The following is a 72089-nucleotide window of genomic DNA, read 5'->3' as shown; positions in this document are numbered from 1 at the left end:
GAGGCTGCTGGAGATTCCCTCTCCCTCTGCCCCATCCCCCACTCATGTTCACTCTCTCTCTCAAATAAATAAATAAACCTTTTAAAATATATATATATACCCAAGTAACACAAACACATTCTGGACACTGTCACTCGAGCAAAGGTCATCCTACAATTATATGACCTCTAACTGTGCAGGGGAGGCAAAAAAATATCCTGGCTTGTTCTTACTTACACTCACACTTCCACTAGGCTTCTTCTCTCCCTATAGTAGTTTGAATTATTTCTCTCCCACTCCCTTGAAAGATGATCTAATTTTGTACCAACAATTATATTTTCTGCAGTTTAATTTTTTTTCCTTACTGGCAAATCTTGCACACATACAAGCATAAATATCCATTTCTCCAACCACATTCAATTCTTTTTATCACATCCGATTTTCTTCCCAAAGAAAAATATGCTTAACTAAAGACAGGAGCCATGTCTTTATTACTCTTGGACCTATTTTCATAGGAGATTGTACAGATGTTTCTCAAAGTATTCTGCCTCCCTAAGAGGAGAACTCACACAGCAGATGAACAAGCTGGAGGAAGGAAGGGTCTGGAAGGAGATGATGAGCCCTCAGTTTAAGAGGGGGTACAGGATAACAGAGGAGGGTCCCCTAGAGCTGTGGTTCAAGGTGGAGCTTCAGCTGTTCTTTTTCATTGCTAAAACAGATTGTTAACTGCTAAAATAGGTATATTTTCTTCTAACATGTTTTTCTGGGGGGAAAGCAATCTCATCCCACCTCCTATATGCCCTGAGAAGGGAACAACATCATCTCTTGCGGTGTTCTTCCCAAAATTAATAGACTGAATTTAATCATGAGGAGACACCAGACAAAACCAAACTGGTGGACAGTCTACACTCTTTTTTCTTTTACACTCTTCAAAAGCCTCAGTCTTGAAAGACAGGCAGACTGAGGAACTGTTCTGTGTTAAAGGAGACTAAGGAAATACAACTAAATGTGCTATGGGATCCTGGACTGGATCCTAGACCAGAGAAAGGACATCCATGGGACAGTTAGAGAAATCTGAATGATTTAATTTGAAATTAAATTTGAATATAATTCTGCAGAATTAATCTGTAGCAATAATAGTATCAAATCAAGGTTAATGTCCTGGTTTGATTATTTGGCCATAGTTTTTAAGAGGCTTAATATCTGAAGATGCTAAGTGAAGGCATAGGGAATCATTTAAAAAATGAATGATGTAGGGGCACCTGGGTGGCTCAGTGGGCTACGCCTCTGCTTTCGGCTCAGGTCATGATCTCAGGGTCCTGGAATTGAGCCCCACATCGGTTCTGCTCAGCAGGAAGCCTCCTTCCCCCCTCTCTGTCTGCCTCTCTGCCTACTTGTGATCTCTCTCTCCCCCTGTCAAATAATTAAATAAAATTTTTTTTTAAATGAATGATGTAAATATTTATTAAGTGAGGGATGACTGTGTTCCTGTTCCATTCCCTTTTCCTTCCTCAAGGTACCATGTCTCGCTAGCTGTTCCCTGGCTTCTCAGGGCCACACGTTCTGGTCTCCTAAACAGGATTCCCAGGTATGGAATCTCCTCATCCTGTTGATCATCAAAAGGACTCTATGGCCAGTGCCGTTCCTCAGAGACCTGTGCGGTTGCTGGGGGTGAATTTGATAAACCGGTCTGGAATGGAGTGTTAGCCGGGAGTCAAGGCTCTCTGCGCCCACCGTTTGAAGGAACTCTGCCTTTCAGGCAAAGGTGAAAACCTCATGGGAAGTTCATACATTTTCTAGAAACAACAAAGTGATATTTGAACAAGGAGCAGGTGGCACCCTGCTCAAACTATAGGAAAGGCAATAACAACCACAATTGTCGAGTATTGCCTGACATAGGAGTCCTCACACCTGGCTATGAATCAGTCACCTGGGGAGTGTTTAAAGCTTCTGATTCCTACGGGCACACTAGCCTGTGGAGTGAGAAGCACCTTGAATGGGCTCGGGAAATCTCTGCTTCTACAATTCTCCTGAAGACTCTATAATCAATAGCCCGAAGAGAGACGTCTCTAATGCACAGGAAGGGGATATCCTAGGGATTCCTCAGGACAGAACATGCTCTGAGAAAGGAGGCAAGAGAAATGATGAAAGAAAGGTCACAGGAAACAGATGCCACACCGTGTTTTGAGTGTGTGGGAGGCAGGCCTGAGACAGACACATCCTCTGCAGGTCTCAGCGAAGCCTCACAAAATCTTGGTGGGAGGAGGAGGCGGCAAGTCCTGTGCCCCTTTATAGATGGCAAAAATGAGGATACGGCAGACGTCAGCAACTTGTTTAAAGTCTCTAAGTTAAATGTTTTTTGATTTGTAGCTTTTGTTTCTACCTGCCCAAGGATCTCTTTTAAGAATGAACAAAGAAGAAAAGCCGCAAGGATACTTTTATTACCCTCCAAGCGCTGTGGGAAAACAGGTGGGAGAAGCTCCCTCCTCTTCCCAGGGACACTGTGCCACAATCCCACAATCTCACTGACACCAGCGACTCCAGTGGGTCTTCTGTCTTCACAACTGTCTAGGCCCATGTGGGAACCTGCTGAACATTTGCTCAACTTCAGGAGACCCAGGTTGCCCTTTCCAAGAACTCCTTCAACATTCTGAATTTTGCTGAAGGCCAGGGTGAATCTGTAGGTTCTGCAGCTCAGCAAACCTCCAGCAGCTCGTTTCCCTGCCCATGGGTCCCCAGTCTTCGCGCACTGAAGAAGTCACAGCCTCCCCTCCCCATGGCAAGATTCCAGCCCCTGACCACACGCATGGCCTGAGTGCTAGGAAGACCACTGTCCCAGTCCTCCTCCTGGCCTGGCTGGTGAGAGGGCAGAGCCTGGGAAGGAGCTGGTGGGAGGGCGGTAGGTACTGGCAGGCCCCATCCTGCAGCTTCTTGTTAAGCCTGGCATGGAGTATCTGGCCCCAGATCTTCAGAACCTGTTGTAGACTTGGGCCCTAAATGAAAGAATGAATGAATGAACTTTGGCATCTGACAAAAGTAGGTTGAAATCCTCGCTTCTCAACCAATGACACAAGTTGTTTAACCTTCTAACTAGAAATTGTTATTCCTTCTGTCTTGGCTTTCAGGAAATCCTGAGGTAAATTTATGGCCACTTCTCAGCACTTTACGAGTGTGGTGTGTGTTCCTGGGTGGCTTATTACTCCTCCCATGCATTGCCTTCATTCCACCCCTCTGCCTCCAGTCTTTCTGGTTTTCCTTTTGGCTTGCAAGTGCTTTTGTTAACCACCTCAAATCCATCGAAGAACAGCAGGGAGCAAAATAAATAAACTTAACTTCTCTGAGACTGAGTCTCCTCTTCTAGAAAAGATGATGTTAACTCCTCCTTCACAAGATGGCAGGGAGGACAGATGAAGTCAGCCTGAGTCATGGCCCGGCGGAAGGCCTGCCGCAGGGCAGGAAGGGGCTCCCCAGGTCAGGGATCCCTCCCCACCTTCCTTGCTCCCCGCGCACCCAGCCAAAGGACCTCAGGAAGTCAGAGCACATTTCACAAAGCAACATTTCTAACTGACTACTTTTGCCCAGAAGAGACCACTGGGGTAGGAGCTTGCTGGACAACACTGGGCCAGTGATCCCTGAAAGACAGGCACTGGGGAAACAGGCAAGGGGAAGGAGAGGACGGTGCTGGGACTACGGAGTTAGGGTGAGCCCCACGTGAGTATACAGTTTCCCAGGAGAGAGCTCCCCATTTAATTACATCGCAAAAGTTGTCACAAATCTTACTTCCTCTTGTTTATGGATAGGGTCTCCTGCTCCACTGCCCTAATCATTAACCTTTTTTACCATCAGCCTATGGGCACAAAGCCCAAAATTTCTTCCGCTACAGGTCACAAGGCCCTGTAAAGCATGTTGCCCCGGAATTCTTGGAGCTGGCCCTCGAGGTCTTTCTGGAAAGTGCCCTGGTAACGATGTAGAGGGAAGTGGTGGGAAAGCATTTCTTCTGGGTTTTGCCTATAAGAAAACTGGGGCTGTACTAAGCGGGAGGGGTGGGCAGGAGGGAGTGGAGGAAACAGAGCACCACCTTCGGTCCCCATGCCTGCAGTGTGCTTTGGGAGTCAGAAGACTCCCCTGAGTTCCTTTTCTCATAAAGCTAAGCAAAGCTTTGAGATGAAAACACTCCTTCCTCTCCACAGCCCTGAGCTATGGGATATTGTCTTAAAACACAGTGGCCCAGATGTCACCCATTAGGCCCCTCCATCACACCCAGCCCTATCAGCCGTTAGCCCAGCTTCAGGAAAAGCCTGAATAAACAGGTGGATCAAGGCTCCCGGTGACAGGAAAGCTTTATAGGTTTTTCATCAGGCTTGTTTAGGTCGGGAGTGGTAAGGTAAACTTTCATCTGCAATGGAGCTAAAATCTTTCCCTTCGTGATGTCATCTTCTCACTCTTGCAATGTTACAGATACAAGGGGTGGGGGGGGGGGTGTGTGTGTCAGCGACGTGGACAACAAGAGGCCCCCAGGATGTGATGCAGCTGCCAATGGTTTTCCCAGATGTCATCAAGGCCCATCTGGGCTTCCTGGTAGAAAAACATTCCTCCCCTCTAAAGAATTATCGCTTAATCTTGTCAGTGTATCGAGGCTTTGTAAATGTGTAGGGTCAGTCCTGGGCAATTCTAAACTGTCTTGACGTGGAAAGTAAGCCGAAACATGTGTTAGCCCTAAGCACTGGCCATCCGGGGAACAGCCTTATAGAAGCACGCTCCAGGTAACTGACAGAGGAGACATGGGCTGTTACACCAACAGGGACCCTGGTGACATTATAAAACTTAAGACTGGGCTCAAATGGCTTGTTGAGTCAGCAGAAGGGCCATGGCGAATTATGGCCCATCACTCAAAGCCCAGCAGGGTGGCGGTTTGTTACTGCCCTTAGTCACAGGGGGCTGATGGTTGAGGTTTTTAAAAATCACGTTCCCCTGGGCCTTCCATTTTGCACATAATCTTTCTAGCACTTGGCATTTTTTAAAACCATGAGGCGATTTAACATTCCCATGGGCCCTGCTTTCAAGTCTGGGAGACTTCAATGCTAAAAAGAGCTAGCCGTTTTGCTGGGCTTATATCCTGATCTCCAAATCCTAGTCCTGGGCCTGGAGTATGAGAAGCTCTGAGTCCTTGGAGAAATCTAAGAGCAATGAACAGAAGCCAAGGGCAAGCTTACAGGACAGGAAGGGCCGCCTGCAAGAGAGATACTGCATCGCTACAGAAGGAAGAGAGACAAATTCATCCAGCGATGTGCACAGGCTACTAATGTGAAGAAGAACACATGGCCTGGGCTCTTGGTCTCAGGCACGTGGCTGATGGGGACAGAAAGTCCTTTAAGAAAGACCGGGACCCACTTTCTGGAGCCACTGAAGCTAGAATTCCAGAGTCCAGAAACTGTGTATATCACTTTTTCAAAACTCTTGTGAGACTATGGTTGCTGATGTTAGCCTATGGTTCTCTGCCTTCAAGGGGAAGATGAATGGATAAACAACATGTAGCATATCCATATAGCAAAATATCTGGCCATTTAAAAAAAAAAAGATGAAGTGATATGCACTACAATATGAATGAATCTTGAAAAAAAAAAAATACACTAAGTATACGAAGCCAAACACAAAAAAGGCTATGTATTGTATGATTCCTTTCATATGAGATGTCCGGAATAGGTCAGTCCATAGACACAGAAACCAGATTAGTGCTTGCCAGGGACTGGGAGGTGGGGGCCAGAAGAGAGAATGAGGAGTGACTCCTGGATACAAGGCAAGAAGTTTTCTGTTTGGGTGATGAAAATGTTTTGAAGCTCGACAGAAGTAATGGTTGTATAATATGATGAATGTATAAATGCCACGGAATTGTTCACCTTCAAGTGGATTTCACCTTAATTTATAACAAAGTCATAGCGTCACTCAAATGGATGCTGTTCAGGCTCATGCGGCAGGCAGAGAGACAGACGGTGGAAGCAGGAGCAATTACAGCAACTGCTGACCTTTAAATGCATCAGAGGGCAGACTGTTGGGAAGAGGGGAGCTCGGGACAAATCCCCAGGCTCTGCAGTCCAGCAGAGGGCCTGGGTATAGCCCATGAAGAAATGTTAGCAGGTCTGCCTTCACTGGGGAAGAGCTTGTGAAAACATATTCTTGCCAAAGTCCAGACCCTTCTTGGTGGCCCAGCCAAAGAAGAGTTGTCATTCACCTAGGACAGTTCTGCTCAATAGAAACCTCATTTGCGTAACATCACTGAAGACAGAGAAAGACCAGGCACTGAGTGGAGCAGAGCCCCACGGTTCAGATGAAGCTCAGATTCATGATGTGGGGGGCAGAGCACTGCATGAATTGGGCCGCTCCCGTTAGACAATAGCACACAACTCAGTAGAGCCAGCTTCCTCCAACCCAACACGCATCTTCCCTCATGGGAAGAGACATGAGCAACGTGTCAGGCACCTCCTTTCCCTGTCAGCCCCCAAGCCAAGAGCACCTATCAGAAAGCACCACAGAACAGCAGTGTTTTGACCAAAAAAATGATTACAATAACTTCAAAATAATTCTGTCATAAAGGTGCTTTATGATCTTTATATGATACCTTTTAGTGACTTTTTTTAAAAAAGACGTTAGGCAGAAAATGTCATGCTCATCTTCTTAGAAATGTACTTTCCATTTAAATAAAAAGTTGGAATAGATACTGAGTTACTTTAAGAGAAGAACATTACATAACGTTGATAGCTCTAAAAGGTATTTTAAATATTTATACATTTTGACATGTACATAGTCCCAAAATGTCTAAAATGAGTAAACTGACTTTTCTATGTATTCTCTATGGCCAAGTCTGGGGAAAAAATGCTTAAATAATGAATATAAATGTTTGAAAAATCAATTTTATGACTCCACTAGACTAAATTTCATAAATGATTAGAGTTACTTAACGATCCTCATGAGTATGGAGTTTAGTAACTACAAAGTGTTATTGCTTCTTAGATTCCTATCTGAGGGCTTTCCCAGTATTTGCCAGTTGAGTGGCTGTGGTTTTCTACTGCTATTTATAGGGAGGAAGTAGGCAGATGCAAAACTGGATGGACTGATTATGAGGATAACGACAGTGATGATGTTTTATTTTTTTATGTTCTTGGAAGTTTCTAGTTTGTGGCCTTTTTTCTCACTTGCTTTTCTTAAATTATTATTATTATTATTCTCTAACATTGAGAGAATAAAAGCTCTCTTTAGACTGAATTAAATGCTAAATGCAAACAAGAAAAGAGTAGCTGAGGCCACCGTGTTCAGGTCAACACTGACACTTTACCTCTTATGCAGATGCTACCGACTGTTGTTATGGGTTGAATTGCATCCCTCATCTCCCCCAACCACCAAAATTCATATGCTGAAGTCCCAGACCTTAGCATGTCAGAAAGTGACCTTATTTGGGAATAGGGTCATCATAGATGTGATTAGCTAAGATGAGGCCATATTGAAGTCAGGAGGGCCCCTAATCCATTATGACTAGTGTCCTTATAAAAAGGGGAGATTTGGACAAAGACATGCACACAGGGAAAACAGCATGTGAAGATGAAAGCAGAGATCAGGATGATGCTCTTCCAAGCTGAGGAATGCCTAAGATTGCCAACAAACTACCAGAAGCTCACAGACCTCAGAAGGGACCAACCCTACCAAGACCTTGATCTCAGACTTCTAGCCTCCAGAATTACAAGGCAATGACTTTCTATTATTTAAGTTACCCAGTTTGTGATACTTTGTTAGAACAGCCTTAGAAACGTATGACAACTGCCTACCAGACAGTCATTCCTCTTTCTCTCTTGGCACGTTGAGTCTTGATAGCATACACGCAGCTACAGGCTCAGAAAAGGGAGCCCTTCTCTAGACCCAGGAAAGAAGCCATGATAAGTCTAAACCAAAATGGTGACCCTTGGGGCACTGGTAGTGATTGGTCTAAGGTGAGCACATGACTTGGTTCTCATCAAAGAGAGGTAAAGCAAACCTTTTGGAAGCTTCTGAGAGGGATTTTTATCCTAGTTGAAAGAGGGAGAGAGGGGAAAAAGGGAAGAGAGGACAGCATGATGGGGAAAGAGGAGGAGAAAGAGAAGAGAGAGAGAGACATTAGAAAAGGAGATAGAGAGACAAGGGGAGGGGGAGAGAGAGAGAGAAAATACCCTTTCCTTCCCTCTTGGAACCCTGTTGTGTGGAACAAAACCTGAGAGCTGTGATGACCATCATGTGATCTCAACAAAAAGGTCAAAAGAATTGAAGGATCACCATCCCAGAGGACAGATATGCTGAACAAACTCTGGAACTGCAGACCTCCAACTCCTCATTAAGACAAACTTCTTTGCCTCAGCCCCTGTCGGCCTGGCTGACCGGCGATGTGCAGACTAAAGCAGACTAGACAAGATGCCCTGACGTCACCTGTTCCACAGGCTCGAAAAGGCCATTCCCTGACTTCTCTCGAGGCTGTGCACACTGAGTGCCCTAAGGAGCAAGACACTCAGAGCTGGGAAAACTCGAGAAGCTCTCTGTCTCTCTGTCTGCTGTGGCCCACATCTGAGATTTTCAAACATATTCTTTGGTGGCTACACTTTTTTTTTTTGAAAAGGAGAAGTATTTTTATTTTTTTGTTGTTGTTTTTTTAATTTTTAAATTTTTTTAAATTTATTTTTTATTTATTTTCAGCGTAACAATATTCATTATTTTTGTACCACACCCAGTGCTCCATGCAATCTGTGCCCTCCATAATACCCACCACCTGGTACCCCAACCTCCCACCCCACCCTGCCACTTCAAACCCCTCAGATTGTTTTTCAGAGTCCATAGTCTCTCAGCGGCTACATTTTTATTGTGTTGCTACTCCCACTCCTATTCACCGTTGCACACAGTTACGCTATTCTAGAAAGTATAACTCTCATTTAACGAGACCCAACCAAGTCTGCCTGCGGCAGGACCTCCTCTGTTCCTACCATAGCCGGCGGCAGTGAGGAGCTTCCCTCGCTTTTGAGCATGAAGCAGACATTGTCCTGCGGAGTCTACTTAGGAGGCTTTGTGCACAGTTACATCCTCCATCACTTTAGCAACACCCCTCTCAGTAGACAGCATCGGCTGTTGCTAAAAACTGGCCACTTGAGACATCCCTGGGGTGTCGCTATTTATTTGTTTTATGATTATGTCAGGCTAATGTCTAACTTTCAGGTGAATCTCAGCTCTGGCTTCATCCCTTGGGAAATCTAGTTTGATTCAAGTTTGTGTCCCTGGAATGCCCCTCAGGAGTTTATAATTCATGGAGGGAAAAACATCGACAATATACGGGGCATACGTTATACGCCCTGAGCTGTGCCAAGAAATTTAGTTTCGTCATCTCATTTATACACCAAAGCCCACATGCCTAACTTCATTCAGTGGCTTGTGCAAACACACACCACTGGTGCCTAGGAAGGTGACCTAGACCAGACTGATAAGCACAAGGCTCCCTGGCCACCAGGACATCTGCACAATCCGAGAGTAAGACAAAAATGGGTGCCATCCAATTACACCATTCTCAGGTGGCTCCAGGGGAACAGGAAGAATCCGATCTGCCGCAGAGTGGATTGGCGATGGTCAGGGAATGGAAGACAAGGGAGCAGCCCCTGGACAGATGGCCTGAGCCACAGCACAAGAGAAAGGGAGTCATCACAGAGCATCCTCAGAGGAGGCCAGGGGCATGGATGGTAGCGGGAAGGAGCCTAAACTGAGCTAAAGAAACGCTTCCTCTAAAGCTCTGAAACACCGCCCTATTCCCCACAGCAATCTCTTTCCCTGCATCCGCATCCATGAGGACATGGGTTAAAGACCAGGACTTCTGCAGCCTTCCTCTGACCTCCAAATCATAACTTGAGGCTGGTGCCTGGAATGATTCTGTTAATAAGCTGTCCTGGTGAATCTCACGCAGGCTAAGTTGACAGTCACTGGCCCTAGACACGGTGCCAAGCACCAAGCCGAACAATTAGCCAATCAACAAACATTCACTGTATATTTCCACATGTTCGGCTCAGTGCTGGGAGCTGAGGAAACTACCCTCATTACCATGAGCAATAAGAAAAAGAATCCTGAATACATCTATTTCTAGAATATCCTATGTTTCCAAGGTCAACAAAGCATCCATGCAAAACAATTCTACTAATTATGGTTGAATTGACAGATGAACTGGGAATCTCCTGGGCTCAGATCAGAACACTGAAGGGGTCTGAATAAGCTCTGGAGGGCTATTCTAAACTTCATTAAAAAGATGCCCCTGGGGGTGCCTGGGTGGCTCAGTCCCTAAGCATCTGACTTTGGCTCGAGTCATGATCCCAGGATCTTGGGATGGAGCCCAACATCGGGCTCCGGGCTCAGCGGGAAGTCTGCTTCTTCCCTCTCCCACTCCCCCTGCTTGTGTTCCCTCTCTTGCTGCATTTTTCTCTGTCAAATAAATAAATAAAAATCTTAAAAAAAAAAAAAAAAGATGCCCTTACTGCAAAGACTTTGGTCTCTTTTTCTCTTTCTTATAAAAGTGTGAAAACAAAGAAATATCAAGGAAATGCAATTGGGAAAATTAGACTGCTTAAAAAAGTCATTTGCAGAAATGAACAAAAACAAAAGTTATTCTGTGACCAAGTCTGCCCCCATATTCTAAAATCCCTACCCCCCTTCCTTCTGATTCCTTCATCAAAAGTAATTTTGCAAGATAAGGACAGAGTCAGCCTCACAAAAAATGGTTCTGGTGTCAGCCCTGGATAACACACTCCAGCAAACAAGAAGCATGCAGGCAGGCACGAATGAATCCCATGAGGCAGCCTTCACAGTTGGGAAAAAGTCTGACTAATCTAGTAAAAAGAAATATCTAACCTAAAACATATGCATTTAGATATAACTCTATAAAGCCAATGCTAATTAATCCTCCTGCTCATATAAAATGGCAAAGGAATTAACAATATTGCCAAGTCTCCAAAAGTCTTTTAATTGCACTGCAATTCTTTCCAAACAGCAGGCATCTGCACCATATGTGGCCGCAGCCCTACACCAGCACGGATTTGCCCTTCACACAAAGAACTTGGCACTCGGCCTCACAACGGTGTTTTGTTGAAGCCTGGTACACATCCCCACCCCACCCCACCCCCAACAAACTTCTCAGAAACCAGCAAGGTAAGAGCCTGTTTACCTTTGTAAAAAATCAACTACTGAACACTCAAAGTACCCCCAAGTCTTTCCTGGGAAGTTATTTTTGTGTTTGTTTTTCATGCTAGGAAAGGAATTGATTTAAATTAAAATTGTGGGCTGTGGGCACCTTGCTTCCACTTGGGAAAGGTCACTAAGTACATTCTCGATTTCAAATAAAATAGGTTTTTCTTTTGATTCAAAGCCTGAAAATGAAAAACAAAGGAAAGTAGGCTTCCTTTTAGTACACATTCGGGGACAGAATCCTAAGCCTGCCAGCTGAACGTGCTGGTGCAGTACTCACCCCACAGCCCCTGAGGGTGAAGAGGGCTCCCAAGAAGCCCGCAGTCCCTATCTGCCACCCCTACTCAGGCAAAGGGCTTGGGGATGTCACTGGGCCGTGGGTTCTTGGGGCATCCTGGTTCCAGCCTCTCCTGACCCTGATGCTGGATTTTCCATCTTCCCCAGCTGAAAGCCTCCAGATGGTTCCCAGCTCCCAGAGACAGGATTATTCTGCTGGAGCACTAGAAGCCAAACCTCTGTGGGAGGCCCCAGATGAAAAAGCCCCGACTCGTGATCGCATAAGCTCTGCCAATCTCCAGGTTAACTGACAGAATGAACAGTTACTGAACACCAACTACTTGTAAGGCAGTGCTGTTCGGGGGGCTCTGGGAAGAATGAATGAATCAAAGACTCTGTTCTCAGGCAGCTTAAATTTGGGGAATAAGAGAGGAGGGAAAAAGGCATGCAAAATAAATATTTATATAATATCACTAGGTTGGCGGTGGGAGGGTAGTGCTGATGATACCTGAGCTTTCCAAGTGATTCATTATATTTGGAAGTTTTGTCAACAGTATTAGGTTCTCAACATTTTTCCTAGAAAAAAGAACTAGTTAGGGGAGTCCCGTAAGGCTTTTGGACTCCATGCTCTGCAGTGATGATTCTGTTTGAAAACATACAGGGCTAAAGTTCACAAAACTGGATGTTCAGACCACCACCATGGAGTTTACCTGGGGGGCACTGAGTAGATTAAACTGAATTTATTTTCTTCTTCAATCCGCCTCCCCTACCATTATTTCCCTGGGCCAACCCAGATCATCTTCTATGATAAACTAAAGGGGAAAACCAGGGGCACCTGGGTGGCTCAGTGGGTTAAGCATCTGCCTTCAGCTCATGTCATGATCCCAAAGTCCTGGGATCAAGCCCCACGTTAGGCTCTCTGCTCAGCGGGAAGCCGGCTCCTCTCTCATCCTTTGTCTGCCTCTCTGCCCACTTGTGCTATCTGTCAAATAAATAAATAAAATCTTTAAAAAATAATAAGTAAAAATAAAGGGGAAAACCACATTAAATCTTTATTCCGATCAAAGCCACCAAGTACAGCTGTGTTCAATTCAGTCCATGTGAGAGGTGACCCTGGAGCTGTATGAGACACAACCGGCATCAGAACAAACATCCCCCAGACAGCCAACTGGCTCTTAGGCCATTCTTGGCAATGGTCTCCATAAACTGGGCTATGAAGAGTTGGTTAGCTCCCAGCAGCTGAGGGATCTTTAACCTGCAGCGAGTCCAACAAGTCCAGCTATAGGATCATCTCAAATGTCCAGACCTTAACTATCCTTAGGGGCAGTAGCTGAACTAGGTCTGCTGGAATTTTCTCAAACTACCTTGAGTTAAATTCTTTGAATTATGCCTGAATTTGAATTATTCTGAGACTTCTTCCTTGCTCTTCTTAGCTAAAGTAGCTCCCTCTGTTTTTCACTGTTTATAGCATCCTTCTTGTGTTTCCTTTTGCCATTTGCAACCATGTGGATGGAACTAGAGGGTATTATGCTAAGCAAAATAAGTCAATCAGAGAAAGACAATTATCATATGATCTCCCTGATATGAGGAATTTGAGAGGTAGGGTGGGGGTCATGGGGGGAAGGGAAGGAAAAAATAAAACAAGATGGGACCAAGGAAGGAGACAAACCGTAAGAGACTCTTAATCTCAGGAAACAAACTGAGGGTTGCTGGAGGGGAGGGCGGTATGAGGGATGTGGGGCCTGGGTGGTGGCCATTGGGGAGGATACGTGCTATGGTGAGTGCTGTGAACTGTGTAACCCTGATGATCACAGACCTGTACCCCTGAAGCAAATAATACATATGTTAATTTTAAAACTTTTTAAAATAATAATAATATACATACAAATTTCTAAATAATGCACTTGACTATTTTTTTCTGTCCCTTCCTTTTATATGCCCATCTTGTTTGCTACATGTTCAACTGAGAACAGTACCAAATGTGTGATAGGAACTCAGTGAAAATTTTTCTAATTAATGAAGGACTGACAGGAAATGATGAAGGATGTACACCATAAGGGTCTAATTTCCCATGGACCCAGCAGAAATAGCAAATTAAGAGGACAAATAGGTATTATTTGTTAATAAGCATTATATATATATATTCTCTATATATTCAAATGTATATGTAGTTTTATATCTAGAATTCTACTTAAGCATTTTCCTCCCCATCATCTAACTAAAGGATTGGACTGAATAGCTTCTGAGTTCCTTTTCAGCTCTAACATAGCATGACCTATGGTGCACATTTGATGAAATCAGTCCTTTTCCCACTCTGATCTCTTATACAGTGTTACTGTCAATTATATCTCAATTTAAAAAAAAATACAAAATTCTACCCCACCACACTCCATCCAAAAAAAAAAAAAAACCCTAAAACAAAAACAAAAACAAAACAAAAAAAGCAAAAAACAATAACAAAAACAAAAACCTTACAAGGTCAGAAAGGTCAGATCAGGCAAAGCCAAAAAGGCAATGAACTAGCATGTAAAGGGAAAGCAGTGAACCTTTCCTGGCCACGGTCCACAATACACCTATGCTAGGCACCCAGACCTACATTCTCATTGCCTACACTTCTGTCAGTATTTATCCAGTGCGCTGGAAATGCAAAACCTTTCTTCCATTCCTACACTTTCTAAGGATTTTGGACTCATTATTAGTTCCTGTCTTTCTGCCATCCCACACAAGTAATCTATCAATAAATCCCGTTACTTTTATTTTAAATATACATTCCAAATATAATCATTTCTCACTAACTCACTTCTAACATCTTATTCCAAGCTGCTACCTTGCCTGAACTAATACATTCTTAAATAGTGTCCCCGATTCCACTCTAAGTACCCTTTATTCTCCACACAGTACTCAGAGTAATTATTTTAAAACTTAGGTCAGACTCTGTTACTTCTCTGCTCAGAGTCCCCCCAAGTAGTCAACATGGAAGTAAAATGTGAAGGACTCACCATGGCTCTTCATAACACTATTTGTCCCAACCTCATTCTCCCTTCCACTCTTCCTGTTCCGACTAGGTTGGTCTTGTTGCCTGAAGCCTAGAATGCTCTTCTCCCAAACTCTGACATGGCTTGCTCCCTCATGTCATACAGATCTGCTCAAACACCACCCCTCTGAGAGGAGACCCCCAATCAGCTTATCAGAAAAGGTAATTTCTCTCCTTTCTATCCTCTTAGCTGCTTCATTTTCCTTCAAAGCGCTCATCATTTGTTGGGTTGTTGTCTACCTCCTACCACTCGAATGTAACTCCTCTTTGGTCAGGAATCAATGCCAAACTCTGCCTTTTCCCAATAGTAGGTGAAGTATCAAAGGGATCCCTTTTTAGAACCAAAACATTTTTTAAAGTATTGTTTTCCCTCCAATAAAGTAGTTTCTTGAGGAGCGTTAGCTGACTAGAATAAGATAATTGTATTTTTCATGTAGCACCCAGGAAAATTCTTCACCGGAGGAAGAATTTTCTTGAAATAGACAGCACCTCTGAAGAGTTACTTTTTTCATGTCTTCAGGAGAAAAACAGAACCTACTTCTTTACTGTGTATCTGCGGTGGGGCAGATTGGAGAGCTGCTGCCCAAGAAACAAGCTGTAATGTCAGAAAATCGCATCAGAACAAGTCGTCTCTATTGGAAAAAAAAAAAGAAGAAGATTACTCCAAGACTTGTATTGCATTTCACATCTTATTTTCTGTGAAGAATTTACAGGGGGCTGATCTTCCTGTTCTTGTTTTTGGTTTAACCGCCTCATTTCTTTCTTTCACAGGACGGCATCCAGTCTCCAGCCTGGGGATTATGGTCTGCACCCCCACACCAGCACGCTGCCACTTGTATTTTGTTGCTTTTCGAATCGCTGGGGTCCTTTTAAAACTCATTAAGGTGCAGTTCTTTTTAAAGCTGGGAAAGATGCGGCCATCCAACCTCATGACTCTGCTTTCCAGGTGTCCTGCGTGTGAAGACGTTTGGGGAGAAGAAAGGGTGGAGGCCGTCACCAGCACAGGATCCAAGAGCAGACTCCTGCCCACCCCCGAGCCAGCGGAGCTCCTGGCCCTTTGCAGCTCCTCCCCACAGCTCAGCTTCTCCCCACAGCTTTCCTAAACTCCCTTCACAAGCTCCCTGAGGGGAAGCGGACACTGGGGGAATCTAGCAGAAACTACTCCTTGGTGCATGTTGGTTTTTACATTTACTAATAGTCTAATTTTACTGTAAGTGCTCCTCGGGCCGCAGGTTGCCAAAGAGAGAAAACCAAACTCGCGTATGGGAATCTTGACTGGAAATCTGTTAAACTATGTGGATGCTATTAAATGAGTTGTGGGCTGGTACCCTAATAGGTACCCCTTGCCATATCATTCTAAGATAAACTTCTAGGGTATGGCCTCTGCAGCCCCTTCAAGGTTAAAACTCTAATGACTAACACAGAAAATACCCATGACCCCACTCGCTCCCCTGTCAACCGAACACCAACATCCGGAAACACTTAGAGCTGAGATGCCCCGACATAGTCAATGAGCCCCCAAAAGTTGAGTGACTTGCTCAAAAGCATCCTGTAGGGTAGGGGCTGAGTCTAGAGTAAAAGCAGTACAGCCCTCTGGCGAAGTGTTCCTTGTTTCCTATGAACCACAGGTCCACTGACTTCTTCAAAAACCGCTACAGGACACAGAGAAATTCATCCACTCGACGGTATTTAAGTACCTAATGTGTGCTAGACTCCGTGTGAGAGCCTGGGATCCAGTGGTGAACTCAGTGGAGCCACGCTACAAATAACCTCTTCGGCAAGAATATCAGATGGCAGTAAGCGCGGTGAAGGAAACACAACAGGAAGACGTGATACGGAGGGCAGAAACGGGGGCCACACTATGCAGTGATCAGAGGTCTCCCTGGGAGGAGATGTGAGTGACAGGAGAGTGTCGGGCATGCAAACATCTGGGGGGCAAAGCATTCCAGGCAGAGGATAGCAAAGGCAAAATCCTAAGGCTGGAAACAACGTGCCTCACGGGAGTGCAGCCCATCAAGGGAGAGGGACAGGGAATGATCAGACAGACAGAAGTCAATAACGCTGAGTCTTATAACTGAAAAACCTATGTGTGTTACTCTGTCTCTCTTTCTACAGGCTCCCATACCTGAATAGCTTGTACACATGGTTCAGTCAGAATTTATTCCTCAGTGCTCACTAATTAAAAGATAATTGCAACGTACTAGAACGCTGTCACCAAGTGATCCCTTTCAGCAATGACAGAAATGCATTTATTTCTCCAAACTGAAGCCCCTGATCCTCCTTACAATCTCCAAGGGCACTGGCTGCACTTGCACTGGGCCCTGAGATTAACGCAGATTTAATCAGTTTATCTGTTGGATCTCGGAGCAGAGCTGTGGCAGCACCCCTTCACCCCAGCACACGGACTGGTGCACGGCACAACTACTGTGGGGCTGAGCCCATCAAGGACTAGACCAGTTCATCCCTGGGGCACTGAACTGTGCTGAATAAGCTGCCTTCTGACTGGCTCAAGTCACAGTGACTGTTTATTCATTCTGCCAATGAATAAAGCTCATCCACGTTCGCCCGATCCAACTGGTTGGCCCCGATCCCACAGCACAGAACTAATACCACAGCGCATCAGGGTATTTCTGAACTGACATGTGGCAAGCAGAGAGAATCTAAATGAATTCAGCACCACCTGGGTTCTGACCGAAAAAAAAAAAAAAAAAAGTCAAATTAATACAAAACAATGGACTGACCAAACTACCAGCTGTTGTCTCCCTGCACCAGCACATTCATCTCTGGCAATTGGTTATGACAAGGAGGTTCCTGAAATACCCCACTGTGTCTAAGAACAAGAAATTTTAACTCCAGCCCCTTGGCCACCTTCCATTTGGGTAATTATATTCTGTATATTGAGAACTTCCTCTGCCTTCGGCCTTCAGAAACATGACTGGATGGGGTCTCAGTGCCCCTGTCTCAATACCTCATCCCAAAAGAACTTTTACTTGTGGTAGTGTTAGAGAAGTTTCCACACACAGACCCATATATGTTTTTCCCATACACAGGAGAATTTTATACCTACCATTAGAAAGGTACGAGCATATTAAATAAAACAATACTCAATTGAGAGAAATGTGTAATTTGGTTCACTCTTGGGTGTTCCTGGCAGAGGTTTATTGGTTTCTGCATCACAAGGGAGCTCATTATGATAGAAGCTTTGCCTGGAGTGCCGTACAAATTGGGAGTTGGCCCCATTTTCTAGGCTTTTCAGGGGAAGGGTTGAGAAAGGGGAGCTGTAATGCTGTAGGAATCAATGCACCTGGAGCCAAAAGCAAATTGAAGAGATAGAGGTGGTCTTGTCAGCTGCTATCTTAAAGACCTGAGGGGCTCATTTAAAACAAAATTCTATTTACATAATACACACACACACACACACACATACGCATGCCCACACATGCATATATATACACGTTATGCACGTATATGCATATGTATTCAGCACCAGAGGGCCACTCCCCAAGATACCACATACTCCCTCGCCCAGCAGATTGACCTTCTGCAGCCTCTTCTGGGTCTTCTTCCCTTTCATAGTAGAGTTTTGACTACTTCTATCAGGCACATGACTTTGGAGATACTGATTCCACCACCCACACAGTATGAAGGCTTTGCCATGGGTCCCGATTTGGAGTTCAGATGATATGGCATCTATATAACTCTAAAAACTCATGTTAGTCCATTTTATCAGCAGAGAAAGATCATCAGGGCAGGAAGTAAACGTGTTGTGTGATCCACATTCTTCTTCATGTCCCAATCTATACCGCAAGAGATGGCCTAGGTTACTAAAGGTTATTGTTTCACCTTCAGGATCCAGGTATCCAGCAAGGTATCGTTTAAAACACCTAAGCAGGGGCACCTGGGTGGCCCAATCATTAAGTGCCTGCCTTTGGCTTAAGTCATGATCCCAGGGTCCTGGGATCGAGCCCCTCATCAGGCATCCTGCTCAGTGGGAAGCCTCCTTCTCCCTCTCCCACTCCCCCTGCTTGTGTTCCCTCACTCACTGTGTCCCTCTCTGTCAAATAATAAAGAAATTCTTTAAAAAAAAAAAATACCTAAGCACAATTGAGGCACCTGGGTGACTCAGTTGGTTAAGCATCTGACTCTTGACTTTGGCTCAGGTCATGATCTTGGGTAGTGAGATCAAGCCCCGTGTCAGGCTCTGTGCTGGGCATGGAGCCTGCTTAAGATTCTCTCTCCCTCTCCCTCTACCCCTCTGCCTCTCTCTCTCTTAAAAAAAAAAAAAAAAGGGAGGGGGCGCCTGTGTGGCTCAGTGGGTTAAGCCTCTGCCTTCCGCTCAGGTCACGATCTCAGGGTCCTGGGATCGAGCCCTGCGTCGGGCTCTCTGCTCAGCAGGGAGCCTGCTTCCCTTCCTCTCTCTCTGCCTGTCTCTCTGCCTACTTGTTATCTCTGTCAAATAAGTAAATAAAATCTTTAAAAAAAAAAAAAGGCAGAAAAAAAAATAACACCTAAGTATTCTTTAGTATCATAATGATTCCACATCCTATCTGTATAGCTATAGGGTAATAAAGCATAGTGCTTTTTAAAAAAATATATATTTCATTTACTTATTTGACAGAGAAAAAGAGAGCACAAGCAGGAGGAGCAGCAGGCAGAGGGAGAGGGAGAAGCGGGCTCCCCGCTGAGCAGTGAGCCTGATGCAGGGCTCTATCCCAGGAACCCCGGACCATAACCTGAGCTGAAAGCAGACTGAGCCCCCCAGGCGCCCTAGAGTACAGTGCTTTAATCAAAGCCTTCGAAGGATGTTAGTGGCTTGGGGGTTGGAGTTTTCTTTTTTCTTCCCTTTTTCTCTCACATGCTCTCTTTCTAACATCCATTTCATCCAGCTCCCCTGAAGTTTTGAGTGTTCCCCCAAAGATAAAATGCAGTAAGGGAACCTGGAAGAGGAGGCTCTCTCCTGTGCAAGAGAGGCCTTCCTGGGCAAACTAGAGCCAAGAAAGAAATATGACCCCCCTGGGTCATGACATAAGCCTTGGGAGTCTTAAGAAATAATGTTAGGTATAAAGAGAAATGTATAGGGAAAACTTCTATAAACAGAAAAAAAGACATATATTCTGGCAAGTGAATGCAATAAATCTGAAATAAAAACAAACTGGCACTAGAAGTTCCGTAGGTGAGCAGAGATCCAGGGGAAAAGAGCAGACACAGACAGAAGAGAGCCCACGTTATTTTGGAAGCTGTCTGCAAGGGGTATGCAAAGACAGGGATGCAGAACGCCCTGGGGCATGTGGCAGATACACATGATGTCCGGGTCAACACAATATGTTTGTGTGAATTACAAACTCTCCCAGGTTTCAAGAAGCCAAATTGCTTTATTTTACTCGGTTAGGTAAAGTAACAGTAGAGCGGGTCATGCCCTCTGTGAATCCCACCGAGCACTCAGGGATAGAAAATGCTAACTCCAGCAGGTAATTATCTGTTAGGGAACATGGTTAATGATTATGTTCAGAGGATGTTAACAATCACACTTAGGGAAAAGATTACAAGGGCTTCAAAGGGGTCCCTCTGGGTCACGTGACTGTAATGTGGTCTGAGGAGCCTGCACTAATGCAAATGCTTGTTGTCATGGTGACAGGAGGGCACCCCCCCACCCCCACCCCCGCTCACCAGCACCACACAAAAGCCCCCTATTTCTGCACAATAAGCTTTTAGTTCAAAATAGACTTCCTAAGTAACCAAATATGGAAAGTAATATCCCATACAATTTTACCTAGGCATTGCTCTGTGAGGACCTAAAGTTGCAAAAGTGAATCTAATCCTAGGAAAGGTTTGGAAAAGAATGGGGAAAACTGAGAAGCCCCCTAAGAATCCTCACTTTCCCACACACACACACACACACACACACACACACACACACTCGCGCATACAACAAACACAGAGGATCTACCATTTTTCGGAAATGTAGTCGTTATTGCCTGTGGAATTGTCCCTGAACGAAGCTACATCATCACTGGGATTTTTGTTCATTCCTTCTAGTTCATTCATGCTACAGGAGATGATAGCATTTTAAACACTTTGGTGATGCCTTCGAGATAAGTGCTCACCCAGAGTGAATAATGATTTATGGGGGTCAAGTAATAAAGAACAGGAATTTCATTTATTTTATTGCCTGTTTACCTCCTAGGGGAAGACACAGCTGGTAAATCATTTGGGTGAGTTAGTAGATTGGGGGTCCTTTGTTTGCTGGGTGCAAAGAGAAATCACAGGATAAAAAAAGATCCAAACAGTGCCTCCTTCACCGGCCCCTCTCTGAGTAGGACTGTTTAAGGAGCACTGTCAGGCAGAAAGCTTTTAAGTCTTCCTTTTAGAAACTCTAGATTAGCAAACAAACAAACTTTGAACTTCTCTCTGTTGTTCCAGTGCCTTTAAGCCTTCTTACTCTCTAAGTACTACCTTGTGTCTAACCTAAATACCTCTTGATTTCCCATCTTTACCAGTTAACATAATTATTTCTCTTTTACTCGTGTAGATTAACCTGTTAGTACTATCTCAGTCCAAGAATGGGATTTCTTTGAGATTTCAGTTTGTAAAGGAACCTCAGTGAATGTCTACTTCCTCCTCTTGAAAACAGGAAAACACCCTGACCCTCAGACAGCCCTTGAGAAGACTTGGCCATTTGTTTACCCTTTAATGTAAAGCTCATCAAAACTTTGTTCCATCATTTCCTGAAAGGTCAGTACTCACAGAAGTGACATTACTATATTTGTGACTAAATAAGTAAGGATAAAAGTTTACATTATTTTGGGGCATTTGGGTGGCTCAGTTGGTTAAGCACCCAACTCTTTCTTTTATCATTATTAACATATAAGTATTGCTTCAGGGGTACAGGTCTGTGATTCATCAGTCTTATACAATTTACAGCACTCTCCATAGCACAGACCCTCCCCAGTGTCCATCACCCAGCCACTCATCCCCTCCAGCAACCCTCAGTTTCTTTCCCGAGATTAAGAGTCTCTTACATTTGTTTCCCTCCCTGGTTTCCTCTTGTTTATTTTTCCCGCCCTTCCCCCATGAACTGAACCTCCTGCCCTGGCTCTTGAATTCCTCATAGCAGAGAGATCATATGATAATTGTCTTTCTCTGATTGACTTATTTCGCTTAGCATAATACCCTTTAGTTCTATCCACTTCGCTCCTAATGGCAAGATTTCATTTCTTTTGATGGCTGCATAATATTCCATTGTATATATATATATATATATATATATATATATATATATATATATACCACATCTTCTTTATCCATTCATCTGCTGATGAACATCTAGGTTCTTAACCTAGTTTGGCTGTTGTGGACATTGCTGCTATAAACACTGGGGTGCAGGTGCCCCTTTGGATCACTACGTTTGTACCTTTAAGGTAAATACCCGTAGTGCAACTGCTGGGTCATAGGGTAGCTCTATTTTCAACTTTTTGAGGAACCTCCATGCTGTGTTTCCAGAATGGTCGCACCAGCTTGCATTCCCACCAACAGTGTAGGAGGGTTCCCCTTTCTGATATCTTCACCAACACCTGTCATTTCCTGACTTGTTAATTTTAGCCATTCTGACTGGTGTGAGGTGGTATCTCACTGTGGTTTTGATTTGTATTTCCCTGGACATCCCACTCTTGATTTTGGCTCAGGTCATGATCTCAGGTCATAAGACTGAGCCCCGTGTGAGGCTCTGAGCTCAGTGTGGAGTCTGCTTGAGATTCTCTCTGCCCATCTTCTCTCTCTCTCTCTCAAATAATATTTTTTTTAGTCTGTTATTTTTTCAGAACTATTTTACCCTATAACATTCCACAGATATCCAATATCTCCCTCCTTTGTTCTATTTCTACTGTGATATGGTCCTCATGTTAAACCAGTAACGAGCCATGTTGCTAGGACAAGTCTACAGGCTCCCACCTATATCTTTTGCAGATCCTCTGCCAGAGGCACTTTGCCCAAGTGTGTGTGTGTGTGTGTATGTGTGTGTGTGTGTGTTTCAATGGGCCAACAAAGTGCCTTTAAATGTTTTACATTAGTTACCAACATTTTGTAAATGGGAATATTCAGTTAAAAGTCTAGATTTCAATATTTTCTTTAAAACTGTGAAAATGTAGCAACAATTACCAATTTGGCCACAAGTGAGAACACAGAGCAGCTGCCCCATATAATGGGGCCTCCACCTGCCCTTTTTCCCTAGTCCTCACCAGTCCCTATTACTGCCCTTTAACTCATGTTACTTGCCCAGCCCCATTTCTAAAGGTATTACTTTATTCCAACTTGAAATAAGACTACATAGTCAATTGAAATCAACTTTCCAAATATAACCCTCTTTTTCTTTGGTTGTGAAATTTGGGAGTTGCTAGTTCTCCAAAGGACATGTCCGAATGGGAACTGAATAATCAGTATTCTCAAATGATTACCACCTTAGCATGTATCAGAATCACCTGGGAGACTCATTAGAACACAGCATGTGATCATCCCTACCTCCCGGTAGTCACATTCTGCTTAAAACCCTCCTCTCAGTGTAAGCTGAACTGACTGATTCATTTCTAAAGCACAGAATATGGCAGAATGGTGGAATGCCAGTTCCAAGTTCAAGTTTTCCATCTTGTGCGATTTCTCATTCTCTGTTAGACTGCCTGCCCTGGGGAAAGCCTGCTGTCATGTTCTGAAAAGTCCTAAGAAGAGGCTTCTGTGGACGAAGTCTGAGGCCCAACAATAAGCACAAGTAAGTTATAGAAGGGGATTTCCCCCCAAATTGAGACTATAGGCGCTAGGGACAGCTTTGCTGCAACCTCATGAGAGATCCTGAGGATCTCTGGAGCCTGGGGCTCCCAGTTAAGCCACACCAGACTCCTGATCCACAGAAACTGGGATAATACACACTTGCTGTTTCACACCCCTAAGTCTGCGGGTGGTCTGTTAAGCAACCAGATATAACCAACACATAGGTGATGCTGAGGGTCCAGAGACCACACTTTTGAAATCTGGACTCTAATGCAACAGCTTCCTCTTCGGTCTTCTGACTGGATTGGGCAGAGAAATGTTGGTCTGGAACATTTCCAAAATCTAGAACGTTATAGGAGCATCCTTCCAGACTCTTTTCATCATACTGATGGCAGAAACACGTCTGACACATTGACCCCAGTCACCACAGAGCCCCGTCTGTGGGTAGAATGACGAAGCTAAAGTGCTGTGGTGAGCTGGTTCTCCCTCCTGCTGCAGCCAGAGACGGTCAGGACATAGTCTCTAGACAGAGTTAGGACAGTGTCAGGACAGAGTTCTCAGTTAAAAGGAAAGACACTGGCAAGTGCTTAATGCTGAGAGCACAGCACAAGTCAGGGCCCCGCAAAACTGGGGAGGTGAATAAAGTATTCCTTTGGAAGCCCTCACTGACTCCCCCTTACACCATTCTGGTAAGCAGCCTTGGGGCCTGTCCTAGGGCTCACTGTTTCTCCAGACTGAGTTATCATATCAGTGAATCCACAGCAAGCTGCCAAATGTACATGCACACTCATCTGAACATTCCATGTGTACATGTACATTCTACATTCATGGGGACATTCCACGTGTGTGTATACACTCTACGTTCATGTGAATATCCTACACTCGTGTGTACATTCCACATTCATACGTGTAACCACGCTCACGAGAGCATTCCACACTCATATGGACTTTCCGTGTTCCAATGAAAATTCCACAAGGGCAGAGACATTTGCCTGTTTTATTCACAGGTGTATGCAAGCACCTAGACTTGTGACCAGCATAGAGAGGGCACTCAGGGAATAACTGTTGAATCTAAGTCTTAACACCTCAGGGCAAGACCCAAGCGCAGGGTACTGACCACCCACAAGCCAGAGCACGGACTGTCCTTCCCTTGCCTTCCTCCTGGCATCAGTCTGCTCACATCTGGGAGTCTGGACAGATTTGGAGGACACCCACAGTCAGCTCAGCCAGGGCCCTCACGCTGTGGAGATGGGGGGCTGGCACAAGGGCCCCACCCTCAGACCCACACTTCCCCAGTCCTCAAGGAAGAGGAGCGCTCCTTGTCCCCTGCAAGGAGAGACCCTGCAGGACACTCTGTAAAACTCCAAGCCTCAGGACTCAGACCTGAACTGAATCGTGCAAGGGAAGCCAAGGGCTGGAAACACCAGTGGGGCTCTTCAGTGATGGGGGCCAGAGTGTTTGGTGCCAGGAACCAGAAAACACAAAATAGCAATTTGGGGTGCATACAGCAACTGGCCTAGGGCCTCAATCTACCTACTTCAGAAGGAAATAAATCATGTTTTTTTAAGAGACACAGCGGAAGAATGTCTTGGCCCAACTTCTGACACCCAGTAAGCACTTACATAAATATTTACTGAATGAATAAGAAAGACCTTAAACCCAGCAATATTCTTCTTGGCTGCAAATGGGAAAGGTAAAAATCGGGAGTTGTGAAGCTGTATGTCTCTTCTCCATCCCACAACACACACAGGAAAGAGCAGAAAGGAAAGCGAAAGAAAGAAAGAAAGAAAGAAAGAAAGAAAGAAAGAAAGAAAGAAAGAAAGAAAGAAAGAAAGAAAGGGTATCATTAGAGCAGGAGAAAGAAGCTATCTCTGTGGTATGACTTGGGTTAAAACATTTAGCCTCTCTGGACCATAACCGCTTCATCTGTAAGGTGGAAAGTCTGGGCTTGACAATCCAGCGCTGAGATCCTGTGGCTCGGAGCTTCTGCCAGGCAAAGTCCCTCAAACCTAATTACCCAGCCAGCCTGCAAAAGGAGTGTGGCCTGCCTTTATGAGGGCAGAAACAATAAGGAAGAGCCATTGCCATTCAAATCATGAAATGACCTTTTTCTCCACTTCCAGCTTTGGGTGAGGAGCCTACACACTCATTTCATGAGTGGAGCAGACATCCTTCAGAGCCGGTTTTTAGAAGCATCAGGATTAGTTTGAAGAGAAGGTTCTAGAGAAAGCATGCCTGCCTTTTCAGGTTTAATTTTTCATGCTCACTAGTGGGAACCCCTCCCTGCCAAGGCCAGTGGGGGACAAAAGGGCAGCAAGTTTTCTCCATGCAGAACTCTCCCTTGATCTGCTGCCCTGGTAGAAGCAGGAGTAGCCTCACTGGTGAGAGGAGAGGGGGGAGCAGCGCCGAGGGAGAAGTCTCCTCTGCTTTCCCCTCCATGTCTTCCCAGTTTTGCAGACAGTGAAAAATGTCTTTCTGAAAAGAGCAAAAGGAAGAGATGGAGAAGTTGATGATTGCAGAATTTTATTCAATTATTTTTTGGGAAAATAAAGCACTTCTTCTCAGTATCTGTAGTATTGGCTGGTCCCCAATACCAAAAACCTTGCAGACAAGAGGTCAAACAAATCAAAACCTGAGCCAGGAAATTTCAGGAATATTAATAAATGTGACATGACAAAAAGATTCCATGTCAACTTAATTTGGGGAATGATTTACTGTAGGACTTCTCAGAAGCTTTAATGTACGAATGGGCATTGTGACTTGAAGGAGAGGCTTTTTCCTCTGGAGAGTAGAGTTTTCAGGAGACACTTTGGGAAATACTGACCTAGGAGCGATGATGTGCTTCTCTCGTTGAGAGCAAATCATGCAAATGAAAAAGAATTCCCCTCTCTAGTTTGAGAAGGCAAAACAAGATCAACACATGTTTAAAAATCACTCCTTTGGGAGAAGGAATTTATAATTTAGTTTCAATATAGAACCCTTGCATGGAAGGTAGAGCACAGAAGATCTGAGGCACTTGCTGACAGTAGCAGCTGCTCCCAGACGAAGAAGTCCATCTTGGAGACGGAATAACCTGTTTCTGGAATAGCAGTAAGAGCTGCCCCAACACGTTTGTTATTTGCCCCAACACGTTTGTTATTTGCTGACTCGGTGCTAAATAACATTATCTAGTAAATACAGATATAGATATCTTTGTGTGTATATGTTATGTGTGTATGTATTGTTATTTACGTCTGTGTTTTCCATTCAATCTTTCCAACTCTACGTAAGGAGACATTACCATAAGGCTCCAGAACATGACCTGATTTGTCCAAGGCCACATATGGAATAAAAGGCTCAGCCACGACTCAAAAGCAGACAGGCTGACTGCAGGGCCACACTCCACTACACCACCAAAACTGGCCCCTGAAAGCCAGGGTATGAACATGACTATCAGTTACGACGGAAACACTACAGGGGAGTTCTGGGGTAGAAAGGGCATGTTCTACATGACTCATAGGGTCCTTCCACATAGTTATGATACCAGTTTTCCATCAATCTACATAGACTACTAATAATAGTATTTAGAAAAACACTGAATTTAATTTTCAAACATTTTAGTGGCAGCTATGTGCCTAGCATTGCTAAGAATGCAACTGGTGAGAGAGGGTGGTAAAAAAAAAAAAATGTCAAAGATAGTATTTCCCCTCGAAAAGCCTATGGTGACGTCAACGATGAAATGACACGCAGGAAGGCATGAGACAGCACAGCCTGCACTGGCTGCATTTCTAACAAGTGGGCCTGACCTCAGTGGCTGGTGGCGTCCAGAGGACCCAGTGTATGTGGGTCCCCCACCCCCCGCAACACACGCACGGTGTGGCTGCCTATCCGACATGATTTCACAAGGACCCCATGACAGATCCTGATGGTGTGGGTTGCCTGGCTTCTGAACTTCCTTCCTAGGTTCGTGGAAATGTTGGTGAGAGGCAGCAAGTGCCAGGCGCTTGTACCCGGTCAAGATTCCAATGCCAGATCACTGACTTCGGGCTTTCTCTGACCCCTGCCATGCTCGTGCAGGATGCAGGACAAGCAGGGAATGCCAGGGAAGGTGCAGTGCACTTCCCGCCCTGCAGCAGCCCTCAGTGTCCAGCAAGAACTGATGGGGAAACACCCTAGCTCCTTTGTCCATCAGTGGGATAACTTCGAGAGCATGGTCTACACTGTATCCCAGAACTCCCCAGCGGGGTTAAGTTCGAATTGCCCACAGAGATAACTTGCTTGGTAACACAAACTTCAGTGATGCGTTCCCTTCCCTGCCTGACTTTCCCACTCACCTACCATTGTTTTCTTGGGCCACTGGCCCAAACAAACCACCAGCATCTTAAAACCTTGTTTTGGGGTTGCTTCTTAGGGAACCTCACCTGAGCATGGATCACAGCCCCGGGAGACCAAGATACACAATTTAAGTCCATATGACCTAACTGCCACCATCTGCAGTTTTCCCCCGGGAGTGAAGAATCTCAGTATAGTCTAGGATTCATTCTGAGACCACCAGCGAGGACCTCCTGTGTCCAATAAGGTGGTGGCACTGGGGCTGGCTGCAGGACCAGTGGCCAGCCTTAAGTGTGGCACCAGTGACTTCCTCATCAGGCTACTCCAAGCCCATGACTTGGATCCACTTGGAATGTTACAACAAACTTCTTTGCGGCTTATGTTATCCAGAGTTGGATTTTTTCCACCTGTGTTCAAGAAGCTAGCATAATATGACCTCCATTCTTACACTACCATACCTGGGCTGGAGACCAAGAATTTTAGATTTGGAATTGTATTCCTACAGTTTTATAGCTGGGGAGGACAACTGAGGCCATCCAGTACTGTCTTTCTTCACAGATGAGAAACTTGAAACTCAGTAGGATTAAGACACTGACGTAAGGTCCCAAAGGAAGGTAGAAGGAAGAGACAGTTTTTTTCCCATAATGGGTGAGAGCCAGCTCTTTGAAAGTAGGTGTCTAGATATGAGGTCCCAGTTGCTGCTTGTGTCATTTGCAGAAAGCTATTTAACTCACTAAGCCACCATTTTTTCATCAATATAAAGTTCTGAGAATCATTTGAGATGCGGTACATAAAGCATTTAGCACAGCATTCATTAGGATGCTTTCAGCTTTAAATAACTAAGACCCAAATAATAGTATCATAATAAAATAAGGAATAAGTTCAGAATTGGGGCTGTTCCAAGGTTGAGCAGTTTTGTTTTGCTTTGTGTTAAGATTTTATTTATTTATTTGACACACAGAGAGAGAGAGAGAGAGAGAGAGAGCACAAGCAGAGGAAGGTGAGAGGGAGAAGCAGGCTCCCCACCATGCAGGAAGCCTGACGCAGGGCTCCATCCCAGGACCCTGGGATCATGACCTGAGCCAGAGGCAGCCACTTAGCCAACTGAGCGACCCAGGCGTCGCTAGTTGAGCAGTTTTTTATGTCATCAAGCCTTATGCTCTCCACCATTCTGCTGTGCCACCAGCAGTGTGTCTCCCTAGTGGACGCTACATGGTAGAAAGCACTCCAAACAACACTGCCTTGAGCAACCATGACCCGTGGAAGAGTGGAGAGGCAGATTCTCCTCTGAAAAAATCTTTACATCAGGGAAGAAACCTTTCCTAAAAGCTCCTTTATATCTCACTGACCAGGTGTGCACTGTATTCCCATAGCTAAATGAATTTCCAGCAACAAGATTCCAGGGAGCACGATCAGCTTAGACCTAAGGAAAACGCATCTCCCCATACCGAGGTACAGTGACCTTCCTGGAGCACACGGCAGGGAGAGGGTAACCGGACGTGGAGCCTCTGCTAGCAAGAAGGAGAATATGGTGTGGAATCCTGATGAATTAGGAAGCAATAACTTCGAAGCACAGTTGCCAGGTACAGGGAAGGGGCTGAATACTATTTTTATGGTGATGCAGTTTTTTTCTGAAAAACAATGGCAACTCTTTTTTTGGTTTAAAAGGTATATATCTTCAAAAGGCAAAATTATCTAGGCATGTAAGGAACACTCGGTCTTAATAGTCATTTTGTTTGGTTTTCCTTGGCTGGGTTATCTTTAAAGCAGTTTTTTGGTTATTTTTAAAGCAGGTTAAAGTTTACGGCAAAATTGAGAGGAAGGTCTAGAGATTTCCCTGATATCCTCTTCGCCCACATATACACAGCCTCCCCCAGTAACCTAAGTTTCTCATAGACCAGAACATTTGTTACAACCGATGAACCCATATGGATACATCATTACCATCCAAAGTACACTGTTGACTGGAGGTTCACTCTTGGTGTTATACCTTTTATGGGTTTGAGCAAATGTATAAGGACACATATCCATCATTACAGTATCACACAGACTATTTTCACTGCCCTAAAAACCCTCTGTGCTCTGCCTGTTCTTCTCTCCCCTTTGCCCCCCAACTCCTGGTAACCATCGATCTTTTTCTATCTCCATAGTTTTGCCTTTTCCAGAAAGTCACAGAGTTGATCAGATAACATGGAGCCCTCTCAGACTGACTTCTTTCACTTGATAATGTGTTAACAGTCACTCTATACTTTCCTACTTTGGGAAAATTTGTAGTAAGTAGCTGTGGAGCTAGGGGAATAAATGGAAGAACAGAGAAAGAAAGGCCTTCGTGGAACTAGAAGGCAACTTCACAGACATTACAACCTTGCCTAAGGCCTGCTCCAAGCTGGGCTTTCAAGAGTGGATTTTACACCTGCACTGTTCTTTGTGAAATCCAAATTCCCACTTGTACTAGGAGACTTTCAAGCAAAGAGCAAATCAGAAAACCAATACTGCTGGAGACTTCTCTAATAGCTCTGCCTCTTCCCATAAAGTGCAGGGGCAGGGGCCTCCCTTGTTTCGTCTAACCCCAAGCCGCCAGCACACTGGATGATCAGACTTCCCAGGTTCTACCAAATGCAAATCTTAACTCTCACTGAGCATCTTTCATCTTTAAATTTCTTCACCTGGAAAACAGACTGTTCACCTTTATGTCTATCTCAGCCCCTGGGCTGACAGGATCTTTTAGCTGAATCTTCTATGTTCCCTATGACTCCTAATTCAAATTTTCCCCAGAGAGGGAATCTGACAGGCCTCGATCACTGGACAATCTACCCCTCAGGGTCTCCTTCCAGGTGAGGGATAGCTCCCAAACTGTCAGCACGATTTAGGCCATACTTGCCTGCATGACAGGGCCTGTGAATAGGGGCAGATTCTCTGTCTCTGTGAAGGAGATATTGGGGGCCAGACCAAAGTCTTTGGGCTCAAGGTGGAGGAGGAGGAGGAGGGCTTTTGCTCAGGAGTATTTAGCTAGAAGAACCAGAGAAAGTTTTCTCAGGCTGTCTTCAGAAGAGAGATACTCTGAGGAGGTCTAAGGGACAGTGTCTTTAAGGGTTCCAGAAATAGTCTGCCTCTTTCCTCTCTGTTCACACCCCACTTTCAGGGTTTTCTGCTAGTCAATACAGAGAAAGCAGACTAAAAAAGGTGGGAAGTTGCAGAGGTCACAGAAGCTCACTAAAGTCAAACCATGGGAGCCCCAGTCTGAAGTTTCTGCTTCCGTTCTCATCTGGCAAACTGAAAATCTCCCTGGACTTTTTCCTCCAGTCCTACTCCTTAGATTGGAACTCAAACTTCTCTGAGCCTTGAACCACAGGATTACAGAGATAGAAAAGCACAGAGTTGCAAAGAGCATGTCTCCTCGTTTTCAGATATAGAAACTGAGTCCCAAAGCGGCAGTGTGACAAGCCTACCTGTTGGAACTTTAGAACCAAGTGTATGGTCTGGTACCCACGCACCCAGGGCACCAGGTGACCTCCCAGTTGCTGCCTAGAGGGGTCTCAGAGTCACAGAGACTGTATGGGCAGACAGGGACAGCCTGCAGGGGGAAAGGAGGGTCCCTGAGCTTCTGTCCACCCCCCGCCAGCTGAAGTACACAGGAGAAGTTCATCCTGGCCAGATAAGGAACCTGGAGGCATCCAGACAAAACCAAGGAACACTTGTAGCCCACTTTCCTTAGCTGGCCTGCATACTGAGAAGTTCAAGCAAGTCACCCTACCCATTGTGTCACATCATATTGCTGTTACTTATGATAGAGTACTAGACAAAATCACTACTCATAAAAAGGAATCAAGGTAGACTTAAAAATTTACAAAGGTGAAAATTTAGTTCAACTACAGGCTACCTAAAGGAAGGGAAAACCAACTGTTCAAAAATGTATCCCAACGCTGAATGAAAAAAATAAAAGAATGGCTTAACCACTGCCATGCCCCTTGGTTTTCTCAGGAACAAGCAACCCCAGCTCTGGAAGGAAAAGGCCTGGGTACAGACCCTGCCTCCTTTACCTAGGACTGTGTGGCCTTGGCCAGGCAATTTCCCTTGTGTGAGGCTCTGCTCGCTATCTCCATGACCCAGGACTGCTGCGAGGGCAGAAGGATAACATCTGTGAAGGGCCCAGCTCGGGCACACAGCAGGTATTAATGAAACAGTCATGAATACAGTTGTCACCATCACTGTTTGGCCACAGTGTGCCCAGATCTAACAACGACCACCACCAAGCAGAGCATGATGTTTCAACAGGCGAGAGCTGGACTTTGGGTGCAGAGAGACAGCTGGAACTCACATCCCCGGGCCAGGGCAGGGCTGTCCTGTGCCTTATAGGATCGTTCGCAGCATCGTGGCCTCTACTCTCTGGATGTCGGGAGCACCCTCCCCTAGTTGTGACAATGAAAAATTGTATCCAGGCAATTCCAATGTTGCCTGAGGGACAAAATCACCCCTGGTTGAGAACCACTGGCCTAGTGAAATGTCCATAAAAGATTTCTTAGGTTCAAAAAGTCTACCCAGAGCTTCTGGTTACAAATCACCTGCCCAGAGTTGGCTTTTTCTGGCAAACCGCTGAAAAACACCCATCTCATATTTTTATAAGCAGTGCATTCCAAGGGAAGACAATTAATGGGAGAAATAATTTGGTGAGGGTATAACTTTTGTACTTATTTACAAGGCTACTTCAACGCCCAGCTAATACATCCGTGCCTACTAATTTCTACCTGATGAAATGGGGTTTTCTAAAGCCCAGACACAGATAGGTTCACAGGGGACCCCAGCTCTTGATTAAACATTGTGGCTGTCAGTAGCCTCCAGGAGGGCCAGCGGACATCACAAGAACATTCCTGCCAAGGGTATGTATCACCTTCGAGTTCAACATAACCAAGGCATTGTTCCAATTCTGGGGGCCTTTAAAAAGGCAAGGACTTAAACGGGTAAATGAATGAAAGAATGAATGGCCCCTCTCCTTTTCACATCAGCTTCTGCTGACTTGGACTTATGAGCACACAGGCTTTGTCGCAGCCCCCACCTCCCCATTCAAACACAAACAAAAATAGGGGGTGATCAAGACAGACTCCTGGCCAGACATGCATTTCCCTGGTCCTGCCTGGCAGTTCACTGCTGGCCCCTCTGATCATCTTCTCTGGGGATATAGCGGGAGAGCCCTCAGAGCCCTGCCATGGCCTCGTGCCTCAAAACTGTGCAGAAACTGCTGCTTTCCAGGTGCAAGGAGCTTACATGGAGCCCCTGTGAGTGAGCCAACCTCACCTCGTCAGCCACACAGAGATCCCACACTGGCCTGAGACTGGCTAGGACCCCATGAGGAAGAGATGGAGAAGGAGGAAGTAGATCAGGAAAAACAGGGCAGAAAGGAAAGGGCATTCACTGAGCACTTATTACGCCCCTCACAATAAGACCTTCCTTCAAATACTACCTCCTTAACTTGCCACCACACAAGAAAGCTGTAATTATCCCCAGTTTGCTCAACAATTAACCCAGAGAAGTTTGGCCCACTGAGACCGAAGCCCAGCGTGGCCCAAAGCCCACATTCCTTGCCACACCAAAGGCTCCCAGCCCCGACTTCACAGCTGATACAGATGCCTGGTCAGGATCCTGGCCATGGTGCCTGGAATGGTATTTTTGGAGAAGCCTCCCAAATGCTTCTCGTGTACATTCAGAGTCTAGAACCACAACCGTACACAAAGGAACAGAGAAGGAAGTATGGAGAGAAGGATGACTTCACCGGCAGACATCACCAACGTTGTCATCCACCCCTAGAACCTCGCTGTGCTCCGGGGGCTCTCCACCCCTCCACCCTCTGCTGCAGTGAGCACTAGGAAAGGTCCACTTTGATGTGCGCTAAATAAAATGTTTTGGGAAGATAAATCCACAAACCTGCATGCTGTATGAGAGATTCCAGCAGAAACCGATTTTTGCAGAGTGGGCTTTCCCACACCGTCTGCAGGGCTGTCTCCTTGTTCCCATGGGACAAAGGCTCTCAGGCAGGGGCAGACTGGCCGCCCAGGCAGCACCAGACAACGTCAGGAAGCGGCTTGCTTTTCATCACTTGGGTCAGATGGGGAGATGCTCCTGGCACCTAGGAGGCCAGTGATGCTGCTGAACATTCTACAAGGCACAGGGCGGCCCCACTACAAAGAATTATCCTGCCCCAAAGACAGCGGTGAAATCGAAATGCCCTGCAGCAAAGAAGACATAGTCACCACCAGGAGACACAAAGCCCGAAGATCACCCTCCTTCAGACTGGAAGCCTGTCCCTGGTCCAAGCACCTTTCAAAGAATCACAGAATCTGAGCAAGAAGAGACTTCACAGGGGCACCTGGGTGGTTCAGTGGGTTAAGCCCCTGCTTTCGGCTCAGGTCATGATCTCAGTGTCCTAGGATCGAGCCCCACATCGGGCTCAGTCGGAAGCCTGCTTCTCTCTCTCCCACTCCCCCTGCTTGTGCTCCCTCTCTTGCTGTGTCTCTATCAAATAAATAAATAAAATCTTTAAAAAGAAAAAAAAAGAAGAGACTTCAGAAATGATGACTGCAACTGAGACCCAGCTGGGTTTTCCTGACAATGAGAATAAAGCTACACAGTGTTTACCAAACCACATCATAATACTTTGCTGGCTTGACTTCCCACCCAGATAGTACATGTGTGGCAAATTAACTAAAATGGTATTCCTTCCTGCAAATTCTTACTTGTTGGTTTAAGAAATATTAGTCGGGTGCTCAGTGCGTTCAGGGCACTGGGCTTAATTTCCCTGTTGAAACTGTTACCCACCCTGGGATAGCCCTCTTTTGTGATCCAGCCCAATGTTAGATCCTGGCAAGACATACAGGCTCAGAACCCCAAGAAAATCACCCCCAGCTGGGTTAATGGTGGTTTTATTGTTTTCTGGCTCACTGGGTAACTTGGCAACCCAGGATCAGGTGTGCAGAAAACTGAAGGAGACTCAGCCAAGAATCACCTCCCCAGGGGCTGCACAGGCGTGAGTCTCCACACAACCTGAAGCCCAAGGCCAAGTGCCCAGCATTCCTCCCAAGCTGCCCAGAGCTGCCCTTTGCCCCCAGCTCTGCTCTCCGCTCTCTCCGCTGGGCAAGTGACCGGGCTCACCCTCCTCCCTCTCCTCTGTGGAAGCTACACTGTTATCAACAAGAATAAGCACTCTTTTGTTGCTTGCCACAGAAATGGAAACTGCTCAGGGGAAGAAATTGGGAACATTTTGTACTCCAGGGTCACAAAAGATTTAAAAGTCATTCTCCCTACTGGAGGTCTCATTTATACTGGGCAGCAACAACAACAAAATAAAAACCTGTCGAATGGATCGCTCAAGAAAGGGAAATGCTGCGGAGGCAAAACTAGCCGTAGGGGCGCAGAGGAACAGGAGAGGAAGCCACGAAGCCATCACCACGTGGAAGAAACTGAGGTCCTAGAGCTGCCCACTGCTGGAGGGAGGCAAAGGTGCCTCCGTCCTGCCCAGCTCCCTGAAATGCCTCCAGTGGCCCACTCCTCTCCACGCCCACAAGCACAGCTCCCCACACGTCTGCCCACCACACAAAACACATGGGCTCAGCTATGCCATGAAATTGGCCCAGAGTACACTGTTCCTGTCGCAAGGGGAGGACCAGCCAAAACCACCCAGCCCTGCAGGGCCTGTGCTCACAGCAGAAGCTCCCAATATTTCTCTGCTCTCCTCCTTCCTTGAAACTCTGTCGGGCTGTTTTGGCCTCAGGAAAGGCTCCTTAATCCCCCAGATTCAATCTTTCACTCAACAAATATTTGCTGAATGGATAATATTCATTACATGGCGTCCAAGGGTTAGGTGTATTCTTTCATAGCAAACCCCTTCTCCTACTTAATAGTAATGATGGTAACTAATTAACTACTTAGGCAATTACTTCTTGGGGAGTCCATTCCCACCCCCAGCCCACCAGACTTTCCAGAATACTGAGCTACATGAGAACAGATGCCAAACCTGTCTTGTTGACTGCTAGATTCCATCGTTTGTGCCTCATGGGTGCCAAGACACAGGAACGTACGAGTGAACAATTAGCAAATGTCAAGGCCAGTGCTGTCCAATAGGAATGCTAGTCACAAAGGCAAGCCATATGTGCTACACTCTCTGGAAGCCATACTTTAAAAAGTTAAAACAAATGGTGAAATGCATTTTAACAAGAGATTTTATTTAGCCCAATATTCCTAAATTATTTCAACATTTAATCAATAAGAAATAATTACAAAAGAGATGTTTAGCATTCGTGTGTGTGTGCGTGTGTGTGTGTGTAGAGAGGGAGGAGGGACAGAGGGAACAGACAAGAGAGAGACTCCCAAGCAGGCTCCACGCCCAGCATCCTGAGATCATGACCTGAGGGGGAATCAAGAGTCCGATGTTTAAGGACAAAGACCCAGGTGCCCCTCATTCTTTTTCTTGTAAGACATCCTCAAAATCCAATATACCCTTTATTCTTATAGCACATCACAGGTTGCACCGGCCTCATTTCAAGCACTCATGAGTCACGGGTGGTGAGCACACGGGACGGTGCAAGTCTAGTCTCTACTAGGGCCTTCCTAGTGTGCTTGTTCTATGCTAGAGCAGGAGGAAAATGGTCCTATGCCATACCAAGAGACAAGATAGCTGTTGTGATTACAGTCTCTTGGGTTAGAATAGCTGATTTGAATCCTGACCGCCACTTCCTACTTGTAGGACTCTGGGCAAGTATGTAACCTCTCTGCACCTCAGTTTCCTCTTCTATAAAGTGGGGGTACTAACAGTATCTACATTATGGGAGATAAGTCAGAAACGATGAGTTGAGACCCAGAGCCCTCAGAACAATGCCTGTCACATAGTAAGTACTTGATAATATTAGCCACTTAATCTTTTATACATTTGTATCACATACAGATATTTATGTCTACTTCCTGCCACAAGAGCTGGGAGGGAGCGCTAGCCATAACCCATTCTGCAGGTAGGACAGAAAAAACACTAACAACCACTTTAGAATTGCATTGTGAACATATTCTTTCATGGACACTACAAGATACAGCTCAACCAAAAAAGTGATTATGGACACACAAATTGTACAGGCTAGAAAAAGCTCTATAATGCACATAGAGAAGAGAATTTAGACTCCGACATGACACACATTATTAGTGAGAATGGAAAGTACTGGTTTAAATAAAAACCTTTCACAACTTTGTACTAATTGTTTTAATGTTTCTCTCATGTTAAATTCAAGTTCCACTGTACAGAACACACAAGTTTTCTCTTTTCCAATCCAGCGCAGAAAGTAGGTGACATTTACATTTGATTTCCTGTCTGGGGTACACAGCCTGCTGGGAAAGCTGAGTACTCAGCCTATCCCAGCAACAGGGCAAAGGGCTTCCTCTTCTTGTCATCAGGCCTGGCTGCAGGGAGACAGCACGTTTAGAATGAGGTCATAAGACCTACCTTGCAGGAATGTTGTGAAATTTAAATGAAATAATATAAGTGACAGTGCTTGACCTAAAAGAGGTACTCAATAAATGTTTCCTTGGGGAAACAGAGTCTGATGTCTGTCTTATTAATGATGTCACAATCTCATTAAAAATGTATTCTTTTTTTTAAATTATTTTATTTATTTATTTGACAGACAGAGATCACAAGTAGGCAGAGAGGCAGGCAGAGAGTGAGAGGAGGAAGCAGGCTTCCTGCGGAGCAGAGAGCCCGATGTGGGGCTCGATCCCAGGACCCTGGGATCATGACCTGAGCCGAAGGCAGAGCCTTTAAACCACTGAGCCACCCAGGCGCCCTAAAAATGTGTTCTTTAGTTTGAGCTAAAAATGCGTTCTAACTTTTGTCCTTTTCGACTATACAAAATGAGTAATTCCTCTTCCCAAAGCTGTCACATATCTACCTTCCCCCACCGAACTTTCTCTTTTCCAGCCAAACACCGCCAGTTTCCTCCAACAAGACAAGAATTTGTTGTCTTTAAAGTAACTGGAAGCATCTGGGCTCTAGTGGGTCCCATGACACATCCCAGCACCAATAACTGCTCATAGCACCGGAGCCCCTTGGCCTTGTGGGATATGGATGAAATTAACCTCACAGTTAGCCTAAGGCTTCCTTCAAGACATAAGGTTCAAGAAATTTCTCCCCACCCCCAACACTGACTGCAGATGCTTCTTTCTTTGAAGGAGACTGATTTAGGACTACTACACTCTTCACAGATGAAATCCAGGTCTGATCCTTTGAAGTGGCATCAACAGTGGTCTCGGGCAAGGTTCAGTGGAGGTGAGAAGTGACAATCGAGGGCGATAAATCAAATGCAGCTCAATTTTCATGGAAGGGTCAACCATCACCTGGTCAGCCTGACTCAGTCACCAGCTCTGGCAGCATGTGATTTCTTAAGTCAATGGGAAACAAAACACTGAATGGTGACAATTTCTTCAACTGCTAGGATGAGCCGTCGGTTCTGCTCTCTGCTGAAACTTGACATCTTAAGATCTTAAGCTGCTGGTTAGAGGAGAGTCATGTTCACAGAAACATTTCAGGGCTAATCATAATCATAAAGACTTTCTTAGAAATGTTGCTACTGCACAGCATGTTCACAACACACCTTGTCTGCTTTGCCTCCTCAAGCCCCGAATAGAAGACTGTAGTAATCTAGCACAGATTGTTCAGTATGGTAGCCACTAGCCACAGGTAGGCCCTGGGCATTTGAAATCTGGCTAATTTGAACTGAGATGTGCGGTAAGTAAAATAATAAAGTAGGACTTCAAAGATTTAGTACAAAAAATTGTGAAGTATCTTATTAATAACCTTTTATGTTTATTTTATGTTGGGTTGATAATATTAGGATATATTAAACTAATTACTAAAATTTTTACCTTTATTTTTGCTTTTTGTTTCAACATAGCTTCTAAAAAACGATTAATTATATATGTGATTTGCATCTGTCACCCAATACATGTTACTGAATAACACTAATCTGTAAGGCGACAGGGATGCTGAAAATTCCAAATTTCTCTGGCTCTTCCTCTGGGTTCAGACTAAGGAATAAAAAAGCCTACATCAGAAGCCATCACTGACAGTGCTGCTTCTTTATTGGTTAGACTAGAGCAGTGGTCCTCAAAATTCAGTGAACATAGGAGCTATGGACTGAACTGCATCCCTCCAAAATTCGTATGTTGAAGCCCTAACCCCCATGTGACTCTATTGGCGCTAAGGCATTTAAAGAGGTAATTAAGATTAAATGAGATTCAATAGAATGGGTGCCCTTATAAAAAGAGGAGGAGTAGGGGGTGCCTGGGTGGCTCAGCGGGTTAAGCCTCTGCCTTTAGCTCAGGTCATAATCTCAGGGTCCTGGGATTGAGCCCCACATCGGACTCTCTGCTCAGTGGGGAGCCTGCTTCCCCCTCTCTCTGTCTGCCTCCCTCTATGCCTACTTGTGATCTGTCAAATAAATAAATTTTTTAAAAAAAGAAAGAAAGAAAGAGAGAGAAGGGACCACCAGCGCTTTTTCTCCACTGTGTGAGGACACACGGACAAGGTGTCCATCTGCAAACCAGGACGATAACCCGCACCAGAGACTGAACCAAATGGAACTTTAACCATGGTATTTCTAGACTCTGAAGCTGTGAGAAAATAAATTTATGCTGTTTAAACTATCCAGTCTGCGGCATTTTGTTATGGCAGCTTGAGTCGACAATAAGCATCAGCTAGGAGCTGTTACAACTATAAAAGTTCATGGGTCCTGTCACTGAAAGATGCTGAATCTACTGACCTGAGAATTTGCTTTTTTTAGCAAGCACCCTAGGCATTCTGTCTCCATCGCCATACTTTGAGGTACGCTGGACTGAAGGAAACATGATTACCTAGACTCCTGTTGGTCCTGTTGCCGCCTGAGCAGGGGGCCAGGAGCTGAATCCCTAGCTCTACCCCTCCCACAGCGGTAGCCAAATTAATTTGATCTCGAGCGCCCCCTTTTGGCAAAGTGTTTTTGAGCTTGCAACCAGCCAAACACACTTCGTGATAAATTACCTATGCCCAGCTGTTAAGTCACACACTTCATATTAGTGAAGTTTACTTTTACATAAAAATAAAGGGAAGAAGCTATGCTATTTTCTTCCTGGATTCCAATGGGTCAGCTTTAGCTGCAGCAACCTCTTCCTGAACAAGTTCTAGCACCTCCTATGTCCTTGCCTTTGCACATACATGCTGTTCCCATTCTGCCTTCTCTACACTTAGAAAAACGCCGATTTATTCCTCAGGAGTCCGCTCCTCAGTCTCCTCCGTGCAGCTCTCCCTTCCCCTTCCACCTCCCACAGGCAAAGCTGATCACTCAGCCAGCCCCTCTTTGCAGCACCTCTATTGACTTCTCACGCTGAATTGCAAATAGTTGTTTAACCTGCCAGCTCCTTGAGGACACGGGCTGAGTGTTACCTGTTTCTCTGGTGCCATGCACACAGCACCTGGACAGTATGCATTTTTAAAAAAATGTTTGTAAAATGAGCAACCCAATGAATGAAAGCGCAATTAATCAACACTTTAGGCAAGTCCTTGCCCTTCCCTGCAGAAGTAGAATCACTGCAGTGTACCATGAGAAATGACCCACATAAAGGAGTGCAGTGCAAAAAGCTATCTAAAGACATACGGGGTTTTAAGTTGGGGTTTATGAAAGCACATATAATTCACACCAAGCTAAGGATGAAAGCAAAGTGAACTGCCTAAACCACTCACAGTATAAAGATGAGAGCAAGTTTCAGGAGGGTTTTGGGGGAGGTGCTTTCTAGAGCTCTTTTTAACTGTTTTACTCTCTTAAGGTCAAGATCCTCCTGGCAAAGTCATAACGGATGGTTTGTGAGAGGTCTCAGAGCATCTCTTTTAGGGCAGGACAAAGTTGAACGGAGAACAAGAGTGCTTTTAAAAGGATTACAATTTGTGATCTACACCCAGGTTTGGCCTGAACAAAATGAAAGAATCACCTAGCCCAAACTCCAGAAATCTTATGGCTAAATGGTTCACCTTTTGGAAACATAAACCTGGCTTGGGGTGTGTTGTAATAGCAAGTGTTCTGTCTGGAAAACCTCATTATTTAGAAGTTTGTCTTCCCAGTTTCTTCCCATGCATCTTTCCATCACCATCCCTGAGCTTCTCCTGTTGGCTGAATTCTTAACCTCCGGCAGCAGTGCCCTGACTAGAAGAATTCTCTGGGTGCTCCCTCCCATGTGCTGGGGCGCAGGCTGATGAGATAAATATTTTTGCCACTTCCCTGTTTACACAAAAGCTTTCCCTCTCAGCAGGAACTTGAAAGAAATGAAGTTGTATATAATTTTCTTAGACCCACTTAAAAGGGATTGACCCTGTGGTAACTGGAAAGTAAAACACACCTCTGTATATGGATCACTTTTCAAAGTGATTAACAAGCAACATTTAGCAAGTAGAAAGGTTTCCATATTGTTCCCCTAAGAGTCGGTCTGCCACATTTAGCAAATAAAAATATAGGATACCCATTTAAATTTGAATTTCAGATAGACGATGAATAACTTTTGGCATAAACGTGTCCCAAATACGGCATGCGTCCTGCATTTCATCTGGAACTACCTGAAAGGGAGAAGTCTCTGCGTAACGCTGGGGAGGAGAATTTCTCTCTGTGTCTTTTTGGAAAAGTCTCCCTTTCACTGAAAGGTATATATGAGTAAAAGCATAAATCTGAAAGTTGAGGTTTCTGATATGAATGATAGTTCATATCACTGATTCACTAATGTTTCATCCCAAATATTTTTTTCACATCTATTCTGCGCCAGGTACTGGGTTAATTGCTGGGGAAATAAAAGTGCTGGAGAATAACATGGTCCCTGACTCCTTAGAACTTATAAGGTAGCTATGTGAGCCTTAACCTTTCTGCACCTCATTTTGCCGTCCACGGAATAAAGTGGATGCTTACCTGGAACTATGTTTCCCAAAGTGGGTCCTTTGCTAAAAGATATTACATCAAAGGTTTCCACGGCCAAAATTCTTAAAAATATTGTGTTAAACAGACTTAATGATATTATATTGCAAACCTTCTCAATATTTTGATGGGCTCATAATTTTCATGATCTCTAAATGATGCCTTATCCTGGAACTATCCCTTCAAGGAATCACTATGGGGACTGGTCATCGTGGAACACAACTTAGAGAAACAATTGCCCTAGGCTAATGCCTAAAGTCGTTCATAAATCTTGCTTCTATGATTCTGTTCTTGCCTTCTTTCCCTTCTCTGCTCAAAATCTCCTTCATCCTTCACCGTTCCAGCCCAGATGTCCCATCCTCTGTGAAGCTTTTCCCCCTGACTCTCCCACCAATCCCTACTACCCCCTACACACACACACACACACACACACACACACACACACACACACACACACACACAGCAGGGACAGCACCCTGTCTGGCTCACTTCTGCATCCCAGAACCTAGCACTGGGCCTAATCCATATAATGAAATCTATTTTTTAATGAATGAATAAATGAAGTAACACATACTGCCAACAGAGTTACCATGTCCCCTCCTTTCTCACAGCACTTTTTTTTGTTGTGATATAATTTTTCCTTTAGTTGTCTACTCCCTACTTCTACGAGGAATGTTCTGAGGACCACAAAGAAACATTATTAGTTCTTCTATCCCTAGTAAAGGAAGGCAATCTCTGCACACGATTTGCTCTTAATAAACAACAATAAATAACCATACTGATTGCATTACACTCCGTACCAGGCATCTGCATAAATTATTTTTATTTAATCTTCACAACAATCCCATGAAGGGTGTTAAGCTATGGACAGGTTTGCTCAACCTCTAGGCTGCAAAGACAAAAAATGTATCTCAGATTCCTGTGGAGCTCTCTCCGTTTCGCATGTAAATTAGGTTTCACTGATTGTAAGTATTTGCATGAGTTTGGGAAGGCAGAAATGAGGCAGAAGCTGCTTGCCGCCCCCTATAGAAGTTTCATTCCAGGAAGCCAGGGTGGAAACAGGAGATCTTTCTGCAGCAGCATCATAGCCCTTCTTCCAGCTCCCTGGGCACCTGAAGCAGGAGCAGTGGCGCCATGACCCCTCAGCTGTATGTGTCTAACACTTCCTACGGTGGCTTCAGAGGGACCAGCTCCCCTGGCGAGTCTGTTCTGGGATGGAACATCATTCTAGGATGTCCAGATGAGTGACTGCTCCCCCAGCTTTGCCCACAATTGCATAAGCTGATAACTCCCTGTATTACATTGCTTCCTGCTTACCAAAGTTGGAAAGGTTTTCCAGTCCTTGTGCTGAGTACTGAGGTTACCATCATTACCTACACTCTCCAGGAGAGAAAACAAAGGTGCAGAGAGGTTAATTCCGAAGGTCTCCATTTACTAAGTGGCAGATGTGAATTCAAAGGCCAGGTCTCTTTGCTATACTCTTCTTAACAAGGCAGGGGAGGAAGGCAGAGTTGACTTAGAACTCAAGAAGAAAAAAACTGGTTTCACTGATCTGTCAACTACCTTGAAACTACTAGTAAAATGTGTGCAAAGATGAACCTATGAGTTTTTTTCTCAGGCCATTATTTAAAGTAGAAGATATTCAGAAACAATGTCAGTGTCCAAGAACAGGAACTAGTTACATGAATCACAGGACACCCAGGTTATGGAATATTATGCACACTTTAAAAAATAAAGTTGCATTGGGCGCCTGGGTGGCTCAGTGGGTTAAGCCGCTGCCTTCGGCTCAGGTCATGATCTCAGGGTCCTGGGATCGAGTCCCGCATCGGGTTCTCTGCTCCGCGGGGAGCCTTCTTCCTCCTCTCTCTCTCTCTGCCTGCCTCTCTGCCTACTTGTGATCTCTCTGTGTCAAATGAATAAATAAAATCTTTAAAAAAAAAAAAAAAAAAAAAATAAAGTTGCATGAAACAATAATAGAAGAGTCATGTACAGCTCTGTGTTAACAAATATGAAAACTGGTATGAAATGAAACATTAACAAAACTCACCAAAGAAGTGATATAAGAAAAAAAGGTAAGTTTGCTAAAAATTCTAAAAATTGCAAATAATTGCCCTTGAGAGAAACAGCTGGCCTTGATGGCTCCAGGGGTTAATTCTCTTAAATTTTCAAGGAACTAATAATCCCAAGATTACCCAAACCTGTTCCATGGCCTAGACAAAGAAGTAGAGATTTTCAGTTCTTTTCAAAAAGTCCAAATACTAGTGAATTGAATACCTAACAAACCTTAACAACAGAAGCCAGGAATACACTGAAAGAGCAGTATCTCAGGGAATTTCTATTCCAAAAATAATTCAATATTAATAAATCTATTCATAGGATAAAGAAGATGTGGTATATAACAGAATACTATGCAGCCATCAAAAAAACCCCAAAATCTTGCCATTTGCAATGATGTAGATAGTACTAGAGGGTATCATGCTGAGCAAAATAAGTCAATCAGAGAAAAACAATTATCATATGATCTGTCTAATATGAGGAATTTGAGAGGTAGGGTGGGAGGTCATGGGGGGATAGGGAGAGAAAAAAAGAAACAAGATGGAACCAGGGAGGGAGACAAACCATAAAAGATTCTTACTCTCACAAAACAAACTGAGAGCTGCTGGGGGGTGGGAGGGAGGGATAGGGTGGCTGGGTTATGGACATTGGGGAGGGTATGTGCTAGGGTGAGTGCTGTGAAGTGTACAAGACTGATGATTCACACAGACCTGTACCCCTGGGGCAAATAATACATCATATGTTTTAAAAAAAAACTATTCATATAAATACCTACCTTAATAGATCAAAGGAGAAAAACCAAGTGATAATATAAATACGCACATAACAAAGGAATTTAAGAAAATTTGATATTTGTTCCTCATAAAAACTCTTAATAAGGTAGGACAATATGGATATAGGAATGTGGTTGTATCTGTAACATAAATAACATGTACATTTAGGGAAGGATAAATAATTATGTGGCTCTCAAAAGAAGTGGCTTAATACTTAATGGTGAATAACTATAGAAATACTTGTCAAAATCCAGAAGGACGAAAGTTATCCATGTCTCTACTATTGTCTAGCAATATCCTGGTGGTTAAATGCAGCTAGACAAGAGGAAAAAGATGAGTTTTATAAGTGTCAACCATTGCTGTACCAGACCCCTCTGTGGAACCAGCAGAATGACAACTAGACTCTTACATGACCAAGGCTTCCTTCAGTCTCTCCCCCTCTGTCCAAACCTGCCATAGCCTCTTAACCAGTACAACAGTGAAATGGTGAACAGTGATACTCATTCCCTTTCCATGCTGTTAGCCCAACCTTTCCCCAGTCTATAAGCCCCAACACTTCGTGTTTCTCGGGATGCCTGAGAGCCCCACATGATCTGCCAGTCCTTTACAGGAATTCCAAGCTCCTACCCCATCTCGTCAGGACTCTGCTCTCAGTCTTACCAAGCAGATAAAGACAGCTTTGTCACGGCCTCAGTAAGGACCAACAGGCTGAGGTATGACTCTTCCCAACAGCATGGTTTCACTGTAACTTAGCAGCTTTCAAGATATCCTTTCAAATAGCTTACCTGAAAGGAGGAACCCTGACGGAGGGCATTTCAGGTAACAGCGGCAGATTCATGGTCCTCAAGAAGGAATTCCTGTCCTAGATAGCCTTTCAGATGCAACAGTTAGTGATTCTACCTATATTCAAAAGCACTTCTCCATCTCACTGGCTTATTGTTGTTGTTCATTTATTAATATTACATCTTGGGGCTGCTTCCAGAGTGCAAGTTTCTGGCAATAAAAAAGAATTAGAAACCACCCAAAGTAAAAATCATGTGAGGACTGAGCTTCCAGGAAGCCAAGGCAGAAGATGAAATGCAGCACGTTATATACCTTTCACTGCTTGGTAAACAGCACTACTGGCAAAGTTCTTCCTGGCCTGAAATACCAAAGCACACACATGCACAGGCACGCCTGCGCACACACACACACACACACACACACACACACACAAGTGTGCATGTCCAGACCCTCCTTCAGAGCTATCCTTTCAGAACTAGCTTTCAGAACAAGGTGATTTGGTAAGAATTCTGCAAAGGATATAAAAGATTCTATCCTTTTATTGGGAGATACCTCTCTGGGGAGAAGGGCACTGGCAGAGTGCAAAGGCAAAAACAGGAAGATTTAAAAAAAAAAAAAAACTTGCTGAGTTTGGTTACAAATGTGAAAGTGAGCTTAATTAGTTTGTACATGAGAAACATTACAGAACCTGAATAAAGGCTCTCCACAAAGTAGTCGTCATTATTACTACTCATCAGTGTAAATGTGTGGTTTACTTTCAGTTCTTCTGCATTGAAGCTAGTGAGACATGAAGATAAAGTTCCAAGACAACGTTAAATTACTAGCGCCTCTTATTAGAAAGCTGCATATTTCTTTTCAGGGTTATGTACTGCCATTTTTCTTATTCATTACTGGTGTAACATCAAGCTGTGAACTTCTGCAAGGCTGGAAATAATTCATGCAACCAATCTTCTTTAACAAACTAATCATCTCTCCCCTTCAGGAGGTACAAGATATGGAACACTGGTAATGATTATGAAAAATAACAGTATTTATAGGAATCCACTGAGCTCCACACTATCTCCAGTATAGCTAAGGAAACTTGAGCTGTGTTTAATGATCTCTCCACTAATACTCTCATTGGGACAGGCAGGCCCTGTCACATCATTTTAGGACAGAAGTTCTCAAACATTTTGTCCTCTGAACTCCTTTACATTCTGATCAAAGTTATTAAGTACCCCCAAAGGGCTATTGCTTAGATGTGCTGTGAGTAATGACATTTGCTATATTAGAAACTAAAGGGAAAAGTTTTAAATATGTATTTGCTAATCTTATTATGAGAAAATCTATTATAACATTTTTATAAAGCACAACTGTATTTTCCAAAACAAAAACATTTGTGAGAAGAGTGGTATTGTTTCACAATTTTTCTTAATCTCTTTAATGCCTGGTTTCAGAGTAGTTAGCTGGATTCTCGTATCTGCTCCTGCATTCAGTCTGTTCCAATATTACATGTCATGCAGCATCTGGAAAGCCCCAGTGCACACCCGTGAGAGAACGAGAGTGAGAACGGAGGTAACAACTTGGTATTACTATTTAGACAGTTTTGTCCGCACAGACCCCTGAGCAGCATCTCAGGGGCCACCGTATTTTGAGAACAGCTCAACATATTTTGAGAACTGCTGATTTTGATTACGCTGACGTCCATAAAAGTAAAATTAAATTAAATTTACTTTCTACTGAAAAAAAAAAAAAAACCACACACACACAAGAATTAGATGAGTAAAATTTCCATCCTATATATGTAAGCTAAACAGAAGTAGAAACCCATGTCTGTTTTAAGGGGCTTGAATTTTATCTTGCCTAGGGTGCTTAGGTATATTGCATTACTCTTCACCAAGTCTGCTACTCCTCTTACCTGTGACTCCTCAGTTGGTCTCCCAACACAGACGCTCCCCATGGGAAGATGATTCTCTTCCCACCCCACTTGGTTCATGTCTGGCCATCGGACTCACGCTGGCCAGTGCGATGTGAGTGGAGGCCACATGCACTGCTCCCGTGCAGAAGCTTTATGGACTACCGCGTGATTCCTCCATCCCTCATCTCCTCTCCCACGACACTTACTATGTCCCAGCAAAGGGCTTCTTCTGCAACCTACATCCAGAAATGAAGACTTGCAGCAGAGTGGCAGTCAGTCCATGAAGTACATGTAACAAAACAGTAGTCCTCAGAGATTGCTGGAATTATTTATTACTGCAGCACAACTTAGCCTATGGTGACTGATAAAGGTGAGATAAGATAATTACAGAAAAACTTACACATTAAAGAAAGTATCTTAAAAAACTATTCCTACATATTAAAGAATAAAAAGCAAGGGTGATCTATGTCAGCATACTCAATTTTTTTAAACAAGTATTTTATTAAATGTAATAAGCATTATGGAGTCAAACCTTACAGGAAACATCAAATATTCTGGGGTAAGCTATGATCTCGGCATGAAAGGAGCTGATGGGAAGCACGGCTTTGACATTAGACCTAAGTTAGAAACCTAGTTCTGCCACTCACAACTATATGACCTCAGGTAAGTTTTTTGTGAGTCTTACTGTTCTCATCTGTAAGACGAAAATTTGGTACCTACTAACAATGGTTTTGAAAACTAAATAATATGATTATATAAAGCATATAGCAGATAGCCTAGCATGCTGTGTGTTTTCAATAAAGACTACTTTTCTTCGTCCTTTGTCTCACGATCTCCCACCCCTGACTCCCAGATGAGGATCTAGTGATCCTAAACCTAGCTCTATCTACTGGGTTTCTCATTTACTTTTATAGAGTTTAGTCCTTCCAAAATTAAAAAATTGGGAATGACTGGGTGGCTCAGTCAGTTAAGTGCCTGCCTTCCACTTAAGTCATGATCCCAGGGTCCTGGGATCAAGTCCCGCAACAGGCTCCTGCTCAAAGGGGAACCTGCTTCTCCCTCTCCCTCTGCCTGCCGCTCCCCCTGCTTGTGTGGGAACTTGCTTGCTCTCTCTGACAAACAAAAAAATCTTTTAACAAAATTAAAAATTGTACATGTACAACATACTTACACACACATAGTCATTCAGTCTGTCACTCAAATAATATTTATTAAATACTATACCCATTTTACAAACGAGATGCCTCAAGCAGTAAGAGGTTTCATAACTTCCCCAAGGTCATACATTAAAACATATATATTTACCTCATATTTTAAGGGCTGATAATATTCAACAGTATTGATAAATTATAATTGACTTAATCATTCCCTTTTTGATGGACATTTTCGAACTGTGTTATGTGTTTGCCATCACAAAAAAGAAACCTCCTTATCCATTTGTAACTTATTTATAGAGTAAACTCTAAGAATTGGATTGCTAGGTCAAAGAGGAGAGAAATTTAAATTCTGATAGAAGCTGGAAAACTGCTCTTTGAAAACATCTTTACCAGTTTATCCTCCTGTGTTTAGGGTAGGAATGGGCCCTTTCCTCAGACCTTCATCTACACTACCGCCTTAACCTGCAGCAGCTTGTGCCCCTGGAGCAATGTTTGCCGAACCATATTCCCAAGAATACCCTCACTGGGCACTGTTTAGGAAAACTCCTGCCTGGAGAGCATGCCCCTTTCTTGTCTCTGGTAGGTTAATGCTTTCTTTCACTGCTTTCACACATAATGCATTTGGGGAGTCTGGCTGGAAGTGAGCTTTGTTCTGCTCTGAACTACTCAAGAATAATTCATCTCTCTGAAAGGTAACTTGTATATTGATCCAGAAACATTGCACGAGTGTAGCTTTTTCATTGATTCTTTGATAATGGGTCATTTCATTTCTATCTCCTTGTGACTTCTCTGTCTAACTCGGATAAAAAAAACCAGGTGACCCTGAGCACATAATTCTTCTCCGTGGAAAGCATTTTGCCTGCCAATTCACATTAGCTCAAAAAGCGACCCTGCAATCCTTCAAGTCATTTAGAACAATACATTCCAGTGATGCCTCTCCCAACCTGCCTTATTCTTGTTTAATATTTGGGCAAGAAACTAAAGGAGTCTGAAGCAAATTGCTTCTCATATTTTCTTGGAAGGAAGCAGAAGCAGACCTGAAACATCTTCCAATGGAGTGAGCCCACATGGACGAGAGCACTTGTAATCACTTCCATTGAGTGATCTTAGCCAATTTACAACCACATTCATTGAATTTATAATGATCAGCTGGGACTCACAGAGGCCTAATACCCAGGGCTCCACCGGGGGTTGCTGGCCAATAAATATTTATTGATGATAATTTGGTGACAGGGAGTGATGGGCTCAACCAGAAATTCAATCTCCCTGCAAAAGCGTCCCAGCCAAGATTCCTCCTCAAGCCACACAGATGCAGTACCCAGAGAAATGGGGGCAAAAAGAACTATGATTGTTTTGTTTCGTGAAAAGTAAAGGTAAACTCCTTAAGCATCACCTTTTTAACCAAATTGTCAACAAAGGGAAGAAAATTTGGAATTCAACATTTTGCTCTCATGGATTCTGAATTTTCCTTCCTATTTCAAAAAAGTATTTGAGTGATATGAGGCAGCAGGCATACAGCAGGCTGCACAGAGACTAAAAGGAGGCCCAGGACAAGGAATGAAAGAAATAGAAAGCAGGAAAAAAAAATGGCAGAAAAAAAAATTATGTTAAGATACCCTTTCAACCTATGACCTATTTCATTGGCACTGAAAAATATTTAATCATCATTTCTCTCAAAGATGAATCAGCCTACTCTCTCCACTTGACAAACAGGAAAATTAGAGAGATAATTTAGCTATCAGTGTTCATCATCTTATTGGAGGATGTATTAGTATAGTCAAGATATGACAGGTTATGCTGCAGTAACGAAGAACCCCAAAATCTTAATGACTCAAAACCATGAAGGTTTATTTCATGCTCAAACCACATGTCCATCTGAGGCTGCCAGGACATTCTGCTCATCAGAGTAACTCAAGGACACAGGTGGACAGAAAAGCCAATCGCCCTTTCAGAAGGAGAATCTTGCATCAACAATTTACATTCTGGCCTTTAAGTAAAGAGCACTGATGAGTACCACAGAGGGCAATGGTTAAGGCAGGTCTAGCTTTGACTCCCTGTTTCTCATTAACCAAGTGACCTTGAATACATCACTTAAACTCTTGGAGGCTCAGATTCCTTATCTGAAAAATGGGAATAATACAATTTCTCATGAAGTTGCTGTAAAGAGTAAATAAGATAATAACCATAAAGAATGAGCACACACTTGGGGCTCAGAAAATGATATGCTTTTGTTTGTTTTTTACTATATTAAAAGACTTCCAGCGAGCTCACTGAGTTCACACAGATGGGTGCTTTTGCTCATTTGCACATTGTATGCAAAATTCTTTTTAAAATCTGAATTAAACCACAACATCTATACATATCTCAAGGCTTTCATTGTTACTTATCATGATTCCTAACAGTTCAGTTTTGTACATGGGGAAAGGTGACCAGAAGGAGATGGCAGAACTGAGCCAAGCTGTTCTACAGTTAAGAAAGTGTTAATATCCAACTTCGTGTCTCCTGACTTCCAAAACAATCTTATTATCTCACGGCTATTCCCTGCTTTTTGTGCGTGGGGGGTCAGAGGAGACAATATGCTGCACTCCAGGATAGCATCTTTGGCAGCAAACTTTTAGACAAGGATGAAGTAAAATCAAAAGATTATTTTCATTATTCATACACCATGACTATGCTTCACAACCATATTTCACATAATAACTAAAAAAAAGTAAAGAAATAAAAAAATGATTACAATTATAACTGTAATAATGGCTAACATTTACTAAGAATTTACCCTGTGCCAGGTCCTATTCTGAGAACTTCTAGAGGATTTTCTCATTTACTCTTCCCACTAACACTATGAGGTAGGTAATAATGTTACCCCATTTTGCACCATGAGGTTTTAGGGAAGTATCTTTAAGATATCCTAAATAGTAAGTGGGAGATCAGGAGTCAAGCCCAGACAATCTTTTTCTGAAGCCTATGTTCTTAGCTTCTTCACTACAGAGTCATTATTTCTGAAATCCTGCTTACCAAAAAAGGGAATGGGGGCTGATGCAATTCCTCTACAAGTTCAAAGGATGTGCTAAGAACTGCAGGATCATTCAGACATACTGTTTTACCCTGTTTACACTCCATATTTATACTCAGCATCTCCCCAGCATGAGACAATTAACAAACAGATAAGTTCCTGAACATGTAAAGAAAGAGCAGAAGAAAAGGGGCAGATTGGAGCATAGAGAAGGTGATCAACTGATAATTACTAAATGACTGAATGGCAATTCATCATCACCAACTGAAGAAAACTCAAATTAATGCTCTTCTTGTGCTAGTCAACAATATCCCCATCATAAATGAAATATGAAATTCATCATCTCGAATCTGTCAGCCCCTTAACACAAAATACATGTGCCGGATTCTGAATATTGAACCTCATTGCACCACTGCCTTTTTACAAGCCAAGGAAGAGGGTTTATGCAACAAAGCGTTTTAGGGAAGTGTCATAAAATAGAGGCAGAGGACACGGGGAACTCATGCTTATCTCCAGGGAGAAGGGGGAGACCCCATGAATGGAACAGGCAAGCTCCATTAGTCTGAAAGTTACTACTTCTGTGCTATGGGACCAAAAAAATTGGAGACAGAATTTAGTACCTACTATTTTAATGGTCAACTAAAGAAAATTTTATAATTCCCTATCTATGAAATTTTAAGGGACCAAGTTGTCTATACTAACCCCAAGATGTCATGTTCTGTCAAACAAAACAAATCTCTCTCCAGATGAAGACAACATTAAATGTAATTGTTTTTTAAAATGCATAACAGATTAATAATCACTTAGTCATGAGCTAATAGAACTTACTAGGTTCCCCTTCCTGATTTCTCAGAAATATCTGGAAATTAATGGGATATGATTTATCAGACTAACCCTATAATCTATTTTCAAGCCTTTGTTCCCTTTTTTTTCCAGGTGACAAAGTGGGCTGCAACTAAGAATTTCTGTGATCACAGTGTATGAGCACTATTGCTAAGTGGAAACTGCAATGGGTAACACCAGTTTGCCAGGGTAGATTAGTGTCACATATAAGGCCTCCTCAGTCAACAAGCCTCATATCACACACTTCTACTTGCTGTCCCCACCTCCTCAACTGTGCCTGTTAAAAAAGGCTCAGCCCCAGCAGTTGGTGAATGGTCCATTGTATGCTCTAGTAACCGGGATCAGAAATATATGAGCAATGAAAATTTATGGGCAAGGCAGAATCAATCCAAATTCATATACCCTAAAACAATTATGTAACAGTCTCCAAAGTTATCAATTTGTTATCAATAACTTTCAAGTCAAATGAAACAGACCAGTGTCACTGAACCAACAGAGAGCCAAGATAACCCAAAAGGAAGCCCTCTGACTTTCTGTCTAGGTGCCTTAATTCAGAAATGATGGAAGGCACTCTTCTGCTTAAATGCTGAGCAGAGAAATAGCTCTCAAAACAACATGTGGTCTTTCTCACACCTTTGGGGTTTTCTGGGCTAGGTCATGGTGGCCATGTTGGAAATGGGAACTCGGCACCAACAACATACATGTAACTACGTGCCCATTTTAGGACTTAAGTTGTTACTTTCCTCAAGGCAGAAACTAATTCTCTAATGGCCTTGGATAGGAGCTATAGCACCTGTATCACCAAGATCTAAAATTGCTTTTGTCAAACTGATGATACGTATCACGATCTTGCCAATAAATACCAAATACATCAGCTCACACTTCCTGCTAGAATAGTAGTTTTTCACTATTCCACAAAGTGCCAGGCTTTCACAGAATGGCTCACAGACTGTTGCCAAGACAGGAGGGGGAAGAGAAGGTCAAGAGGGTGAAGCATCTATCCCACCTCCACAACCAAGGCCTATGTTTTATATGTTTCATATGGTGGGGCTACAGTTTTCCACTTGAAAAACGGTCTGCTTCTTTAAAAAGTACAGAAACCGCTGTTCGAGGAGATGCCCAGATTATCAGAAAAAAATCAGTATCCAGTGTGCCCCATCACAGAGAAGCAGCTACGGAGGTTTCCACTTGCACCTGTGTCCCAGGAGGTACAATCCCCGTGGTAACAGTGTTTCCTCCATGCCTCTACCACCCCCCTCCTCCCTAACATCTGGCCCCCTTCCCTCAGAAGGTCTTGGAGAACCTTCCCTCCCTCCTCAACGCCCCAATTCTGACCTGAGCCCAGAACGAGGGGAAGCGGGTGCCCGCGCCGGAGTCCAGCCGAAACTGACCGCACCAGCGCCCTAGGCAGCTCTGCCCCCATTACTCGGATCAGCAAGGAGGAGGTGCGGGCCCTTTATAGGGCAAAGGTGACCGAGAGTCAGCCACTTCTCAGAAGCCCCGGAGCCAGGCCATCCTCCCCTGGCTTTTCTGCTCTTCCACCCACAGAGCAATGCCCCTGCTGGTGGAGGACAACGGCGCTGCCCTCAAGACCCCAGTCCAGTACCTGCTCCTTGGCGCAGAGGCCCAGGACGTGGAAGATCTGTGCAGCGGTCGCCCTGGACGAGCCCCCGGCACAAGGCCGACTTCAGCAACCCAGCGGCAACCCCAGAGCCAGCAACTGATCCACGTGTCGAGGCGGCCTCAGGTGCCTGAGATCCTGCAGCCAATGGGTGAGCTGCTCGGGCGCATGCGCATTCACTGCCAGGCTCACCAAGCTTGCAGACTCAGGAACGGACCTGCTGGACAAGTGCTGGGCTTTCCCGGAGCGTCTCCTTCGCGAGTGACGTGCCTTGCACTGGCTGGCCCGAGACCTGCGGTGGGTGCTCATCCTGGAGAACTCGCCCGCCTGCCACATCCTCCCTCCGGACAGCTCCCGACCTGACGGGTGGCCTGCTGGTTTGACAACGTGAGCGACCCAGAGCTCCACGAAGTCACACCCTACCTGAGCAGCCCAGCCGCGCGGATGACCGTACCCAGTGCTCATGAGCCTCAGCAGGGCAGCCGAGACCTGCCCTCACACTGGGGCCCACGCCCCTCACACGCGGACTTATCCTTAAGAAAGCCCAGTGACCACCGCCTCCTCAGCATCACGGGGAAGTGGGCTGGCCCCACCAGCCTGGCCAGGCTGCTCAGAAGGCAACAGGCTTCACTGAGGGCGATGAGCCCCTGGCTCCTCTTGTCAGTGCCTTAGAACCTCCTTCTTCTTGGGCAACTGGTGGGGCTGAGTGCCACGCCCCAGTTCTCTGTATCTTTGCTTCTATGTGTTTCTGCTGCCAGACTGAGCACCGTGGCCCTTTCCGGTTCCGTTTGGGTGAGGGAGCAGGTTTCCCCCTGCCCCATTCCTTGGGCCCACAGTCTGGGAACAGTTGACTCCAGTGCCTTCCATAGAGCTCTCTTCCCTGCCCAGTTTTCCCAGGGCCGCAAACCCCTCAGCCCTTGCCTTGAAGGGTCTCCATGTTGTGGCATTCTAGGGTGGTAGGGGAGGAACCAGTCTCCCACCTCCTCCCTTGGGACTGATACAACTGCCACCAATCTCTACCTAGGAGGGCAGGGAGGGGAGAAGATCTGTTACCACTTGTGAAGGAAGCAGGGGTCTGGATTCAGGCCCTCAGAGTCCAACTTCTCTAGGCTTATCAGCAGCTGAAGGCTGCTCCTCCACATCACTCAAGCCCTGACCCCTCATATTTACCTTGACCACCCCAAGGCCTTGGGTCTTGGCTCCCCCAGTTCCTGGTGCAGGGGCATAAGTAGGACCCCTTTGTGGTGCCATATAAATATGCATATGTGTACATAGATTTCTAGGGGAAAAGAAAAGGAAAGTGTTGGAGTAGAGACACTCTTTCAACTCTTTCCTAGGACCATGAATTAGAGAGAGGGAGGGAAAGGATTTTTACAGTTTTTGAACTACTATTTTCTGAATGAAACAGGCTAGGCCAAGAGGCCCCCAGGCCCCATCCTTTGTCCCTCACACCCACTTTGTTACAATTATTCATTAATTCAGTACACATTTATTGAGCATCTTCTGTATGCCCAGCATTGTGCTAGGCCCAGCAGCTGAGCAGGGTGGGGGGTGTGTCTCGACACTTACTTGGTGCCTCCCCCACCCACCCCATACTTAACCATTGCCTTTTGGGGACCTGTGGGAAGTGGGACCCTTTTTGTGTAGTTTGGGAGACTCCAGGAAGCCTGACCAAGCTGACCCCTCTCCCATGCCAACCCGCCCCCTGTAGCCCCCTGTCTTGCCCCCTGCTGGCTGGGGGCAGCTGCCAGGACATCTTACAGCTTTGACTTCTTTATCTGAAACCCCTCCCCCGAAATGAGGAGTTTGGAAGTCAAGGCCTTGGACTGTCCCCAGGGTCTAACAGTTAAGGGGACCCAGTGCCAAGGGTGATGGTAAGTAGCGATATCATTGCTACTCCCTGCCCCCCCCCCAAGAACTGGGAGTGGGAGGGAGGACAAGTTTGACCTAAATCAGGTGACCTTTCCCTTTTAGTGTCTTCTCTGTCATTGAACCCCTCAGTGTTAAGACAACTAAAGAGAATGCCAGAATCTTCCCCCACCCCACCCTCCAAAGAGAAGCAGCTATGTGTGTAGCAGTGCTCTGGGTTTTCAGAATAAGGTATTTTCCTTTCTCATTGGTGAATGTTAGTTACCCCTCAGTACTCTGGAAGGAACCAGCAACCCTGAGTGCCTCAACAGCCTAATGGGGCCCCTATTTGATTAACAAAAAAAGAAAAGAAGGAAGGGAGGAAGGAAGGAAAGAAGGAAAGAAAAGACATGAGGAGGAAGAATAGGAGATATGAACAAAACAAGTAGTAAAATAGAATGATGCCACCGTGGAAATGCTATCTTGTCACCTAGTTTCACAGAAATTTACCCATCTTTATAGAAATGGTTCAACCCAGCTATTAAAATCTTCGCACAGGGGCACCTGGGTGGCTCAGTGGGTCAAAGCCTCTGCTTTCGGCTCTGGTCATGATCCCAGGGTCTTGGGATTGAGCCCCGCATGGGGCTCTCTGCTCAGCGGGGAGCCTGCTTCCTCTTCTCTCTCTGCCTGCCTCTCTGCCTACTTGTGATCTCTGTCAAATAAATGAAAAAAAAAACAAAAACAAAAACAAAATCTTCGTACAGACGGAAGGAAGCTGAGAGACCAAAGAACTTGAGTAGAGGCTGTGTCTGTGTTCAAGAGGCTGTGTCTGTGATGGCCTATCAGCTGACAGTCCTGCTGAGTCTACAGAGCAAGGGAAACTAGACCCCAGGCTGAATCATCCCTAGTCAATTCTGGATGCATCTCCAGACAAAACAGCAGTCAGACACTCTGGCACCAAAGATATGACCAAGAAAATGCAGGGAAATGATCTGTGTACAGGTCTATGATCCCAAAACAGCCTATGGCAAAAAGTCTTTGACTCCACATGCATCAGACCGCTTTCATCCTGGTTGTCCCCGCAACAGACACACCCACTGGCAAGCTCCTTTCAGAGCAGGCCAAGATAACTCCTGCTTCTGAGGCCAGAGCCCCAAGACTCCCAAACGGAACTTCTTTAAAAGCTCAGAGAGGATCACTTTAAATGACTTCTCCTCTAAGCACCAAGTCTAGGAGAAACTCCAGTCTCATTGTGAGGGGCACAGACCTCAGTGTACCTCTGTGCATCTGGGCCGAGGATTTTGAGGTGGAAAAAGACAAATCTCTGCATTATGCACTGCTGGGTGGCTTTCCCAGCCCCTCAAAGACCTTCCTCCATCTTATCTGCAATCTGACCCAACCTAAGGAACTCTGAAGTCATGAACTAATTCTTTCTCTTCTCCAATAAGGCAGCTTCTTTCATACTAACACTACTAAGGTGACCCCTCATCATTAGCTTGGCTTGGAGGCTTAGCAGCTTTGCTCTGTGGTCGCTTTGATCTGGTATTTTCATTATGATATCTACAGAAGAATTTGGGGACATTTTATAAGCCCTAAAGACCTAAATTGGATTTTTAGAGATTCATCAGCTCATGAAATCTTAGGTTATGTCATTGTTGTGTGACAGCCAATAAAAAGGGATCTGAACTATGTGTCTCTAGTGACCACATGGTTTCTCACAGTGAGATTCCTCTACAGCCAGGGCCATCAGACAACCCAGCGACTGGCTAAAGGAGGTGGCATTGTCAGAAGACACCAGGACTTCTGTCAGCATTTTCTTTGTCCCTGTAGGGGAAAAAGTTCCAGTTCTTATTTCTTTGTTTGCCAACAAGATGCTCAGTTGTCTAGAATTCATCTGTGAAGAGTCCCACAGGAATCTGGCAGTCACACCAGAGCAAAGGAATTCATTCCAAGTGATTAGAATGGAAAGTTATAATAGTAACTTGCTAATATCATTTATTCACAGCAGAGATTTGCAGTCTTTGCGGGCTGAGCCATCATTTTGTTTATTAGGAAGGAACGATATCAAGCTCCATCAGAGGAATTTAGATCATTTAAGTACAAGAGATTTAAAGGCTGTACGCCTACCTACCAGTGCATAGACAAAAGAGAGAAGATGCAGCCTTATCAAGGCAGGTCCAGGCAAACAGCAAGGAAACAAAAGATGGTGGGAGAGGTCTTTGTCCTCTGATTCTGTATTCCCCATCCCAAACTTGCCATAGAGACACTGGAGACTAGTCTCCCTGACCAGAGCCCACATCTCCCACATAGCTGCCGGGTTCTGCTTCTGGTCCATGGACAGAGTCTCTTAGAATGAATGGCATAGGACAGTGGCCTAGATGATAAATTCAGAGGGTACTTCAATTTGACCTCCAAAGCCTATGTTTGACTACTCTTAGCCTAGATTCTTTAGGCAAGGATTAAAGGCTAATACTTTAGTTGGGAAGTTCAATGCCAGGGCAATAAAGTGAAGGGAAAGGAAGGTGAGTTAGAGAAGGATGGGAAGTGAATGCGAGCTCATGTCTTACTGTGCTGTCCACTGCTTCCTGACAAGTCTTAAAGAGAGATACCAGTGGGTATACCTACTTGGCCACACATGCTGTCTCCATTCAGGCTGTAAAGAGAAAAAAAAAGAAAAAAACTGTACCACAGGCTGTCCATCAAAGGGAGGAATGGAGAGGGAATTTACTCATCTAGTCTCACTGGCTAAAATGTAGCCTATTTAATTCCCCTGCCTTTCTGAGTTGCACTGAATGGCCCTTACTCCTGAGAAAGCTGGGACCTCCCCGCCACCCGCCCCCACCCCCATGGCATGGTGCTCATTTACATCCAGAAGTACTGGAAGGAGACAGACTCTGGGCATCAGAACCGCACCAGATCCTTGCCGGGGTCCATGCCCACCATCACAGCTGAGACAGAGGAAGCAGCTGTGTTGACGAGGCAGGAGAAACCAAGAGAAAAAGGGAGCCCTGAGATGCATCAGATAAAATGACCTGATAATGTAGTTAAAGGAAATCACTCTTTGCTCCTGATTTTCAACATAGCTGTCGTTGATTCTGAACCCATCTCGGCAACTGGCAAAATCTGGAGGTTGTGGGAGAGCCTACAGAAAGGAATCTGAGATACGTGCCTCTGGTGACCACAAGGTTTCTCACAGTGAGACTCTTCAGCAGCCTAAAGTAAGGCAAGGAGCTCCTACCCCTCTGCCTGTCGAAGTGACCTTCAGGAATGGAAGACTTCCAAAGCTTTTTTGCACCTGCTCTCTCAGACAGGCTTTCCACTTTCCAGCCGCAAACATAACGTTGGCCAAATTAAATCCGTTTTGGCCCATTGGGCTATTGTAGGACTCCTCTCTAGTTCTTGGTCTGATGATGCGTATCAAGAAGTCAGAAAGAAGTATGCGTGCCCTCTTCCCTATATTGAGGCAGGCAGCATAGCAATAGAGCCACTCAGGCACCCCAGTAACATCTTTAAAAAAAAAATTAGAACCTCTTCATAGACCTGCAGTAAGGATGAAATGAGACATTCTCTGGCAAGTGTCTAAACAGCACCTAAGGGGCAGCTGGGTGGCTCAGTGGGTTAAAGCCTCTGCCTTCGGCTCAGGTCATGATCTCAGGGTCCTGGGATCGAGCCCCACATCGGGCTCTCTGCTCAGCGGGGAGCCTGCTTCCCCCTCTCTCTCTGCCTGCCTCTCTGCCTACTTGTGATCCCTCTCTCTCTCTCTCTCTGTAAAAATAAATAAATAAATAAATAAATAACTAGAGAGCGCCTAAAAGTCAAGAAATACTATTCATAAATAAAAATCTCTTGTGTGTTATTATGCTTCATGGTTTTGGTCCTAACTGCCAAAAAATTGGGAAGTCAATGTGACTGCGTTTGACCTCCTCATTTACACACTTCTTTATTCCTCCTGACTTCCAACTTTATTGTGTTTGCATTGCCGTGTGACTGTCCTTTACAATGAGCTGCATCTTTTACCTCCTTTCCCATGTGCTGTTCTCTTTACCCCGCTTCATCCCATCCCCGCTGCTCCAGGTAAAGAAACCGGCAGCCGGTCTGTGTCCTGCAGCCAGTGCCCTTTCTGGGGTCGGTGGCTGACAGCAAAATGGTCGCTCCCTCATTAAAAGGTGAGGGCAGGGAGGTAGGGTCCAGCTGTCAGCAGCAGAGTGCTGGGGGGTAGCAGAGTGCTGAGGAAGTGGAGCTGGAGGAAGTCCTTAAAAACAGACAGACCCCCCCTCAGACAGCTGCAACCCTCACAAGCCAGCTCCCCCCCCAGCCCCGTGACCATCCTTGAGCCATTTAGTGCTGGCCAACACTCTTGTGAGGAGGTAGGAGGCACCCTATTTTCTCCTGCCCAAACAGTGCATTCTGTTGCCTACAACAGTGAGTCTCTTGGGTAATGGACAGGATAGTTCATTCCTCCAGATGTAAAACCCCAGACTTCAGAACACAAACAGAATTGCAGTTTCCACTAGGTTACTAAAGCTGCAGATTTCCACATAACTTCCCTGGGTCCCCAAAAGTCTCACTCACCTTTGTGATTCCTTCGCAACTACCAAAAGGCCCAACAGCTCAGAGCTAGTGGCTTTTCTGAGCCGCAGCCTCCCAACACCGCCATTCGAGCTGCTGAGAGAGCAACACAAGGTGGGGGGGAGAGGAGGCTGGGAGCCGGCAGCCTGGGAGCAGGCTATGCCCCCACTGCCTCCCTACGCCTCACCCCTGTGCTCCACGCTGCCCCTTCTCCCCACCCCCAGGTGCTGCAAGCTTCCCCTCTCCCACAGTGCTCCATGCTCCCTTCAACTCCTCTGCCCAAGGCTCACATCCGACCACCCCCAGCAGCCAGGGAAGTTATTTGCACTGCTGAAAGAAAGACTGCAGCAAATGCTCCTGCTGTGCGGGATGGAAGAGAACCTCCTGCTTCTTCAGGACTGCAGATGGTCTTCAGCTGTGAGCACCTTTGGGTCCCTGTGCCCCCAGGATCTTTACAGTCCTATCCATCAACTCAGGCCACGGGGCACAGACTGAGAATAGGGAGGGAGCTCTGGAAATGTGGAAGAAGTCCACCGCAAACCACTCAGAGCCCTTCTGTGTCAGGAATCCCAGATGGACTAGGAGAACTGGGCTAAAATAAAGGGTCTGGCCTCACAGTCCTGGGAAACCTTTTAATCCAGAACAAAACAGGCAAAGAAAATCCAGATGCAGTCCACTGTTGGTAACACCAGAACAATGCCTGCTTATCTGTTCAGGCCCCAGCCAAACCCAACAAAATAAATGTAGTCATTCAATTTTCATGGCCTTGACTAAGACTGTCAGAGTATAACATTAATTTTATAGAAAACATTTTCTGTATCTGAGCCCCCATTTTGCTGAAGGCAGCAAACTTCATCTTGTCAAAGTTAAATCAATGTCAGTGCCTACCCTGTCTTCATCAGTCTGGACCTCTTTCAGCCCCTTCTTGCCCTTTGAGGGGCATAGGACCTTTGGATATTCACACTGAACTAAGAGGGATGCCAGGACCCCACCAGGCTGCCTCAGGGCCCCCTGGCAATTCCCCCATCACCTGTGACTTCTCCACCTCTGGTCTTGAAGGACGGGGAACACAGGTCACGCTCTGGTGCCACCTAGACTTATCTGGGATTTCTATCAACATCTCTCTTCTGCTGCTGGGCTCTAATGGTTTGATCCTTCCCCTGAAATACTCCTAATATCAAATTCAATTTATCTACTAACTCAAAAAACAAAACCAAGGACATTTCTCCAAAGCCAATAAAAAGTTTGCAGTTGTCAAGAAAGACTGTCCTTGCTTACTCATTTTTTCCCAATCCTATTGTTTATGCAGTCAACCTTATCCTCCAACAAGTTTTTTTGACTTTTGGAACTCAAATAATAATAATGGTAATAATAACAACAATAATGGTGATTTTTAAATAGCAACAGCATTTATCCTCTAGGCAAGGAACTACAGGTTTCACTGAGCACCGTAGAGCCCAAGGAACTATGTGATCGCTAGGACCCATTTTTAGAGCCTCCCTTGTTCCAGGTGTCTGCCTTGGGTACTGAGCCTGAAAGAGCAAAGAAAGGAAATGCTGGTTTTTTAAAATAAGCAGTTTTTTTGGAACCCAAAGGAGGTAAAAATGTCTTACCCCAAATCAGTGCTGTAGAAGCACTTGTTCAACAGAAACAGGAATAGCCTCTGCCGTCAAAAGCTGTGACTCTCCTGCAATTGTCTTGAAGGGAAACACGAGCTAATAACACAAGTTGCCCTTCAAGCTGCCATTACTTGATGATTTTCCCTCTTCTTTGTGAGATTCCTTGTCACCAAAAAATAAAGCAGAGAAAATTGAGACAGAAGATAGGAAAAGGAGCAAGTAAAGATCACAGGAATATTTACCAGCCTATAAAATTTGGAGACTTTAAAAAAAAAAATAGGTGGGGCGCCTGGGTGGCTCAGTGGGTTGGGCAGCTGCCTTCGGCTCGGGTCATGATCTCAGGGTCCTGGGATCAAGTCCTGCATCGGGCTCTCTGCTCAGCAGGGAGCCTGCTTCCTCCTCTCTCTCTCTGCCTACTTGTAATCTCTCTCTGTCAAATTAATAAATAAAAATCTTTAAAAAAAAATAGGTGTTATCTTTCTGAGACACAAATGCATAAATAATGATTTTTTTAAAAGATTTATTTATTTATTTGAGAGAGGGAGAGAGAGCACAAGTGGGGAGAGGAATAGAGGGAGGGAGAGAGAATCTCAAGCAGACTCTGGGCTAAACATGGAGCCTGACATGGGTAGGGGTGGCTCTCTCACAACCCTGAGATCATGACTTGCACTGAATCCAAGAGTTGGATGCCCAACCAACTAAGCCACCCAAATGCCCCCATGATGAAGGTTATTTTATTTCACTTTATTTCTGATTTAATTTTAACTTTTCTACTATTATACAATTTCTAATATTGATATATCATTATAAGCCATATTCAAATTTCCTCAATTATCCTAATGCTGTCCTTTAAAGTCTGATTTTTCTCTAGTATTCAAGATCTAATCAAGGGTCACATATTGCATTTTATTTTTATTTTTTAAGATTTGATTTGTTTGTTAGAGAGAGAGAGCACAAGCAAGGGAGTGACAGGCAGAGGGAGAAGCAGACTCCCATCTGTGTAAGGAACCCAACAGGGGACTCCATTCCAGGACTCTGGGATCATGATGACCTAAGTTGAAGGCAGACACTTAACTGAGCCATCTAGGTGTCCCCTGCATTTTTTTTTTTTTTAAGATTTATTTACTTTTAGAGAAAGGGAAAGAGCATCCACGTGTGAGGTAAGGAACAGAGGGAGAAAGAGAAAGATTCTCAGGCAGACCCCAGGCTAAATGTGGAGTCTGACATGGGGCTCCATCTCAAGACCCTGAGATCATGACCAGAGCCAAAAAGCAGGAGTCAGGTGCTTAAATGTCTGCACCACACAGACGCCTCCATACATTGCATTTGGTTAAAATGTCTTGTTAATTTCCTTTACTCTGGTATAGTTCCCTCATTTGGTTACTTGACTCTTTCTTCTTGAGCGGATTCAAGCTCAACATTTTTGGCAAGAATCCCATGGGGATGATACTGTATCTTCATGTGTCACACCAGAGGCCAGGAGGTTGATTTGTCCACTATTGGTGATGTTGTTTGATTACTTCGTTTAGGTGGTGTCTGCCAAATATCTCCATCATAAAAGTACCTTTTTCCTTATGTAATTAGTAAGTGACATAGGGATGATCCTTTGAGACTGTGAGAATTTCCTTTACCCAGTGGCTTTGGAATCCATTAGTAACTCTTACCTAAGTTAATTATTATGATGGTGGTTGAAAAATGATGGCTTTGTAACTCTGCCATTCCTCTGGATTTATTAACTGGCATTCTTCTACAAAGAAAGGCTTTTCTTTCACCCCTCTCTCTTTTATTTAGTACAAATAAAGACTGGTAGAGTCTTTTGTTAATGTAATATATTACTATCCACTACTGTCATTATTAATTTTGATACTCAAGTCATCCCAAATTTGGTTAGGGGAACCCCTTTAAATAAATTATGTGTCCTTTTGACATTTCCCCTTCAGTATTTCTTTGAACCCTTAAGAATTAGTATTTAAAATGAAAGAAAAATGGGGTGCTGGGTGGCTCTGTGGGTTAAGCGTCTACCTTCAGCTCAGGTCATGATCCCAGGATCCTGGGATCGAGTCCCACATCAGGGTTCCCTGCTCAGTGGAGATCCTGTTTCTCTGTCTCCCTCTGCCTCTGCCTGCCACTCTCCCTGCTTGTGCTCTCTCTCTGTCAAATAAATAAATAAAATCTTAAAAAATAATAATAAAAATAATTTTAAAAAATAAAATGCAAGAAAAAGATTAAGGGAAATGTGGAAAGAGGAAAAAGAACCATGAAGGACTAGACAAGAGGAGACTTATGGTTTCAACTAAAACAGAGATCTTATCTTCAACTAGAGCTTCCCACCGTCCACTACGGGGTCCAGACATGCTCTATGGCCATAGGAACTGGTCTAACAATAGTCTATGTGCTTGGGTCATAGTCTTGTGGGAAGAACTCAAGATTTGTCCTCCAATAGGTTCCAAAATTCTGTTATGGCCGGCATATAACCTGTTTTCAGAGGGGTGGAAAAAGGTAGGAATCATCCTAAGGGCACGGGAAGTTCAGCACAACTGATTGGTCCTTGGTTGTTAAAGGACATCGAAGTTCGCAAGATAAGAGAGTGGGAACTATTAGATGAACCCACCTCCAGCCAGCCCTGAATGTGAGAGAGAGGCAACTCTCCATGAAAGATTTAACAATCCTGCTTTGGGCCCCTTCTAACAGGTGGTAACACAAAGGTAAGAGAGCCACTCTTCCCTTGAGCAGCAGAGCCCCATGCAGCTGTGGTTCCAGGGAAGCCGAGGAAAAATCGACGGTGGCTGAGGGATCATCCAGTCAAACAGGATTGACACCACAGGCGGGCTTCTTCAGGAGTACCAAGGATCGACCCCCAGAAACACTTCAGAGTAGGAGAGAAAGGGGACTGTTTGGATAACTGTGCAGAGACAAGAGCCAGATTAATATGGGTTACACAATAAATAGTGCTTTACCTGGATGGCAAACGGAAATGATAACTATCCCTGAATCAAAGGCTCAGTGGGATTCCACTATGTCTCAAGGTCAACCAGCGAGTGAGGGGTATTCACCGGGCTTGAACTCTTAGCCCAATACTTTTTTCCACCTAGCAGAGGGGGTGTTGAAGAACTCTAGAAGAAGGGAAAGGGAACACATCTAAGAGAAAAATGCAGATGACAATGACATAGAAGTAGCCATCAAATGATCTACATACAATAGTCAAAGAGGCCAGCTCAGGAGAACACTATTATTGGGATGGGAAGGATCAAGAATGTACCTTACTATGGTGAAATGAAGTGGAGAGAAAGAAGGAGAAGTTGAACCTCAACAAAAACAAAAAAGATCACAAAGGAGACAGAAGGTAAGAAGTCAGAGAACAAAGAAAAAGAGTCAATTCCTCTCCCTTTAATATCATCCATTCATTTTGGGGGGCAACGCCCACTATTCAAAAGCATTCAGAGAGTCTAGGATGCCTTTGTGGAGACACCTCAACAAAAACACAACATCAAACCTTTATGAGAATGCCTGCCAGTCCCTAATACAAACCTTTGCTTTTCTATTTTAAACCCCTGAGCATCATTTACAGGAAAAATACACTTTCCTTCCAAGACTACATACAGCTTATATGCATTGTCTGTTGCCTCCCCCTAGTGATTGCATATGTGATGTGCACTAAGAATCCATTGACAGAGTTGGAAAATTAAGTGACCAATGATCACAATAATCGGGCTTTCTACTTGGCTGGCATTGCACGGTCCTCCAAATGCTCTCATACATGTAGTCTCCATATCCTGACCACAGCCCTGTGAAATAGGCACCAAATGGCCTCATGCTGACATTGCTTCAGAGCCTGTTCCCCAAAACTGGGAAAGGAGAACATGCTAAGAGTTTAGAGTCAAACCCTCCTGTGAAGCCTGGTGCTGCCACGCATCTCTTTGTGATTTCCAGCCGGTGCCTTCTGTGCTGTGCCTGCATTGCTGGTTGCACGGAATGGGGCTGAGACGGCAGGTGTCGGAGAGCTGCGGGAAGGGCTCAGTGAGTCCGATCTGTACTGGCCTGTGCATTATGCCTGGGGTGAGTGAAGGCCCGTGCAAATTTTATGGTTGTCGCTGCTGCCGCTATTGGTAATGGCATCTTGGGGGAGGGGTTTCTACTTCCTTAGAAATCCATTCATGGTTTCTGGACCTCCTCAGAGGCATTTCTTCCTTGAAACTGAAAAGCGTGCAGCTAGAAAGTACTAAAATATACTTTCTTTTGTTTAAGTATCCTCATCTTCCAGTTACTTCTCCCTTTGGGACCTGGCTGGTGACCTGTTACACACTTTACTTTTAAAGAAGAATGCTGGCATTTCACAAGAGTCCTTTTCTGCCGTTCCTCACCTTTGGTCACGAGCCTAGAGCGACACGCAAACCCATAGGACACTCTTTCCCGCTGCTCCCTCAGCTCCTGCGAATTTCTCTGTCCACGCCCTAGGCACCCAGGTTCCTGAGCGCAACCAGAAGAGTGTGTTCAGGCCAGACTTTGTTCAGCAAAGATGCTCTTACTCAAAGACTTTCTACCCTGGTGGATAAAGAGAAGTCAGTGATCATGAGAGGCAGAAAAATACACAGGGAGCTCGTTAAGACTAAATCAGGGGCGCCTGCGTGGAGCAGTCAGTTAAGCAACTGACTCTTGCTTTTGGCTCAGGTCCTGATCTCAGGATTGTAAGATCAAGCCCTAGGTTGGGCTCCATGCTCACCATGGAGTATGCTTGTCCCTCTTCCCCTGCTCTCTCTCATTCAAACAAACAAACAAACATACATACATACATCAGACTTGTTTTTGGCCAAGCTCATGAAGTACATGTGCACACATAGAAGCCCACAGAGGTTCAGAGCAGTTATAGGCTCATGAGATCTATTTGGGGATGGTGAGGATTAACTCCTATAGTTGGCTACCAAAAATGGGTCCAGCACCTGGAATGAGCAGATGTCAGGATGCAGAGCAGTTTGTTTCCGAGCACTTTTGACACCCTAGGAGTCACCCAGGCATAAGGTTAACAAGGGTTAACTTCTGTCTCCACTCCCTGACAAGGTCAAGACTTGCCAGGTCTCTTTTCAGTCTCAGGAGATGACAAGTTGGGGAGAAAGAAAGAGGGAAAGCAGGGACTACAGAAATGGTTTTATCCCGATGCCGCCTTCCTCCACAGTGAAAAGGAAACAGTCAGTCTTGGCCAGACCTGTTTTGAATCCTGGTTCTACCCCTCCCTGGTTCTACCTTTCCCTGGTTAGTGTATCCTGAGAAAGTTCTTCAATCTCTCTGGTCCTCAGTTTTCTCATTCTTAAAATGGGCATAATAATAACATCTCCTTCTTGCAAGGAAATCAAGAGGAGTAGAGGAACGTGTAAAATCCTAGATCCTCTTAGGCAGGCAGTAAGTGGAACTTTTGTCATTGTTCCCTTGTAACCTAATCAAAGGCCCCTGGTCCCGTCAGCGAGAGCGTGATCGCAGCCCTGCCATTTTGCCCTACATGATCACACAGGGTCCTCCACTGCCTCGAGGCTAATGGCCCTTACACGGTGCCTCTTGTGTTATTCTTGTGCTTAGGCTTCATTAATTGTTTCAGAGATCTGTTAGGCACAACCCTCCCGAGATTCCTACTGTGCCCCAGAATAGCTTACAATTCTTCACATTAAAAATGAGCATCCTGCACTCTTCATTTCTTACCCCAAGCCCTCTGGGACATGTTTAAAACAATAATCAAAGCAGCATAACCGGTTGACACAAGTCTTGAATAAAAGCAGGCTGCACCTAATCCCATTCCTCTTGAGCTCATTAAGTGACTTACAGTCCCACTTTAAATAAAGCCTTTCACTCCAGCGGCTGAGCCTGAGAAGCTGCTGAACATCTTAAAGTCACTGCTCGTTACTTAGGTCCTCCTCCTTGCTCCTCCTGAACGCCCCCTTCCTGCTCACCCTCAGCCTCCTCTCCTTCAACACCTTTCCCGCTTTCTTGCTCTGCGCCCCCAGTATCCACAGATGATGACAGTGACATCTGATAACATGTATGGCACACTTACAATGTGCCAGGCATTGTTAAAAGCAGTTTACACGTGCTATGTCTTTGCCTTCTACAACAAACCCATGTGTGCATTTTTCACACGAGATGACTAAAGCACCCACATGTCTGAGTAACCCAGGACCACAGAACCGGTGGACACCCAAACCCACCAGGCACTGAAGAGCTCTCAGCAATCTTCAAGGCCTTCCTATGCCCATCTGTCTTCCACAACCCCTGACCAGGTCCTGTCCTGTCTGCCTCCTCGGTTAGCCCTGACTTTAGTCTCTCTCATCTGCATTGTCCTGTTTTAGCTCAGGGTCTCACTGCCTCTTGCCTGGATTCTTACCGCTGCCACCTCTCCACTGGCCTCACTGCCACTAGTGTGTCTCCTTCCCCACATCATTCTCCACGCGGCCGCATCATTCATTCGGTTCTTCAGTCATTTAACAAAATAGTACAAAGCAGCTATCACAGGCCAGGCACTGTAATAGCTTTGGGTTCATCCAAATGGTAAGATAGTCCCTGATCCCAAGGCGCTCTTGGTATTGGAGAAGTCAGACTTGGGGATAACGGAAAGAAAGACTGTATGACAAGTAGTGCAGAAGCTCAGAGGACTACTAGGTTCTGCCCAGCATTGTGTAACAATTAAGACTGATTTCTGCTGTAAATCACTATAGTGGTTTAAACAGAGTTGGTGTTTTGTTGTTGTTGTTTCAAAAAACGTACTCAGGAGTCTGGAGGTGAGAAGTTACAGGGGTAGGTCAGAGTTTCAAAGATTTGGGGGTTTCTTTTCCGGTATTTCTTTGGTTTGTCCTATATGCCATAAGATGACTGCTCTATCTCCAACCATTGTGCCTGTGTTCAAGGCAGGTTAAAGAGAAAAGGCAAAAGGGCTAGATGAGCTCATGTATTCCTTTTCTTTTTTCCTTTTGAATCAAGTGAGATTTTGCTTTCTAAGAAGTCCCTTCTGTAGTCTTCAACTTAGGGTTCACAGCCCAGATCTGAGCTATATCACCACCCTTCGCTGCAAGGGAAGCTGGAAAAGTGAGTATGTGGCTTTTCAGCCTCTAATGGGAGGCGGCAAAGGAGAAGGATATTGGGTGTGGCTGTTTAAGTGGACAGGCCACATATGATCAGAAAAGTTTCAGGGCAAAGACTATGCTTGCTATGGTCTGAATGTGACCTCCCAAAATTTGTATGTTGAAATCTTACCCCAGATGATGGGATTAGGTGGTGGGACCTGTAGGGAGGAACTAGGTCATAAGGAAGGAGCCATCATGAATGGGATTGGTGCTCTCGTGAAAGAGGCCCAAGAGAGTTCCCTTGCTCCTGAATTGTACCACGTGAAGGCACAGTGAGAAATCTGTGACCTGGAAGCCAGCCCTTACTCCACCATGCTGGCACCCTGATCTCAAACTTCCAACCTCTAGAACTGGAAGAAATGAAGTTCTGTTTTCAAGCCACCCAGTGCAAGGCATTTTGTTATAGAAGCCTGAAAGGACAAAGATATATCTAAACTGAGTCTTGATTCCTAATTCACACATTCCATAAATGAGTGCCATGATGGATATGCTGGTTCTCATTCAGAAATGCTTTAAGAGTGAAACTTTGGGGACAGAACTGTCTTGTCATCATTATCATGTACCCGCTCAACAACAGGACAGATTTAGATGAAGATGGAAACACACCTAACATTATCTGTCACCATTTCCTGTATCTCTGCCACTCCCCACCCTACTACATTCCCTTCTTTGCCTGTATCTCCCACTTCAGGCCTTAGTTTAGATGTTGTGTTCTCCTGAGCCATCCCTGACTTGGCTCAGTGGACCTCCCACACAACTTTCCATGATTTGTAACCCCACGTGGCCCCTTGAGCTCTGTGAAGACTCTGCTGTGTTCCAGACCCAGATCTCCTAAAGACTTAAAAACTTGAATGAATAAAAGTCATACATCTGCCATAAACATATTGTAGCATACCTGTATTTATAGGAAGTGCCTTTATTCTTAGCCAGCAAGCAAACAAACAAGCAAAAAACACCTGAGAAGTAAAGCCAAGAAGGAATGGGCTTAACTTTGATATGATCCAATACCAAGAAGCTATTTCCTGTGGAGATCTGTAGAAAATCCTAACACAGGAATCGAAATTAGAAGACAAACCAATAGGCTGAGAGATGGTGCTCAAAGGATCTAAACCAGTTTCCTGGCAGCAAGGACCCGATTCCCCTGCCTCAAACACACCTCATTGCACGTGCCAGCCCCTTGCAAGTATTTGCTATAGGAGGCTGATGTAGTTTGTCATGGGAGGGAGGAAAATTAACATCAGCCACATCGCATCTCATTTCCCCACAACCAGGGGTAATTGGCTGTGCTGTATGTGGGACAATGCTTCACAGCTAGAACATGCTGTGACAACAAGTAAGCCCCGGTGGCTGAACAGATTATTTCTTGCCCACTCAGTATGTGTCCGCACAGATCTCCTCCAAACACGGATCTGGAATCTGACAGAGCTCTCTGGTGTGACTCCATCAACCTGATCCTGCATTCCTAGCCATGGAGATCTTGCACTTGTACTTGCCTTGAGGGCAAGAGAGCTCTATTGCTTCCTTCTTCCTCAATGCATTGGCAGCTGATGGTACCTTTAGCTTTTGTCTGCTGACGTCTTTTCCTCCTTCCGATGGTCCTTCTGGAAAGAATCCAAGACAATCCCACTGGCTTTCTCCCTCCTGTGCCTCCTGTCTGGCCCACCACAGACATCCACATATCTTTCATTCTGAAAAGTTTGTGTAATGCAAGCCATTCAGTTTAGCCACTTCTCCCCTAACCTGCCAACGAAGCAACCACCTTCGGATTTTCCCGAAGTCATTCCCCAGTCCATTCTTTTCCAAATGCAGAGGATGCATTACAAGCTCTAGAGACGGTCCCATTGAAAGCCCTCCCTCTTGACTGGAGATGAAGGATTCCCACCATCCACCTATTTCTCCCCTTTGGTGGAGGTGGGACTCAGCAGAAGAACAGCAATCTCTGAAAAACCCTCTTACCTCATTGCTAACTCTGAACCCCTTTATGACATCAGAGTGGACATAGGAATTAAAAGCAGCAGCACCATTTCCCCCATCTTCCACTTCCAGTCCTGCAGATTTCAGAATCTCACCACTTGACACATTTGCTTCCACTTTTATTCAGATATGGAGCTCTTTGCCCGGCATGTGTGAAGGACAGGGGTAATGGAACTTAGTTTATCATCAAAGAACTGGAGATAAGATGGACCATTGAGAAAGGGATAAAATCAATAGGCAGTGTAACTTTTTTTTCAAATGTTGTCAAGGGGCAAAGGCCTCCGTAAGGGCAAACGACAGGAACAGTGGCATTTAGAGGCCAAGAGATCTAGAATGATGCAGGACTGTATCAGAGGATAGGACACTGGAGAATAATTACAAGGTTCAAGGTGTGGTCAAAGGTGTGAAAGGGATGAAGGTCTTTGGAGTCTTTCGAATAACGGCCCTCTCCCCAGCCACATCCTAATCCCCAGAACCTGTGACTATGTTATGTTATATGACAAGGGCCACCTGCGACTGTGATTAAGGATTTTGAGATGGGAAGATGATCCCGGATTATCCAGGTGGGCCTTCAATATACTCACAAGGGTCCCTGTAAGAGGAAGGCAAGAAAACCAAAGGAGGATTACATGTGACAACAGAAGTTATGTGTTTGGAATGATAAAAGCAAGGGCTGCTCACCAGCCAAGGAATGCAGGGGCCCCCAGAAGACAGAATAGGGAACAGATTCTCCTTGAGAGCCTCCAGAAGGAACAAATCCTGCTGACACCTTTCGTCTACTGAAATTGACCTGGTGCTTCTAGCCTCCTGTAAGACAGTTAAGTTTGTATTGTTTGAAGCTGCTAAGTTTATGGTAATTTATTATACAGCCATTATCAACTCTATAGGAGTCAAGGTCTAAATCTTTATTCCAACTGATTGGAGAGAAAAATCCCAACATTAGTCAATATGAAGAAATACATTCATGCACATTCAGGTTTGGAGTAGTGGAGATAGAGAAATTCATCAAAGAGGAAGGAAACTTAAGATGAACTTGTTTTCAAGAAAATACTCCTGGGGCGCCTGGGTGGCTCAGTGGGTTAAAGCCTCTGCCTTTGGCTCAGGTCATGATTTCAGGGTCCTGGGAGCCTGCTTCCTCCTCTCTGCCTCTCTGTCTAGTTGTGATCTCTGTCTAGTTGTGACCCCTCTGTCAAATAAATAAAATATTAAAAAATATATATATATTCCTCGTGTGGCATAACCTGGAAATATCAAAAAACACCAAGAAAACCACCAATTGGCACTTTA

At 44.7% G+C, this 72089-nt stretch overlaps 1 long non-coding RNA gene across 1 annotated transcript; it reads right to left on the bottom strand.

The window, feature by feature from the left end:
* Positions 1-57569: 57569 nt before the first annotated feature.
* LOC116591425 lies at positions 57570-71881 on the bottom strand. The gene is made up of 3 exons (XR_004286000.1): positions 70383-71881; positions 61720-61887; positions 57570-58190 (listed from the first exon to the last, which is right to left on the bottom strand). It is a non-coding gene; the product is annotated as an uncharacterized LOC116591425 (long non-coding RNA).
* Positions 71882-72089: the final 208 nt, after the last annotated feature.

This window comes from Mustela erminea, chromosome 5 (assembly GCF_009829155.1).
Source record: "Mustela erminea isolate mMusErm1 chromosome 5, mMusErm1.Pri, whole genome shotgun sequence".
Classification (NCBI taxonomy): domain Eukaryota; kingdom Metazoa; phylum Chordata; class Mammalia; order Carnivora; family Mustelidae; genus Mustela; species Mustela erminea.
Note: the sequence above shows the minus strand (reverse complement) of the source record. Positions and strands in the feature narration are given on the sequence as shown.